This window comes from Sminthopsis crassicaudata, chromosome 3 (genome assembly GCF_048593235.1).
Source record: "Sminthopsis crassicaudata isolate SCR6 chromosome 3, ASM4859323v1, whole genome shotgun sequence".
Taxonomy (NCBI): Eukaryota; Metazoa; Chordata; class Mammalia; order Dasyuromorphia; family Dasyuridae; genus Sminthopsis; species Sminthopsis crassicaudata.
Window position 1 is genome coordinate 75,075,759 of NC_133619.1, and position 62,202 is coordinate 75,137,960.

The 62,202-nt window shown below is 34.8% G+C and overlaps 3 protein-coding genes across 3 annotated transcripts; all 3 read left to right on the forward strand.

The window, feature by feature from the left end:
- The first annotated feature begins 7,572 nt into the window (after positions 1–7,572).
- On the forward strand, positions 7,573–9,473 carry LOC141564853 (gamma-crystallin D-like). The gene is made up of 3 exons (XM_074307700.1): positions 7,573–7,667; positions 7,777–8,019; positions 9,142–9,473. Exons 1-3 carry the CDS (start codon positions 7,659–7,661, stop codon positions 9,412–9,414), a joined length of 525 nt encoding a protein of 174 aa, XP_074163801.1. The 5' UTR covers positions 7,573–7,658; the 3' UTR covers positions 9,415–9,473.
- An 11,575-nt stretch (positions 9,474–21,048) lies between these two features.
- Positions 21,049–23,032, forward strand: LOC141564854 (gamma-crystallin D). Its single transcript, XM_074307701.1, has 3 exons — positions 21,049–21,102; positions 21,202–21,444; positions 22,701–23,032. Exons 1-3 carry the CDS (start codon positions 21,094–21,096, stop codon positions 22,971–22,973), a joined length of 525 nt encoding a protein of 174 aa, XP_074163802.1. The 5' UTR covers positions 21,049–21,093; the 3' UTR covers positions 22,974–23,032.
- Positions 23,033–36,223: 13,191 nt separating this feature from the next.
- LOC141564855 (gamma-crystallin E-like) lies at positions 36,224–38,910 on the forward strand. The gene is made up of 3 exons (XM_074307703.1): positions 36,224–36,343; positions 36,439–36,681; positions 38,579–38,910. The coding sequence occupies exons 1-3, from the start codon at positions 36,335–36,337 to the stop codon at positions 38,849–38,851; spliced, it is 525 nt and encodes a 174-aa protein (XP_074163804.1). The 5' UTR covers positions 36,224–36,334; the 3' UTR covers positions 38,852–38,910.
- Positions 38,911–62,202: the final 23,292 nt, after the last annotated feature.

Below are 62,202 nucleotides of genomic sequence, written 5' to 3' on the forward strand. Positions count from 1 at the left end.
CGTAGAACTATGTATAGAATTGTTACATGATAACTTTATTATATATTTAAAAGGAATTATGTATAGAATTGTTACATGATAACTTTATTATATATTTAAAAGGAATAGCAAATTGTACATAATCGAGTTGCAGCTTCATATACAATTATCATTTTTTCCCATTTTTTTAAGTTATAGAAAGGCATTTTTATTTCTTAAATTCAGAACAAAATAAAATCATGTAGTTATGCTGACTGCCTCACTACAAATTAATTTTGTCTAATTGTAGTTGAACCCCCCACTGCTACATAATAATCTGTTTATTCTTTCTTTCTTGATTGATTCTCTATTGTAATCTCCACAACAGCTAATCCAATCCCTTTTCCTCTAACTTCTACACCACATCATTTTCCTTTCTCATTCAAGGACATTAGCTGCTACTTTACTGGAAAAAATGGAGGTCATCTATCACAAATTCTCTCTTTTCTCTTACTTCACATTTCAAAATCCCTCAACATAAATCCCCATTTTCTTCATTGCTAAAAAACTGGTCTTATTTCTTGCTAAAACTAATGTCTCTTCTTGTCTTCTTAATGTCTCCTAGAGGAGCTCTTTTCTTCCATTAAAACCTCTCAAGGAGGGGGGGAGAACAAAACAGTGGAGGGAGGGTTAGCACTTTTGTCTATCTTTCTCAAATACTTCTTCCAGATAATGTATCAGACCAAATTCTGATTAGGAAAGCCAAAAAAAAGTCATAGTAAGTCATTTTCCAATCTATTGCAGCTTGAGAAGACAGACAGAGAGGTCTACAGACATTAAGATAGAGGCTGACTAGAGGAGCACAGTCCAATGGCAGCTTAGCAGGAGTTAGAACAAAAGCCTTCCAGTGCCCAGGGACAGAAAAGAAAAGGTATCAAAATAAAGCATCAGGACAGTAAGTACCAGGGCGGAAATAGATCTTAGAGGTCTCCTAGTTCAGCCTTAGTTCAATGCTGGGGGCAGAAATGTTTAAGTGCTATCTGGAAACTCCTTCACACAGTTCTGGGTCACCAGCTCAAGGCAGAGAAGAATAGATGTAATGTTTTAGTAATCTTTTTTTTTTCTAAACTTTTTTTGGGGAGAGTTGGGAATAGGATGGTGGCTAGTTGAATACAAAGCACAAAACAAATTCTAGAAACTTAGTTATGGGACTCTGAGCCCAAGGACAGAGCATGACTCAGTTCTAATGTTTAGTCCAGTACATATACATATAATGGAAAAAACAGGAAGACCAAGACTAAAATCCAATAATTATATAATAGTGACTGAGTCCAATAGCATTCTACTGAAATCCATATATATATAAGCTAACAAACCCAAAACTGGATCAATAATTTGCAAAGTTCAGACAAAGAAATTTGTGAACAGACTTTGTTCTCCCATTTTGGAGGGAGGCTTCCAAACTGAGCTATGAAAGTGACTGAAGTTCAGTCCAGATATCTTCCTCAGAAATGGGCAGAGCCCAAAATTAACACAAAGTCTAAAGTCATTAAGTAGACCAGAAGAATTAGAAAACAAAAAAGAATCCAACCATGAAGAGTTGCTGTGGTGACAAGAAAGCTCAAGACACAAACACAGAAGAAGATAATGACCTCAGAAAATCTGTCAAAAGGAACTGGAAATTGAGTGCATGCCTGTCAATTGGGAAATGGCTGAATACATTATGGTATATGAATGTAATGGAATTTTATTGTTCTATAACAAATTATGAGCAGATTAATTTCAGAAAAGTCTAGAAGTCTTACATAAACTGATGCTCAGAGCAAGGAGAACATTATACATAGTAACAAGATATAATAGACTTGGTTCTTCTCAGCTATGAAATATTCAAGTCAATTCAAATAGATTTAGAATGAAAAATGCCTTCTACATCCAGAGAGAGAACTACTGAGACTGAACATGTATCCAAGTACAATATTTTCATCTTTTTTGTTTTTGTTTTTTTCTTTTTCATGTTTTCCCCCCATTTGGTCTGATTTTTATTGCACAACATGACAAATTTGGAAATATGTTTAAAAGGATTGTACATGTTTAATCAATATCAAATTGCTTGCTGTCTTGAGGAAGGGGGAGGTAAGGAAAGGAGGGAGAAAACTTTGGAACACAGTCTTACAACAATGAATGTTGAAAATTATCTATATGCATGTTTGGAAAAATGAAATACTACTGAGAAAAATACAAAAACAAAAAAATATATATAAAATAAAATAAACATTCCCATTTGCTTCAAAAAAATCTGCCAAGACAAAATATCCTAAGTTCTAAAGACTCTTGGAATGTGAATAACAAACCTTGAAAAAGGTGGTACCCTGAAAAAAGTCAGAACTTTAGCAGGAAAGTGACACCATTGTCTTTCTTATTACCTACACTTGCAGCTCAAAATTGCTTTTCCTTTGCTTCAGAAAGCCAAAGAATTAGTTTCAGTTCCACTCCTGTTGTTCTGTAATGCTCTCATTTTTTTTCTTGAGTTTCCTAATATCTGGTTCATATTCAAGGGGAAAAGTTCCTTGTCTTCCTAACCTCCTTTCCTGTTGCTTCTCAAAACAATACACAACTAGGACAATTAGGTGGCATAGCAGGTAGAGCACCAGCCCTGAAGTCAGGAGGACACGAGTTCAAATCTAGCCTCAGACACTAAATACTTCCTAGCTGTGTGACCCTGGGCAAGTCACTTAACCCCAATTGCCTCAGGGGAAAAAATTACACAACTTTCCCAGGTACAAAAAAATTTACTATGGAGTAAACCGGGAAACATAAACAGGAGGACTGAGAGTAATGAGAGGAAGGAGAAAGAAATAATTTACAATTTACAAAGCTCTTTAATTTGTATCCCTTAAATTTATTACAATAAATTATGTCTCACATTTTTTGTTGCTCCCTCTCTTTTCTTACCTGAAAGGTCCTTTGAAAGGTCTCGTCCTAGATGGAAAAAAATTAAAATGAGACCTTCAAAATCTGACTCTCCAACCTGCTGTTGTTCTCACTGTGTACTTATTACTGTCATATCTCCCTAACCATAGTCAACTTTTGCTGTCTTTGGCGTCTGGAGGGTGGGGCAGGAGAACCAGAGGAAGATTGCAGATTGAAGGGTAAAATCTGAATCACCAGCCAAACAAGCAAAGCCAAAGTTGGTCCAGTGAAGAGCTATAGTTTCTCTATCAAAGCAGGGTAGAATCCTGAGCATCTAATGCAAGCATCCAAACTGAAAGGGAAGAATGTAATCAAGAGGCAGAATACAAAGAACTTCAGCAAGGTTCCCCAAACTTTAGCTCTTCCTTTTTGTCACCTAGGCTTGTAGTCTATTATTAATGAGTTTAAGCTACAATATCTGCTTCTGATTCAGTCACTCTTCTGGATTTTCAGGAATTCACAGAAGATGTTTTTCTCACCTTGGGATTCATATCTCTTTTTTTCCATTTAAAGGTGTTTTATTTTTCCAGTTACATGTAAAGATAATTTTCAACCTTCATTTTTATAAGATTTTTGAGTTCCATATTTTTTCTCCCTCTCTCTCTTACCTCCCTCCTCCCCAAGACAGCAAACAATAGGTTTTACACATACAATCATTTTAAACATATTCCCATAGTAGTCATATTGTGAAAGACAAATCAAAACAAAAGGGAAAAACCATGAGAAAAAAGAAATAAAAATAGTGTGCTTCAATTCACATTCAATCTCCATTGTTCTCTTTCTGGATGCAGATGGCATTTTTCAATCCAAGTTTATTGGAATTGTTTTGGATCACTGTATTGCTGAGAAAAGCCAAGTTTATCATAGTGGATCATCACACAATCTTACTGTTACTGTGTACAATATTCTCCTGCTTCTGCTCATTTTCACTCAGCATCACATCATGTAAGTCTTTCCAGGCTTTTCTGAAATCAGTCTGCTCATCATTTCTTATAGAATACGGATATTCCATACAGAGAGGCCTGGAGAGACTTACATCAACTGATGCTGAGTGAAATGAGCAGAACCAGAAGATCGCTGTACACTTCAACAACAATACTGTATGAGGATGTATGCTGATGGAAGTGGAAATCTTCAACATAAAGAAGATCCAACTCACTTCCAGTTGATCAATGATGGACAGAGGTAGCTACACCCAGAGAAGAAACACTGGGAAGTGAATGTAAATTGTTAGCACTAATATCTGTCTGCCCAGGTTGCATGTACCTTCGGATTCTAATGTTTATTGTGCAACAAGAAAATGATATTCACACACATGTATTGTACCTAGACTATATTGTAACACATGTAAAATGTATGGTATTGCCTGTCGTCGGGGGGAGGGAATAGAGGGAAGGGGGGTAATTTGGAAAAATGAATACAAAGGATAATATTATAAAATATATATATATATATATATAATTAAAAAAAAAGAGACCAAGTCAAAATTAAAAAAAAAAAAATCAAATTATTGAAAAAAAAAAAAAAAAAAGAATACGGATATTCCATTACATTCATATGCCCTAACTTAATCAGCCATTTCCCAACTGATGGGCATTCATTTAATTTCCAATTCCTTGCTATTGAGTTCCATATCTAAGATGTGATATAATGAGTCATTCCTCAGAGAGGAGATATCTATAGTGATGACTACCAGAACTATATTTCCAGTCCTAGATTCTCTCGCAAGCTCCTGTCCCACATCACCAATTGCCTGCCTATTAGATGTCCTACAGTCATTCTAAAAAAAGAACATTGTAACCACAAGATTATGTGATGATCCACTATGATGGACTTGGTTCTTTTCAACAATGAGGTGATTCAAAGCAATTCTAATAGATTTGTGATGGAAAGTGCCATCCACATCCAGAAAGAGAACTGTGAAGATCGAACATAGATGAAAGGAAAGTGTATCTGCCTTTTGGTTATTATTGTTTATTTATTTACTTGTTTTTTTCTTACTTGTGTTTTTTCCCTTTTGATCTGATTTTTCTTGTGCACATGATGAATATGAAAATATATTTAGAAGAATTGCACATGTTTAACTTATATTGGATTGCTTGCTGTCCTGGGAAGGGAGAAAAATTTGGAACACAAGGTTTTACAAAGGTGAATGTTGAAAACTACTTTGTATGTAATTGGAAAAATAAAATAAAAAACTATTTTAAAATAGTACTCATCTTTCTCCCCAATCCCATCCCTTTCTTAATTTTCCTATTACTATTCCTATATTTCTATATTGAGAATACATTTTGGAGCAGCTAAGTGGCTCAGTGGATAAAACACCAGCCCTGATATCAGGAGGACTTGAGTTCAAATATGATCTCAGACACTTAACTTGACCCTGGGCAAGTCACTTAACCCCAATTTCCTCAGGGAAAACAAACAAACCAACTAGAATACTACCATTCCCCCCAGTCATCAAGAGTTAAAATCTTACTGTCAATATCAACTCCCCATTCTCATTCATCCCATAAATACATACATACATATATATATATAGATAATATTCAATTCCCAAATCTATCTCCCCAATTTTATTCTTACAAGTATCCTCCTCTCCACTCATGTAGTCACCACCCTAGTTTAAGATATAATCACTTCTGGCCTAGACTAAAATCATCCTAAGTGACCTCCTTGCCTCAAATTTTCAATCCATCTTCCACATAACTATCAAACTCATTTTCCTGAAGCACAGATATGTTCATGTCACCTCATTCACTCATTGTTCAGTAAAGTCCAGGAGCTCTGGATCAAATATAATCTCCCCTATTTGGTGTTTAATATTATTCACTGGTCCTATCTTATCTCTCCTTTTTTTTTTTTAATTGTATTACTTTTCTCCTTCAATTTAGTCATCTTGCTTATTCACCTATTCCATATACATAAAGTTCCATCTTCTATCTACCAATGCCTTTTCATTGGTTATTCCCATGCCCAATATACATTTCCCCTAACTTCTTCCTATCATAATCATATATATTGTATATTTACTTAGTAATTTTCTCCTCAATTAGAATGTAAGCTTCTTAAGGCAGAGACTTGTTTCATTTTTTTATCTTTATTTCCAGTACCTAGTATAATAAGCACAATAAGTATAAATGTGTGTTGATAGATTAGTTGATTTCAGGTTTCATAACAATCAAAAATGAAGTTAGGTCTCACAATACATGATAACACATTGCATATACATACTGTTATCAGAATAGTCCATAATATCACATGGGGTTGAGTACTTATTTCAGATCAAAAGAGTAAGAGAGGGGTAGCTAGGTTGTACAGTGGATAGAGTACCAGCCCTGAAGTCAGAAGGACCCTGAGCTCAAATGTGATCTCAGACTTAATACTTCCTGGCTCTGTGACCCTGGGCAAATTACTTAACCCTAATTGCCTCAGAAAAAAAAAAAAAAAAAAAAAAAAAAAAGAAAGAAAGAAAGAAAGAAAGAAAGAAAGAAAGAAAGAAAGAAAGAAAGAAAGAAAGAAAGAAAGAAAGAAAGAAAGAAAGAAAGAAAGAGGAGCACAAGACCTTGAGTAAGGAATACCTGAGTTTCAAATTCCATTTAGCAGTGTGACCTTAAACAAGTCACTTAATTTCTTTCAGTTTTAGCATTCTCATCTGTAAAATGGGGCTAATAACAGCACCTCAGTGATATTATAGGTTCATATGAGATAACAGGTATCTATTAATAATAGATAAAGGTAAAAAAATAATGAGGAAACTGAGGCAAAGGGAAGTTAAGTGACTTGTCAGTGAATTATATAGCTATTAACTATCCATAGTCAAATTTGAACTCAGATCTTGCTGACTTGAGGTTTATTGCTCAATACTATGCCACCTAGAGGATGAGGTGTTTTGCCCAGTATCACAGAGATAGTAATAATTGGCAGACCCGGATTTAAACAAGTTTTCTGATTCCAAGCCCAACACTCTGTCCACTAGAACTGGGAGTTGGTATTCAGAATAACTCTGAGAATAGGGCCCATTGCTCTGGAGTATATGGAGCTTCTCAGAGAAGCTCTTTAATGTTTTCACATAGGTTTAACACAAAGTTTGTTTTTCTTTTGATCTAATCTAATAATAATAATCATTGTTAGCACGTATATAGAACAAAATGCTTTACAAATATTATCTCATTCGATTCTCACAGCAATCCTAGAAAATAAGTGCTCTTGATATCTACATTTTACAGATTGGGAAAATGAGGCAGAGACAGATTAAGTGACTTGCACTGGGTTACACGGCTAGAAGTCAGGATTTTAATTCAGGTCTCCAACACTCAATCTATGTCTGCTTTCCTGAGAAATCTTCCAGAAGACATATTGCATATATTGATAAAGTATCAAGGAAAAATAAGAAATGAGAATTTGTTGTCTTATGGGGCAGACCTGCATGATTCAGAACAAAGAAGGACCCAAATAAAGTCAGTTAACAATGAATTGTCTTTATCCCAGTGATTATGTTCCTCCCCTAATAGCAAGTATAGAACAGAACTAGAATGCACCAGAAAGAAAGCTAAACATAGCACCCTTTCCACTAAAGGCAGAATAAAAAAGCAGACCACAAAATCCCCTTACACACCAAACTGGGCCCCTTTTTTGTTGTTCTTGCCAATGCAGCAGCAGAAATGCTCTATATATAGGAGCGGCCGTTGTCGCTGTCATTAGGACACTGCATCATTCGCCAACCAAACATGGGAAAGGTGAGTAAAGTATTGTTGGGGGCAAGAGAAGGGTCCCAAAGAGAAAATTGCCACTGTTGAAGGGGCAAAGTGGGGGAAACAACACCCCTGAATTTGTCTTCCTTTGCAGATTACTTTCTTTGAGGACAGAGGCTTCCAGGGCCGCTGCTATGAATGTACCAGCGACTACCCCAACCTGCAGTCCTACTTCAGTCGCTGCAACTCCATCCGTGTGGAGAGTGGCTGCTGGATGATTTATGAGCATCCTAATTACTCAGGACATCAATATTATCTGAGAAGGGGAGAATATCCTGATTACCAGCAATGGATGGGCTTTAGTGATATGATTCGGTCCTGTTGTCTGATACCTCAAGTGAGTTCTGCCTCCAGTTGTATTTATGATATATTCTCCATGAGCTAAAAATTGTGGGGCTTGAAAGTTTTTTTTAAAGATGATAAATGTCTAGTGAGTTTTGAATTTTGGTCCCCTAATTGATAAATATAGCAAAAATGCCCAAGAAGATACTGAGAAGTTCATTCTAGGGAGGAGTTAATGACTATAGAAAATAATCAGTTGCTTTTGTTATATCTGCTAGCATTATTCTGTAGTCCAAAAATAATTTCAAAAGTTTTTTAGAAGTTTTTCAGAAATGAAAAGCAAAAAAAAAAAAATTATCTAATAACATATAGAATAAGTGTGAGAAATTAAGAAAATAAAGAAGTAAAAGAATTGAGAAAGTAAAAAGTAGACAAATTACTCTATAGATCATTTTGGAAGTAAGGGGGAGGGAACAAATATCTATATAGTAGCCTATTAAGTACCAGATAGAAATGTTATCTCATTTGATCTTTGCAGCAATTCAAGATATAGGTGCTATTATTATTTCCATTTTACAGCTGAATAAACTGAGGCAAAGATGGGTTAAGTGATTTGTCCAGCATCTTACAGCTAGTGTCTGAGGTTAAATTTGAATTCAGGTCTTCCTAACTTCAGGCTCAGTGCTTTATCTACTGTGTCAATTGGCTGAAGTTAAAAATTATAACGTTCAATCACAATTTCAAGAAGGTTATATTCTTATCTGCTTCTGTGTTATAATGTGATCCCTATCAAGCTTCTTTATCTCATACAACAAATAGAAGAAAATCATAAGAAGAAATATTTAATGATTTAGGAATATTAAAAGAGCAGCTAAATGTAGTGGATAGAGCATTCACTTTTGAATCAGGAGAATTTGAATTGAAATCTGACCTCAGACACTTAACACTTGCTAGCTGTGAGAATGACACTGAGCAAGTCATTTATCCCCAATTGCCAGGCCAAAAAAAGAAAGAAGGATTATCAGAAAAACACAGACTGATTTTGGAATTTCTATTTTAACTTTTATCTGTTCATCCATTAATATATATTAATATGCTAAACTATCAATGAACTGAATTCTAAAAAGGACTCAATTTGTTGGGGTTTTGTTTCCTCCCTGCTTTGTTGTCCAAGCAGACTGGCTCCCATAGAATGAGGCTGTATGAGAGAGAAGAATACAAAGGTCTGATGTCAGAGCTCACCGATGACTGCTCTTGTATCCATGACCGTTTCCGATTGAATGAAATCCACTCCTTCAATGTGCTAGAAGGCTGCTGGGTCCTGTATGAGATGCCCAACTACAGAGGAAGGCAGTTCCTGTTGAGACCTGGAGAGTACAGGAGATACCTGGACTGGGGAGCCATGAATGCCAAAGCAGGCTCTTTAAGGCGGGTTATAGATTTATACTAAAATATGCCTATGTGACCATCTTCTCATTTTGGAACCTAATAAAGTATTTAGTTTGTATTATTGGCATATAATGTCTCTGGTGTTTATTTTACATTATTTATGAAAAAAATAGAGTTGTAAATGTTTTAGCACTAAAAAGCTATAGGGTGAATGGAAGTAACTTGCCTTTTGGAGGGTTCATCAAACTTGGGTAAAGTTTAGAAGGAGAAAGAGAAGGAGATCAAATCTCGTGCCAAAGCAGGGGGCTGTAATCAAGGAACTTTGACTATAAGATAAGAAATATACTAATGAATTAGATGCTGATAGATGAGAAGCAGATGGCTAACCTTGAAATGTGCTAGGACATTTAGTTTTGATGTTAAAAGTATTTGGGATAGATATTAGGTGCCTACATTTTAATAAAATCCTACTAAATTTGATTACAGGATGCAGAACAAGAAAAGAAGTTCAATGTAGTGAGAATTTTTAGAGATTATTTTATTTGAAATAATAACATGAATAATAATAAAAATAATGGCTAGCACTTTAGAATTTACAAATTGCTTTACAAACATTTTATCCTAACAGGAGTCCTTTGAGGTTGGTGCTATTTTTATTCCCATTTCACAGAAGATCAAACTGGGTCAAATAGAGATTAAGAGATTTGCATAGTCACATAGCTAGGAGGTGTCCAAGGAGAATTTGAACTCAGGTCTTCTTGACTTCAAGTCTAGTGTTGTATTTGCAATTATTGAGAATAGGATTTGAATTTATGATTTCATATATGTGAGGAATACCCAAAGGGGAAATCAATCAATGTAGATCAGCTCTTTTCTACAATTTATGTTGCTATTGTTGAGCCAATTCAAGTCATGTTGATTCTTCATGACCCCATTTGAAGTTTATCCTGGCAAAGATACTTTAGTAATTTTCCATTTCCTTCTCCAGATAATTTTACATATGAGCAAACAGGATTAAGTGACTACTCCAGGGTCACACAGCTATAGTGTGACATAGAATGTATGAAGCCAGATTTTTATTCAGAAAGATGAATCCTCCTGATTCAGACCAGCATTCTTTCCACTTTAGCACCTAGATGCAATTTCTTGTCTTGGATAATTGACAAGAAAACTGAGACTTTAAATAACTTGCCCAGAATCATGTAGAAAACATATATGTCAGAGACAGGACTTGAACTCAGCTTGTCCTGGCTTTGAGACTGGCTATCTACCCTCTCCACCATGGTACCTCTCACTTTGAAACATAGTATAATATAAACTATATCAAAAATCTGATATTTTCTAGATATGGAGACCTCCTTCTAACATTGCAGATTGTAACTCATCTCTAATTTAGTAAATTGCCAAAGATCTAACACAATTTAATAAGCATTTGTGGAATTTGAGACACTTGGCTAAGCATTTTTTAAAAAATGAAATAGAATCCTTGTAATTAAGGACTTCATAAAAGACACTTAGTAAACAGGTAAATATAAACATGATAAATGGAGAAAGTGACAAGTAAGCTTTAACAACCAAAAAGATTCAGAAAAGCTTCTTATGGGGGATATATTTAAGACTTACTGGAAGTATAGAAAAGTTCAATTATTCTCTCATGCATGGGCAATTAGTAAATTAATGGAAATTTCAAAATTAATTATAAACTTCTTGAAGTCAAGGTTTGCTATTATTTTTGCCTTGTGCACCTACCCAGCACACAGTAGGCTTTTAATAAATGCTTGTTGAATTGAATTGTGAACACATCAGAGGCAGTTTTTGAAACCCAGTCTTTTTGACTCCAAGTTCAGGCCTCTATCTAATCTACCATAATGTCTCTCACTTGATGGCAACATAATGAGAAAAGTTAATAAAAAGCTAGAGTCCCCTTTATGATATACTGACATATCACAAATATAGAAATACCTTAATATGGAAGGTTGAAAGGTAAGACCTAAAATTGAAGACATATGGAAGGAATCTTTCTCTATTCCTTAGTGCTTTGTTTGAAAAAGTAATTTTTCTTGTTCACAAGTAAGATTCTGGAAAGAAGAATAAATCAACTTGTGTTTATTATGATATAGTTACATACTGTGCTAAATACTAGAGATATAGGTATGAAAAATTAAGAAATCTCTATTTGTGAAAGAGCTTATATTCTAAGAAGAAAAAACTAATATGAATGTTTTATTTAAAAAGAATTCATAGCATTTGTGAGGTATTTTGAGGTCAGAATTGGTGGAGATCAAAGGAAGGCTTTATTGAAACTTTAGGGATATGTCAGGGATAAAGGTGAATATTTTTCATCAGGGGTCAGTTGACATTATTGAAAAAAACATTTCATCACAATTACTCAGAAATACAAGCTAAATAAATGCACAAAATATCGTTTTAGAACACTTGGGTGCCTTCTTCAAGAAGCAGTCTTTTCTAGGCAGTTATGTGGGATATTACAAAGGCAAGATATTGCATACAATGCCAGTGGTCACTTTACCAATTGGTTTTACTTAATAATTTTTCTTTATTTTTTCAGGGAAAATTCAGTTTGGAGGAGGGAATGACATCCACAAATAGCTATGGTGCAAGACAAAAAATTGCTAAAAGTTATTTCTATAAATTTTTAAAATGAGGGCGTTGGACTAAATAACTCTAAGTTACCTTTTAGCTTTAAGGCATGATTGAAAATATTGAAACATTACATTTATTAAGTACTGTGAAATTAAAATTCTTAGTTCTTCCTAACAAAAAGCTTGTAAAAAATAATATTGTTACCACAATATTTATTTTGCCAATTTCCTCTATTCTGTCTTTTTCTTCATTTCATATTTTGAGAATAAAAATGTTTTAATATATTTCCCTAAATAATCTTCAGATACCCTCTAGCCATCCTATTTCTCCCCTCCCCCATTTAAAAATTATCCCATTATTAGGGAAAAGAAAATATATTTGTCTTTGCTAAAGCAGATCACAGGATTATAGATTTAGAGCTGGAAAAGACCTTAGGAGTCATTGAGTCCAACCCTTTCAATTCACTGATGAGGAAACTGAGACACATTATCTATCTATTAAATCACCCAGCTAACTAGCTGAAAGTACATAGCAGGCATCAAGTTGGCTGGTGAGATGGCTCAAGAGTAGAGAGTACAGTAAAGTATTACTAGGGCTAGTTTGAAATAGTATCCAGACAAAGAACTGGAAACTGGGTGGATGCCCATCATTTGGGGAATGCCTGAATAAGTTATGGTATTTGAGTGTAATAGAATATTATTGTTCTATAAGAAATGATCAGCAGGATGATTTCAGAGAGGCCTGGAGAGACTTGCAGGAACTGATGCTAAGTGAAATGAGCAGAACCAGGAGATCATTGTATATAGCAACAAGATTTATGTAATTATCAACTGTGATGGATGTGGCTCTTTTCTATAATGAGGTGACTCAGGCCAATTCTAGCAGCCTTGTGATGGAGAGAGTCATCTGCATCCAGAGAGAGATTATGGGGAATGAATATGAATGACAACATTGTATTTTCACCTTTTTTGTTGTTGTTTGCTTGTTTTTCTTCCTAATTTTTTCTTTTTTGATCTGATTTTTGTTGTGTAGTATGATAAATGTGGAAATATGTATAGAAGAATTGCATATGTTTTATATATATTGCTGTCTATGGGAGAGAGTAGAGGGAAGGGAGGGAGACAAATTTGGAAAATGAAGTTTTGCAAGGGTAAATGATGAAAACTATCTTTGTATATATTTTGGAAAATAAAAAGCTATAATTTAAATAAAAAAGAAAAATATATCTATCAAAAAAAAAAATAGTGAGCCAGATAAGCTCACCAATCAGGATAGCAAGACCCCAGGAGAGAATCTGGAGAGATGGTGGAGTTAAACCTCCAAAGATGTAGTTTATGGTGCAGGTAGCATTTATCTTCATTGTAAAGCTATTAATTCATTGAGGACAGGTACTGTTGTCTTTTCTTTGTGTCCCCAGAGCTTATAATAATACCTGGTACATAGTAGGCCCTTAATAAATGCTGGTTGATTTAACATATTTAACATGGATTGGTCAACCTGCTATCTGGGGAAGGGAATGGGGGAAAGGAGGGGAAAAATTAGAAAAAAGGTTTTGCAATTGTCAATGCTGAAAAATTACCCATGCATATATCTTGTAAAAATAAATAAAAAAATAAAAAGCTAAATTAAAATAAATAAATAAATAAATGCTGGTTGACTGACTGACTGCAATAGCATTTTACCATTACTGAGTTTTGTCATATAATCACCTTGAGTCTCTATGAAGAGAGCTAAGACTTTTTTCATGAAGGAGCAAGAGATTCTATGCTCATCTTATTCTCTATTTTTAGATCTTTCTTCTATTTGAAGAAATTAGCTACCCAAAGACCAAAAGCCCAAATCAATCAGACTTTCAGCAAAATGTTATAGACATAAACTTTGAAACTTTTATTGTTTTCAATGTAGTATGAGAGAAAACATCAATAGAAGAATCGTAAAAAAAATATTTAAAGATATAAAAATTATTAAAAGAGCTTAGCGGAAATGATACTATTTCACTCACAGGGCAAAAATTTCTGGTTGACTTAGCAACATTATTTTAATGTGTAAAGAATGTGGACAAAAGATGACAGCTGGCAATTACCCATTTTCCCTGAAGCCTACAGAACAGCAAGTATGCTTAAGTTGCAACCAAGAATAATTTGGATTGTAAGTTAGGACATATTTCCTTATGTGTCACAACCAACTTGCTGTGAATTTTTATACAATGGAAAAGCATAGCAGGAAGGTTCATTCAATTGTATTTGAAAGATCTTTAAAAACCAGACAGATTTTTATCTGTATAAACTGGTTAATATTCTTATATAAAGAAAGAGAAAAGAAATGATCAATGGCTATCAAGCTTGTCAGTCTCTTTCAAGAAAACAAGACCCTCCTAACTTATTTTACCTGCTCCATCTTGAAGCTGAAACAAATCTCACTAGAACAAATGGGAATTTGAGTGTTGATTTGTTGTTCAATACATTTTCAGTCCTGTCTGACTTTTTATGACCCCAAATGAGGTTTTCTTGGCAAAAATATTGGAGTGGTTAGCCAGTTTTTTCTCCAGAGCACTGATTTTACTAGCAATGAACATATGTGAAGACAAATTAATTCATCGGTATGGCTTAATCTCAAGTTGCCTCTTATGCTATCATTTCTCCTGTCCCTTTCTGTGCTGAATCCTTTTATCATTTACTTTCTAAGTATCCATTCAACAAAAGTGAGCATTTTTGCTGCTTGTAAATATTCTCCTTTCTCATCTCTCTCTCTTTCTTTCTTTCCCTTTCTTCCTTCAAGTCCCAGCAAAAATCACATCTTTTTTCAGGATACCTTTCATCCCTTTTAATTCCAGTCCCTTCCCTCAGTCAATTATTTTCTGTTTATCCCATATTTAACTAATTTGTACCTAGTTATCTAAATATTGTCTCTTCATAAGAGAGCTTTTTTTGTATTTTTTGTTTTTCTTTGTATCCCAATACAGTTTAGAGTAGGCACTTAATAAATATTTATTGACCAATACTCTGACTGAACGTGATAGAAATGACTGGGAAGTGCTATGGAGGTCTAGTTCCAGGTGAGATAAGACAGAAGTTTACTTATCAGAGCCCAGCATCTCAGAGGCAAAGTCCAAGTTTTTTTGATAGGATTATGAAGATGAATGCTTTTTGACTGACTGCATGAGTGACAGCCCTTCTTTCTCAAGCTAGCCTAGAAGTGACTCGTAGAGGGATCTACATTTACTCTGGATTGATGGGAAATCAAACTTCAGTCACTGCAGTCATGTGAGCAAAATGCTCTTTTAACGCAGATCTTTTTTTTTTTTTAACCTTTAGTTGAGGAGAGAGGAAAAGGAAGATTTGGAGGTGGTAAATTAGTCCCAAAATAATGATGTGAGGATGTAGAGTTTTTCTTGGAGCTGGATCCATAAGAGATCTGATTAGATGTGTGTGTGTCCCTGTGTTTCTGTCTTTCTCTGTCTCTGTCTCTCTGTCTCTGTCTTCTCTCTCTTTCTCTCTCTCTTTCTTCTCTCTCTCTCTCATTCTCTCTCTCTCTCTCTCTCTCTCTCTCTCTCTCTCTCTCTCTCTCTCTCTCTCTCTGTCTCTGGGTGTTTCTGTCTTTCTCTGTCTCTGTCTCTCTGTCTCTGTCTTCTCTCTCTCTCTCTCTCTCTCTCTCTCTCTCTCTCTCTCTCTCTCTCTCTCTCTCTCCACATAAACATACTTATTATATATGTGGTGTGTACATAGGTATTTTGTCTTTCCCCCATTAGAATGTAAACTTCTTGAGGGCAGATACTGGCTTTTCCTTTTCTTTGTATCCCCAGTGCTTAGACTAGATCTTGGCACACCATACGCATTTAATAAATCCTTACTGTCTGATTATTGTTGACTCCAAAATACCACCTTGACTGTGACTCAGGTACCCAATGTATACACAAAGTCTAATTTTGTTCAACTTAAGAATGGCTTAAACTCTTTTGTGTAGGGTCAAGGAACTGGAAATTGGTGGATTCCCAACTGTTGGGAAATGGCTGAATAAGCCATGGTATATGACAGTGATGGAATATTATTGTTCTATAAGAAATGATGAACAGACTGATTTCAGAAAAGCCTGGAAATACTTACATGAACTGATACTGAATAAAGTGAGCAGAATCAGGAACTTGGTACACAATAACAGAAAGATTGTGTGTGATGATCAACTATGATAGACTTAGCTCTTCTCAGAATACAACGATCCAAGCTAATTCCAATAGACTTGTGATGGAAAATGTCACCTGTAATCAGAGAGAAGACTGTGGAGACTGAATGTGGATCAAAGCAAAACAGTTTCACTTTTTTTGCTTGTTTGCTTCTTCTTTCTTGTGTTTTTTTCTCCTTTTGGATTTTTTTTCACAAACATGATAAATATGGGAACATGTTTAAAAGGATTGCACATACATAATCTATATCAGATTGTTTGTAGTCTTTGGGAGGGGGGAAGTAAGGGAAAGAGGGAGAAAACTTACAAAAATGAAGGTTGGAAAGCATTCTTTAATTAATAATTGGTCAAAGGAAATGAACAGACAATTAAAATAATTTTTAGTCATATGAAAAAATGTCCTAAATCACAATTGATTAAAGATATGTAAATTAAGGCAACTCTGAGGTACCACTACACATCTCTCAAATTGGCTAAGATGACAGGAAGACATAATGATAAATGTTGGAGGGGATGTGTGAAAACTAGGACATTAATGCATTGTTGGTGGAGTTGTGAACTGATCTAACCATTCTGAAGAGCAATTTGGAACTATGCCCAAAGGGCTATCAAACTGTGCATACCCTTTGAGTCAGCAGTATCTCTATTTTGTCTTTATCCCTAAGAGATCATAAAAAGGGAAAAGGACCCACACACACAAAAATGTTTGTGGCAGCCCTTTTTGTAGTTCCAAAGAACTGGAAACTGAATGAATGCCCATCAGTTGGAGAATGGCTGAATAAGTTATAATATATGAATGTTGTGGAATATTATTGTTCAGTAAGAAACGACCTGCAGGATAATTTCAGAGAGGCCTGGAGAGATCTACATGAACTGCTGCTAAGTGAAATGAGAAGAATCAAGAGATCATTATACATGGCAACAAGATTATATGATGATCAATTCTGATGGATGTGGCTCTCTTCAACAATGAGATGATTTAGACCAGTTCCAGCACCAGTAAAACATATGCAATCCTTCTTAACATATTTCCATATTTATCATACTGCACAAGAAAAATCAAATTAAGAGAGTCATATACATCCAGAGAGAGGAGTGTAAGAACTGAAGTGGTTCACAACATAGCATTTTCACCCTTTTTGTTGTTGTTTGCTTGCTTTTTTTCTTTCTCATTTTTCCCTTTTTAATTTGATTTTTCTTGTGCAGCATGATAATGTGGAAATATGTTTAGAAGAATTGCACATGTTTAACCTATATTAGATCACTTGCTGTGTAGGGGATGGGAGAGGGAGGAAGGGAGGGATAAAAATTTGGAACACAAGGTTTTGTAAAGGTGAATGTTGAAAACTATCTTTGCATGCATTTTGAAAATAAAAAGCTATCTCAAAAAATAAAATCTAAATTCCAGGAAGAAAAATGAATATTGAAAACTATCTTTACATGTATTAGGAAAATAATATTGAGAAAAAAATTTAAAAGAATGGCTTAGAGATTTCTCAGTATCAGATTCTTCTGTTCAGTTGCCTGGTTTTTCTGTTTCTATACTCACTGAGGAGCTTAATTTCACTTCCTAAATTCCACCAATAAAATAATAGTCTGAGCCCTGTCAACTAGCTTTTATGATCCTTAAGGAAGAAAAGTCTTATCTTTGCAACTCTACAGAATTTATCCTCAGATTCAGGGTAAATTGATTCCTGTTAGTAGCTGACCATCTTAGCTCCATGAAACACTTTCCTCTTCCAATCCCTACTTAGAAATTCTTGGAACATTTCCACCACACATCCACTGAGAAATTCTGCCCACTCTGCCTCTGACTTAGACACACTTGTTTCTTACTCCTTTTTTCTAGCTAGTATTCATTGTTCTCCTTTTCCCCCTCCCCTCCATACGTGACCTCAAACTTGTCTTTAATTCATTGTTGAATTTCATTCCAAGGAGTCTACTGATTCATTGATTCAGCCACTATAATATTTATACCATATACTTCCTTACCATATACAACCACTGATCTCCTATCTATGGAAAATCTAAGGGCATTATATACTGAAACATTTTTTTGTCATAGTTATTTGTCATAGACAGACACAAATAGTAGGTGTTTTATGAACACTCGTTGAATTGTTTCTTGTATATTAATATGATAAAAAAAAACTAGGTACAAAAACACTGAAAAACTTCCATGGATTCCAATTTATCTATATTCTGAAAATGACTAAATGGCAGAGTAACTGGACCTGAAGTTAGGAAGTCCTGTATTCAAATCCATTTTCTAATAGGTATGTGATCCTGGCCAACTCACTTACTCTCTTTGACTCAGTTTCTTCAAATGTAAAATGAGAATAATAATAAGATCTACCTACCAGAGTTGATATAAGGATCAAATGAAATATTTTTAAAGTCTTAGCACATGATAGGGGTCTAATAAATGTTCTATCCCTTTCTTCCTCCCCAGTCTCCAGTGTATTAAATGACCTCTCAAGTTGGGAAGGATGTTTTAGAACTAAAGTGTTTCTTAGGCTTTTGATCTCAGTTCTTCATTTTGTACGTGATGAGAGCACAAGCTACTTCATAGAGCTTATTAATAATACAGACAGTTCTAGAACACAAATCTACTGATTTCCAGGTTGGTTCTCTGTCCCTTAGTCTTCATTCCAGCCTAATGAATCTGTGATATAATTGGATACTCAGCTTCTAATTATTGCTTCTTTCCCTTCTTGGTATTGGCCAACCCCAGTTTTGTTTCATGTTCATTTATAGTCCTTGAGGGTTACAGGCATAAGAACTGTAGTAGATATATAATCAACCAAGAATATTTTTCTTATTGGGCTCACTACATAAAAGTGTCTTGATTTTATAATTTGATCAACTTAGAAACTCCATGTGTCAGATTAAAATGCATCCCAAAGTGTTCATATGCTGTATTCACTATTCACACCATATGCCTCTCACGTAAGATAGAATTAAAGATTTGTATTTTTATGACAAAATATTCACTGTAGCACTATTTCACAACAGCAAAGAAAGTAGAAACCAAATGGAGGTCTAATGGTTGAAGAATGGTTAACAAATTATAATGTCTGAGTATAACAGAATAGTTTTGCTCTATATAAAAAGAATGTAAGAAATTCAAAGAAACATAGATTGCTAATTGGCCCAGTAGATAAAGCACAGAATGTAGAGTCAAAGACTTTAATATTAAAGACTAAATCTGTCTTCAGACATTTACTAGTTGTGTGGCCCTGGACAAATCTTTTAACCTATTTGCCTCAGTCTCCTAATCTACAAAATGATGATTATAATAGCACCTACATCTTAGGATAAAATGAGACAATATTGGTAAAGCAATTACTAAGACACTATGTAAATCCTGGCTATTTATTATTACATAGGAAGACTTGTATGAAGTGATAGTGAAAAAAGCAAAACTAACAGACCCATATATACTGCTATTCTATATATTTTATATATCTATTCTATAACAATACTAAAAAGCTCTGTGAAACTGAGATGATCAGGGAGTATATTCCATGCACAAGGAACGACATTGAAACTATATTCAATCAATCAATAAGTTAACAAGTATTGATTAAGCATCCATTACATTTTAGGTATAATAGTAAGCATTGAAGATAACAAATATAAAGACTGAAACAATCCCTGCTCTTACTTATATTTTACCAGAGAGATAACTATATATATAAGCATATATAGAATAAATATAGAGAGAATAAATACAAGGTAGTTTAAGAGGGAAGATATTAGTAATTAAAGGAATCAAGAAAGGTTTCATGTAGAAGATGGATGCTAAAGTTGAGTTTTGAAGTAAGAGGGTTTCTCTGAGGTTGACATAAATAGAAAATACATTGCAGATATGCAGGGTGACCAGTATGAAGGCAAATATGGCAAAGCTAAGTGAATAAAATCAATATTGTTATTGATTTGGCCTGCTTAAATTATTGCTCACTCTGGGGAAATAGAAAACCCATCATTTCTGCATTGATTTAAAATCATCTTCCTTTTTAATCCTAGGATTGTTGAAATCTGAAAGAACATTGGAAAGTCCATCTCATTCTTAATAAGATTCTTATTAAAATGATCCAATAGCAAGCAGATACATAGGTGTTTGTTCTACTCTTTAGTCTTTTTTTTCTTTATCTTTCTTTTTCCTTCCTTCCTTCCTTTTTTTTTTTTTTTGGCTAGACAATTGGAGTTAAATGACTTTCCCAGAGTCACATAGCTAATAAGTGTCAAACACATGAGAATGGGTTTAAATGCAGATTCTCCTGTTCCCATAGGGTGATGCTCTGTCTTCTGGGACACCTAGTTGCCTCTCTTACCTTTTTAAAGTAGGAAATTCTGAAGATTTCCTTGTACTTTACAATATTTTATATAATTTTGTATCAGGAATCTCTTTCTAATAGCTAACCTAAATCCCTCACAAAAGCTAACACTTTCTCTTATTGGAATTCACTATTAAATATTAATACATAGAAGTAATTGAATAGTTTCCCCTAGTTAACACACATTTCCCATGTTATATAACTTTTTATATTCTTCTTCTAATTGCACATATTCCATTCGTTATATCCTATATAATGTGATTGACACAAGGCCATTTTCCAAAAGCAGAGACTATATGAAATAGCTGAAGCTCTACCTCTATTATTAAGTAGACAATGTCCCAAATTATAATTCTTTAAAGACCTCAATAGGAATCCCTGTATTGACCAAGGACAACAACTCGAATGTACGAGAGAGAATGAGAACAGAACATACAATGAACCCCTACGGATGATGATACAGAACAGGAAAAAGAGAACGTGAAAATCCCCTTACTAGTCACGCTGGGCCTCTTTTGTATTGTTCTTGCCGACGCAGCAGCAAACCTGCTATATATATAGGGGCTGTCGCTGCTGTTGCCCATAGCACGGGACTCAGCATCAGCCATCACACAGACATGGGAAAGGTGAGCAAAGCTTGAAGATTCCACAGAATGTCTTTGGGGAATTGGCCCACATGTAATTTGTGAGGAATCTGGCCCATGATCATTTTTCTTCTGTTTCAGATTACCTTCTACGAAGACCGTGGCTTCCAGGGCCGTTACTATGAGTGCAGCAGTGACCACTCCAACCTCCAGTCTTACTTCAGTCGCTGCAACTCTGTGCGGGTTGACAGTGGCAACTGGATGATCTATGAGCAGCCCAACTATTCAGGCTGCCAGTACTACCTGAGGAGAGGAGAGTATCCTGACTACCAGGAGTGGATGGGTTTCAATGACTCCATCAGGTCCTGCCGCATCATCCCTCATGTGAGTTTATAGATTTGGTTCAAATCATAGACTTGCCATTGATTGGCAAAATTTAAATTTTGAGCAATTCATTTTACCTCTGCAGAACTCAGTGTTTTCATTTGTAAATGAGATTCAGTGGATTCAAACATCCCTTTCATTTCTAAACCTAGAACACTATAATACCAAGAAAAGGCCAGTGGACTTCAAATTGAAATTTTCGAACCATGTGAAAACTGTATGGGGATTTGACAAGCAAATATTCAGAATATCTGGCAGAGTTCAGATGAAGTTTTAAAAGAAGTTATTTTATTAAAATTTAATAAAGGTTTGCCAATAAAGAGAGTGATGAACAGCTAATATATTAACAAGTATTGATCAAAAACATGGTATGTGCTCTATACACAATAGATGCCATAGTAGTTAGAGAATATATTACATGATACTTATTCTCAAGAATTTTAAAAGATGAAAAGAAAAAAAAAATGAAAGAAAAAAAGTACTAAACAAGGTAGTCACCAGAATAGAAAATTGGAAGGGATAAGTCAAATATAGGTAGTTTTTCCTTAAGCTAGTCCACCCTCTTTTCTTCAGGCAATATGTACACTAAAATATATTGCATTTTTAACCTTGGTGTTCTTGGAAATATATATATATAAACTCAAGAAGATCTATATTTTGAGTCTGAGATGTCCCAATAAGAAATGATAAAGTACTGAATGGGAATGACAGGGACTTAGATACACACTGTCAGAATACCATAGAATCCTACTCTCTTGATAAATGCAAATATTCTAAATATTTTCTAAGATTTAAATTTCAAATCAATGTTGAATCATTCATTTTGGAGATGGCCTTAGTAGGTTAAACTTACCTTTACTTGGTTTTACTACCAAACTAAGCCAAGGATCAAAAATATTAGTAAACCAATAAATTAAAACAGCAATAGTCTTTCAACCATGAGACTAACAGATTGAAGACTACATAGTAATCAAGTAATCATGTCATCCTCAGAAGCTTTCTGACCCTTTTAGGCAATTGAGTACACTCTTGGTTCTTCTGATGGCAGATTGTATCATGTGGAGAATTACTATTTCTGTATTTCTTCAACTCTATCAATGGAATGATTATTTTACAAATTCTACTTTGTACAGAGAAATATAATAAATGGTCTTTTGAAAGGGTGAAATTAACAAACCTAATCTGTGATTGTTAATTAAATGTGGACAAACTCTCACTTTTTATTTTTCTACCTTTTCTTTCGATGGGCCCAGCAGACTGGGTCCCACAGAATCCGAATCTATGAGAGGGAAGACTACAGGGGTCAGATGGTAGAACTCAGTGAAGACTGTTCTTCCCTCCAAGATCGCCTCCGTTTCCATGAGGTTTACTCTCTCAATGTGTTAGAGGGTTGCTGGATTCTTTATGAAATGCCTAATTACAGAGGAAGACAATATCTGCTGAGACCCGGAGAATACAGAAGATTCCAAGACTGGGGGGCCATGAATGCCAAAGTGGGCTCTTTGAGGAGGGTCATGGATTTGTACTAAAATATGTTTACCCTCGTCGTTTCTCAATCTGGAAATTAATAAAATATTTTCTGTGTGTTCCTGGCATTAACTGGTTCCTGTTTTTTTATTTGATTCTTCTGATGGAATCAGGGGTTGTCTCAGGATGGACTAAGGCTACAAGTTTGAATTAGAATGAAATGAGACTCAGATCACAACAGTTAACACAAAAGAGTTACTTAGCTATAGTAGGAAAAGGATATTTAGCAAGAATATGTCTTGATTCAATTGGGCATACTTGCTCCTTCGCCAGAAGTCTAAGTTCCTGACTCCTTATATTCCTTAAAAAAAAGTACTAATTTTTGTGGAATGAGGTAGATTCCACTAAGTTTATTTTATTCCAATTCCACTTTTCAAAAGTATTTTTTAAAAAACAAAATAACAAAAATACAGTATAAAAGACTTGTAAAATATGATCCCATTTAGAAAATATCTTTAACAATGGACCAAGGGTCAATATCAAACCTGATACTGGAAAGCTTCCTAGTTAATTTCTTTTTGTGTGGCTAAAACTATGAGAGTTGACCTATCACAAATCAGTGGGCATAAAGAAATACATATCTGAGTGGACCACAGATATTTATGAGAAGAAAAACTGGGTCAGAAAAAAAAAAACAACCTGGTAGAATAAGGGAATAATCCTAGAAATGGATACCAGTTATAGCCAGTCAAAATAAGGAAAGGGGAGAGGGAGGAGGCATTCTTCCACATTATCCTTCCCCAAAGTCTATTTTTTATCAACTCCAAACCTATGGGTGAGCTTCAATGATAAAACATAGTTTTTATTCCTGCCTAATCTTTCCAGTGTCTTCAGTTCTTCTCCCTGTGATTTTTTGCTATTAAGAAGGGAAAAAACACATCTCAGTCTCTGCCTTTGCCATTGTTTACTGTTGAGACTACTTCCTGACAGCTTCTTTGTCCTTTCCAGCTATTGGGAGATACCCTAAAGATGAAAGGTCAAAATCTCCTAGGTCCTTCTTCTTCCTATTCCCTCTCTCCTTTTTAATTCTTTTTTTGTTTTTTGTTTTTGTTTTCTTTTTTCTGGGCTTGATCATTTACATTATGTGATAATTCTTTGACCAGAAAAAAAAAAATGAACAAAGCCTCACAATTCCAAAAGTCTATGATGAATCAAGATTCTCCTGGTGCTGAAGAGAAGAATCTGTCCCTTTCTTCCAAAAGATTCTTACTTTGTTATTATATAAATAAAGGAGCTATATTTGTGACACGCACATATATACCCATACACACGTACTTTCCAAGTTACTTTCAGCTCCATGGTCTAATTAAACTATTGCCTATATCCCCCTTTTAATTTCTTTCTATGTTTTTCCAGAGCTGGGATTTTATTAATGCAGAGATCTCCCATGTAATGAAAGTTTGTCTATCAATTTTTTTTCAAATCAAAAACTGTTGTATACTTAATAGAAGTAGAAAGTTGCCTGTGGAGCATTAAAAAGTTGGTTAGCAAAAGCAAAGCTTGAACACAAACTATTCTAACTCTGATGAGCTCTCTAAGTGCTAAAAAGGTAGTGACTTCATTTGAATTATAGACATAGATACAAAAGCTGACTAGTGTAAGAGAACAGCTATTTAAGCTTCTTTATGCATGCAATTCAACTTTATTAATCAAAACATGTATACAATACTCACCTCTAAGGACCAACTATCTACCTGAGTTTTGGACTCACTACAAGGTTCATTCTCTGCCCGGAGTCCTTACATTTCCTGAAACAATCATCAGCAATTCTCCATCAATGAGTCAGTCAGCACTGTTCCCTAGTAAATGCAGGCTGCTCAAGTCTCAAGTGGGAGGAAACCATCCCTAATCGGGCCCTAAGGACTGGATGGAACCTCGGGTTAGTTTTTTTTATACTTTTAACTATGGGTGTTTCTAATTTGACTGATAGTTTACTACATAAATTACTGATAAAGTTGTTTATATCTTTTTCATTGGTGATTTCTGTTACTAGTGTTTAAAAGCACATACATGTTATTTACTATATCATATCACACGAGCACTTATTTTATTATCAAAAAACAACTTGTAGAAAAATAAATGATTCAAAACAGCTTGCCCACAAAACGGAGGCAGAAAACAAAATGGAATCAGACAAACATTCCTACAATCTCATTAAGGTAATCAAACTATAAAAATAATAAGGTAATAAAACTACAACTTCCCATTTCCGTTTTTTAATCTGGCAAATTTTTACTCTCCTTCAAAAAGAAAGGTGAAAAAGCAATTGCTTAAACAACTTCAGTTAGGATGAAAATAACTTCTCAAAGTAGTCGCATAATAGGTCACAGAATGAGGTACAGAGGAGCTTCAGCCCTGAAGGACCCATAGCTACCATATCACATGTAAATCACTTTGTAACAGCCATTTCCCTTGTAACAGGCCCATCAGCCATCCTGTTCTGCACCACTGGTTATTGGTTGGACAACCAATGCCCCTCCTCCGCTTCTACCCTCTCTCACCTGTCACTTTATATTGCCTATCAAAGTCTTCTCTTGCTCCTCTTTGCTTTTCCTCTTTCCCTCCCTCCAAAATCCACCAGCTAGTGATTCTTGGCCCATTCAGAGGATTATAGGATGGTGGATTTAGAAGTGGAAGGGAGTTAGAAATCATCTCTAGTTCAATCCCCTCATTTTACAGATGAAGAAAATGAGGTTCAAAGAGGTCATGCAGATAGTAAATGGATTTGAACCTGTCTTCTTATTTCAAATCCAGTGCTACTAACAACTATTATCCCAAATAATCAATAATTTATTAAAATCTAAAAAATGCACATAAATATATAATTTCTGTCTGTCTCTGTCCCTCTGTATCTCTTTGTTTCTCTCTATCTCTATCTCTCTCTCTGTCTTTCTGTGTCTCTGTCTTTCTATCTCTCTGTATCTCTTTCTCAATCTCTTTCTCTCTCTCCATTTCTCTGTTTTCTGTCCCTCTCTGTCTCTGTCTCTGTTTCTCTATGTCTGTGTCTGTATCTCCATCTCTCTAACTCTCTCTCTCTTTCTCTAATTCTCTCTCTCTCTGTCTTTTCTGTCTCTGTCTCTCTCTTTCTCTCTTTCTTTCTCTCTCTCTCTTCCTCCTCCTCTTCCTCCTCCTCCTCTTCTTCCTCCTCCTCTTCCTCCTCCTCCTCTTCTTCTTCCTCCTCTTCCTATTTAGACAATGTGGAGTCAGAAACTTTCAGATTTTTAGTTTATCAGCTAACTGCCTTGGAAAGGTGCTTCATCTTCACGTTAAAAAACCTGACTGCGTGTTGATGTTGTGAGGGAGGGAAGGTGCATTGAACTTGTGGACAGCACCAGGGCGTACAGAAGCAAAACTTTGTACATAGAGCCGAGATCAATGAATATTCACAGGGGCAAGAGAGACGTAATCTGAGAGTGTAATATCTACAAAATTAGCAACACATTTTTGTTTTCCTTCTCAGGTTTTTTTTTTTCCTCTCTAGATCCAATTTTTCTTGTGCAGCAAGATAACTGTATAAATATGTATGTATTATGTATACATATATATATATATATGTATCTATATATATGTTGGATTTAATATATAATTTAACATATTTAACATGTATTGGACTACCTGCCATCTAGGGAAGGGAGTGGGGGAAGGAAGGAAAAATTTGGAATAGAAGGTTTTGTAAGGGTCAATGTTGAAAAAATTACCCATGCATATGTTTTGTAAAAAGAAATATGTAATGTGGAGCAGCGAATTCAGGAGGACCCGAGTTCAAATCTGGTCTCAGACACTTAGCACTTCCTAGCTGTGTGACCCTGGGCAAGTCACTTAACCCCAGCCTCAGGGGGGGGGGGAGAAAGAAATATGTAATATAAAAGAAAAGAAAAAAGGAAAAAAAATTTAGCAATACCCGAAAATACCTTGCATGAAACCAGGGCATGAGTCCCAGATAAACACCCACAAAGAGTAAATTTGAAAGTCCAAGCTCAAAGGCAGGAAGCCGGAGCTCAGCATCCCACTCCACTACTCCTCAGCTAAAGCCTGGCCTGCTCCTCTTTCAAGCAATAGTCTCACTTCCCTTTCCATGTGATGGATGACAACTTGGGCTGTCACAGATGGCAGCAGACACTGTACCATTGCTTAATTGTTCCATGAGTATGTTTTGCCTCCTGAGCATCCACTCCTTGATCACAGGGACAGAGTTACCTTTCTTTTACATTCCCCTCAATACCTAACTCCTACACCTGAGCATAAAATACAGACTAGATAAATACTTCTAGTATACCGAATTTAGAGCTAGAAGAATATTTCAAGGCTGTCCAGTCAATTTCCTCATTTTATAGATGAGGGAATTGAGACAAAGAAAGTTAAGTGAAATGCTCAAGGTGATACAGCTTATAAGTGTTTGAAGAAAGATTTTTTTGGAATTGAAAGAACTGACAAGTTCTTTATTTTATTGCCTATAATTCTATTTTCAAAGAGCTACCCCCTGCCATTTGCATTTCCATCACTAAATTCATTGACATGGGAGCAGTTTTTGGACTGGGTTTAAATCCCAGTTTGCCACTTACTCACTAAGTAATTCATGTAGTCTTCATTTTCTTTTCTTCTCTTTTCTTCCTTCCTTCCTTCCTTCCTTCCTTCCTTCCTTCCTTCCTTCCTTCCTTCCTTCCTTCCTTCCTTCCTTCCTTCCTTCCTTCCTTCCTTCCTTTCTTTTTTGCTATGGCAATTGGTTAAGTGATTTGCCCAGGATCACATAGCTAGGAGGTTCAATGAGGTCAAATTTGAACTCAGGTCCTCCTGACTTCAGGACTGGTGCTCTATCCACTGCACCATCTAGCTGCTCCTCATTTTCTCAACTATTTTTAAAAAAGGGGTTATACCAGATGGCCCCTGATGTGTCTCCCAGCCTAAAATCTATGGTCCCATGGTTTATGTTGGCCAATTAAATAGTACCCTGTAAGTCAAGATTGACTGAAAAACTGATCTGACTCATTCTGTTGTCTTCAGAGTAGAATGGTTGGCATTTTTGAGCTGACCACAGTTGTTTATAAAACTGACTAGAGGCTGTTATGCAAGCACAAGTTTAGTAAGATAGGTGAGTTTTCACTCTGTCTTATGTGGAATTAAGCTTCTGAGATAGCTCCATAGCTTTCTGTCTCCTTTTAGACCATAATACTCCTATTCTCACCACAGAAACCTTGGATTCTGTCCTTGGGCGCTTGGGCTCTAACAAATGAGCTTTTATCTTGTCCTGCTTCTCTATATTTAGTCAGTCAGACCATAACTACTTATTAAGCAACTACTGTGAGTCAGCTTCTGTGTTAAGGACTGAGAATACAAAGAAAGGCAAAAGATAGTCCCTGAGTCTCAAGACGTTCACGGTCTGATGAATAAGAAAATGCACATACAACTATGCACAAAGTATATAGAGGATAAATTGAAAATAATCAACCAAAGGAAGAGGCTTCCTGGAAGGTAAGAATTTATCTGGGACTTGAAGGAGGCCAGAGAAGTCAGGAGATAGAAATGAAAAAAGAGAGCCTTCTAGACATGGAAACAGTCAGTGAAAATGTCCCAAATCAGGAGATCCAATGATAGCATTGTCACTGGTTCACAAAACAAATGAAGAACTGAGTTCAAATCCAGCCTCAGACACTTATTAACTGGGTGACCCTGGACAGGTCACAATCCTGCTTAGCCTGAGTTCATCATTTATAAAATGATTTGGAGAAGGCAGTGGCAAGAAAAGCTTGAATGGGATCATGAAGAGTTGGGCAGAAAGGAAATGACTCAAAACCAAAACCTCACTAACAATGAGAAACACCTTTATTAAGCATATCTTTTTGTTTAATATCTATTGGGCACTAATAATTAGAGTTATCTTTATCATTACATTTATCAAGAAACTATGTAAAATGATCTCTCCAGCTTCAAGATTATGTTATTTCCTATGTGGATTTCCTCCATGAATTTAGTTGGATCCCACTTCTCTTCTGAGCTTCACGTTTTCAAAGCTAAGACACACCTAGAGAATGCTTTGAGATAGAGTGACTAGAATACTAGATCTGGAGTCAGGAAGACTTGAGTTCATATTTGGCCTTAGAAACTTATTATCAACCAATCAATACAATGTATTAAGTACATATATTCTAGGAACTGTACAAACCATTAGCTATGTGATTTTCTCTGAACAAATCACTTTAATCTCTGTAAAATATAAAAATTGTGTTTGTCTCTCAAGATTATTGTGAAAATAAAATGAGATAATACTTGTAAAGTCCTCAGCAAATCTTAAAATGGGTTGTAAGTACTAGTTGTTGTTGTTAATGGCCAAAAAATTCTTCAGGAATTGATCACTAGACTTGAAGAAATTACTGGATACAGTCATCAAGAGAGAGAAAAAAAAAAAAAACAAAGATTATTTCAACTTTCTGAGATTTGCTAAATAGGATCTTTTTAAGGAAAGCAAGTTATTCTAGGGAAAGGATAGAAAGCAGAAAGATGATAGATGGAGAGAAGGAAGGCATAAAAGGTATATAAAAGGTATGAGGATTCTTCTTTGTCAGAAAAACAAATAACCATGGGAGCTCCTCAGAGCTTTGTCTTCAGACAAGAATGAATTAGCCCAAATATGGAGTTCAAGGTTTATTTGTTTGTTTTTATCATAGGTAACTTTTTTTTTTGTTGTTACCAGATTAATTCAAACCAATTCCTTAGTTCCCTTCTACTTCCTACTGACAAATGGACGAATAAATCCCTTTCTTCAGTAGCTCTCTTCTTCCAAGAGCAAACATACAAGACTCACTTTCCAAACCCAAACTTAAATAAGCAGGTTCTAAAGAGATAAGCTAACAAATTAACAAGAGGTGTGTAGTCCAATGCTGCAGAAGCATTCTTCAGTTCACACAGTCCTCTAGGTTTTTTGCAACAGAGCAGACTTAGACTATTTTGGTACAAAGGATCTCCAGGAGGTACTAGAAAATACAAATAAGCATAAGTAATAGCTAGTGTGGGTCTAGAAACCACTGAGCAAGCAAAGCCAATACAACTTGATTGTAAGCTTCACTGAACCCTGCTCTGACATCTGTGAGTTCTTTTTGTGTACCAGATCCAGCTTTGTCTGTTGCTGCTGATTATGCTGTCCTCTTCCTATCTCGGTCTCACACACAGCAGACTGGCCCTGATTTTCATTCTTGTTCATCATCATCTTGTCCTGTTCCTTCCTGTCAGCAACCCAGGACTACTCTGGGACTTGTTTAAAGCTTCCAGTTTAATCATGAGGTTAGACCCACAGAACACTGAATTCAATAATAACTTACTCTATTAGAGACAAATGATCAAACCAGATCACCAGTATCAGAACTTTCCTGCTGTTGGATCTTATAAGTTCAACACCATCCTAAGAAGTATCAGCTGAGAAATCCTCTTCCCCAACTCTATGACTACAGAAGCTTCTCTTTTTCCTATCTCTGCTTATTTATTATTAACTTCTTTTTCTTGCTATTTTGATATGATAGTTGTCTCCATTGGAAGTACTTAAAGAGAAATGGCTTTTACTTAGGATTCCTTGTTGTTGTTTCTACTACCTGTTGTAGTTCCATGTACACACTTGTGTGTGTGTGTGTGTGTGTGTGTGTGTGTGTGTACATGGAAACAAGGGTTGAAAGCCATGCATTAATGACGAAGAGAAAAGATGGAAGAGTTATATCAAAGACAAACTTATATATGTTTAAAATAAAACCAGTAGTATGCTGTTAAAAATTTAACAAGTTGCTCACTGAAAAAAAATGTAAGCAAGACTCATCTTTGAGTTTATTCAACTTCATTAACATTTTCTTCATCACTTATTTAAGTCTAAACAATTCACAACACAATAAATTAAGCCCAGATTTATAGTACTTATTGATGCTCACACTGAAAATTTAACAATGGGCTACCATAAGGTAGTACAAACTAACTCCAATATATCACTGGACAAAACTTAACATGGTTACTCTTACTCCATACTACCCCCACATTCACTCAAATCCAGTCTTTGCAGCCCTTTCCACCACTAATAAAATTTATCTTTTTGTTTCTTTTCTAAACTTAACACTCAAAAATTAATATTTTCATATACATTATATAATACAAGCAAATTATACATAAAACTATGAATTTCTACTATGTGGAGCTTGCCCTTCTTTTTAAAGTATGTAATAAATTCAATATGTAATCTTTAAAACTTTCCATTCTTGTTTCTGATTCCTTCTGTCCTCCCCTCTTCTTGCTTCTTTACAATTTTGAGAGGCTTCCCTCCCACTTTCTCCCAACTAAAAAAGGAAAAGAAAAACAAGACCCTTGTAACAAATATGTGTAATCAAGTCAAATTATTTTCTCCACTGACCATGTCAAAAAATGTTTTATTCTATATCTTGAGTCCATCACTTTTTGGTAAGGAGATAAGAAGGATGCTTTATTATAAATTATGAAATTATGGTTGTTCATTTCATTAATCAGAGTTCTTAAATCTCTCAAAGATGTTTTTCTTTACATTGGTATTATTACATAATTTTTTCTGTTGGTCCTCCTCATTTCATTGCATAAATTTTCGAAGTTTTTCTAAAGTGGTTCCTTTTGTTCTTGATCACAATAACATTCTCTTAGATTTACATACCATAATTTATTCAACCACTTCCCAAATGATAAGCATTCCCTTAGTTGACAGTTCTTCCATCAAAAAAAAAGTTATGATGAATATTTTGGGGGCACATTTTCCACTTTCTTAAGTCTCTTTGGAGTCTAGGCTTATTTGTGACATCACTAGATCAATTTAGTGACTTAGGGGGCATAATTCCAAAATGACAATTTGTTAGTTCTACAACTTAGGGAGCATTTCTGCAGATCTAAGGATTTTTGAATATGCCATATTGCTCTGGAGAGAAGGGTAAGGGAAAATGAAGAGGCAGAATGGAATGGTACAAAGAGTTTGGCTTATTGTCAAGAAAGATCTGAATTCTACTCTTCTCTCTCATACTTACAAGTTATATGACCAGAGAAGTTACCTAACCTCATTGCCCTTAATTCCCTCATTTGTAAAATGGGATAAAAATACCTTTTGTATATGTCTCACAGGGTTGTAGTAAGGATAAAATAAATCCATATAAGTAAAATATTTTGCAAACTTTAAAATACTATGCATTCCACTTATTATTATTAAACACTGAAACCACAGGTTTAGTGGATGATAACACATCTGGAAATATAATCTAGTCTACAGACGATAAATATATTGACCAACTTGCCTACAGATAGATGTAAGACAATCAGAGAATAAATAATGAAAATCAGAAATTGGGTTTAATAGCAAATATACTGTCATGATTACTCTAGTCCAATGTTTCATGATTTTCACAGAATGTGTATGAAGAAACTCAGACTTTACTATTGGAAAATTTTGTGATTTTTAGCTCCAATGTGATGTGTTAGGGAAAGGGGGACATTAATAGATGAAGTTTGTGGATATTTGAGGGGCTAGGTGGAATTTTTGTGAACCAAAGATATAGGCAGTCTAAATGCAAAGGTAATCTGCTTAGCATATGAATAGATATGCTGTCCTAGGCTAATAGGAAATTATTTCAACTGAATGATTCTTCCCAATGTTCTCTATACAATTTCTTCCAGCAGATTCTGTCTAATTTATGTCCTTCATATTGTATTCATTCTGTTCTGAGGGTCCTTCTAAAAGAGGTAGCTATAATCAGGGATGCAGATAAGTGATTAACAATAGTATATATTTTTTTATGTTTAATCTGCATTAACATTTTTTCCATCATTTTTTAAAATCCAGACAATTAACAAACAAACAAACAAAATTCAGACTTAGTTTAATGGTGTTTGTGGATTTCTAAGGTGTAAATGCTTACTGTAAAAATTTAGCAATCATCCCTCCATTATATTTATGGGTAATCATCTATAGCAGGGCTTTTTAAACTTTTTCTACTCACATCTTTTTACCCTAAATTTTATTTTTACACAACCTCAGGTATATAAGAATATGAAATCACTAATTAAACATTTACTAATAATGATTTGTAACTTTGTACCCCTACATTCAGCTACACAACCCCATATAGAGCCATGACCCACAGTTTTAGAAGCTTTGATCCTTCAAGAAGAGAGTTTATTTTTTTTATGTGTGCTAACAAAGAATTAGAAAATGAGGATATGCCCATAAACTGGGAGATGACTAAACAAGTTGCTGTATATGAATGTAATGGGACATTATTGTCTATAAGAGTTTGCAGATTAAAAAAAAAAAACCTGACTTACATGAACTGAAACAAAGCGAAGTGAGCAAAATAGAATATTGTACACAGTAACAGCAATACTATGAACCGTTTAGTTCTTTTCAGCTGTTCAATTATCTAAGACAATTCCAAAAACTCGTGATGGAAAATGCCATCCATGTCCAGAAAAAGAATTAATGGAGTCTAAATGCAGACCAAGCATACTATTTTCACTTTATTTTTTGTGGGATTTTTCTTTTGATCTGTTTCTTCTTTCACAATGTGATTCATATAAAATAGTGTTTTACATAATTGAACATATATAATCTATATTAAATTGTTTCCCATCTTGGGGACAAGGAGGAGAAGGAGGAAGGGAGACAATTCAGAACTCAATTTTTAAAAAATGAATGTTTAAAATTGTTTTTACATGTAACAAGGGGAATCAAATACTATTAAGAAACCAAAAGAGAAAAGAATTTGACATTACACAAAGGTTCTTTGATTTAAGTTGAATGGTGAACTCCTCATGAGTTCACCTATCTGTAACACAGTAGGAAAGAATCCAGGAAGTTGCTAGAGAATCAGGGTCACATAATTAGTCAATGTTAGGAGGCCCGATTTGGACCCTTGCAATTTAACTCCAGTTCCCACCATTTGATAGAAATTTAATAATTTAATTTATTTAAATTTAATTTAATTTAATAATAACTTCAACAGAGATTAGCACTTTGACCACTCTCTGCTGTTGGACACTATTATTCCTATTTTTGTGATATTTCTCTGACAGTGCTCTTTCTACTTATCTGATTAACCTTTGTTGGAATCTTTTACACAATCATAATATTAGGCCTGTCCCCTGTGTTCTAATGTACCATAATACTCTATCCTGGGACTTCATTTCTCTGTTTTTTATGTTCTCATTAATTACCTCATTAGCTTCTATGAATTCAAAGATCATCTCCATGAAGATGGTGATCATCTCTCATGAGTTTTAGTCCTGCATTTCCAAATGCTCATTGAGCCTCCTCACCTGGATGTTTGATACATTTTAAAATTCAACATGTCCAAAAGAGAACTCATTACCATATTCCTTAAACCTACGCCCTGCTCCTGACTTTCCTGTTTTTGTTCAAGGAACCATCATTCTTCCAGTTAGCCAAGTTCTCATCCAAAAACCAATTCTCAAATTTTCAAATCTTTAGTTTGAATTTTTCCTATCCACCTCCAATTAGTTGCCAAGTATGTCAATTACTTCTCAACATGTCTCTTATCTAGCTTTTATTTATAATCACTTTAGTTCAACTTGTCATCATTTCTCTTCTGGATTATTTAGATGCTTCCTGATTGCTTTCCTGGCATCCAGCTCTCCCCTCTCTAATCTATCTTTCACATAACTAAGAAATTGGTTTTCCCAAAGTTCACATCGGTCCACATTATTTCTCTACTCAAAAAGTGTTAATATCACCCCATTGTCTTTAAGTTAAAATACACATTCCTCTTTGGTACTTGAAGCCCTTTACAAATATTCTCCATTCTAATTTTTCAGTTTGATTGTATATTATTCTCCTTTATAAACTCTACAATCTAATCAAAATGGCCCATATTTCATCTCTCACCACCATACCTTTGCATAATTCAAACCACATGTCTCCTTTACTTGTGCTTCTTAGAGCAAGATTCAATTCAAATGCCTTCAAGAGGCCTTTCATGATAACCCACAAAATTAGTGCCTATTGTGTCAGGGTTTTGCATCTATACTGTATGTACTTCTTTATGAGCACATTGTACTCCCCTAATGGAATGTAAGGACAATGAGAGATTCATTTTTGTTCTGGCACTGGTTGTTGTGGAACTGGATGCTCTATGAGCACCCCAATTTTTCAGGCTGCCAATATTTCCTGAACCTAACACATAGTAATGCTTAAAAAATTTTTTTAAACAGATTTCTAGTGATATCATTTGTTTTTTGCATGGTCTAGCTTTTCCCTTGTACTTCTAGCCCTTCACATTTCTCCTCCTAGAGAGCTATCCTTTAAAACAAAGGTGTTTTTTTTTATTAGAAAAGAAAAAAAAATCAATAAAAACTAATCAGTACATCAAAAATACACCTTAAGTCCAATGTTCCACACCCAAGGACCCCTTTGGACACAAGGACCAAGGACTCAAGGAAAAAAACACTTCTGTGAAAGAATGGAGAGGAGATATATTCTCATATATCTTCTTGGGGACCAACTTTATTCTTTGAAATTTTGTAACATCAAATTTTAAAGTATATTTTTATTGATGCCTTTTTAAATTTATCATAGTTTCCCCAGTATCCTTCCTCTTCCCTTTCCTAGAGAACCATCCAATATAACAAATAGTATTCTTTAAAGACAAAAAGATAAGATAAAGGAAAAAATCAGCATAGTCATTGAATATATTGGGAAAATTCCCAAAACATGTGCAATATGTAGCACCTGTGGACCTCCCTCGTTCTGTGAAGGAGCAGATGGTAGCAACTTCTCGTAGTTCTTCTTTAGAGCCTTGTTTATTCTTTGCAACATTGATTTTTAATTGTTTGGTGATTGCTGTCTTTTCCATCTACATTTTTGTACTGGGTAGAGTGCTTTCCTGCTTCTGTTCCCTTTACTTTTCATCAATTCATGTAAAATAAATGCTCATTGATACTGATTGATTGAAACCAGGTCTTCCTGACTCCAAGTTCAGCACTGTCCCAATTTTATCACACTGTCATTTCAAATTTGAATTTGAAATTAAAGGAAATTAAATATATTCACAGACAACATTTAACTGGGTTGTATTCAATGCTTATGCCCCCAAATCACACTTATTTTAAAGTCTTCATTAGGAGCCATCCACAGCATTAGCCACGAGTAGCAATTCGAAGGCTCTGGAGAGAACGAGAGCAAAACATACAATGAACCCTCATGATCATGATATGTAAAGAAAAAAAGTGACAATCCCCTCCCTAGGCCCACTGGGCCCCTTTTGTGTTATTTTTGTCAATGCAGCAGCAGACCTGCTATATATATGGGAGCTGCCGCAGCTGTAGCCCATAACACTGAACTCTCAGTACCATCCTCCATTGATCAACCATGGGAAAGGTAAGCAGGGACTTTCCTAGAGCGACTTTGGGGGAAATGGAGTCCCTGTGGCTGGGACAAGATCAGACCATTGAACCTTCTTTCTTCCATTTCAGATCACCTTTTACGAGGACCGAAACTTCCAGGGCCGTTACTATGAGTGCAGCAGTGACCACTCCAACCTCCAGTCCTACTTCAGTCGCTGCAACTCTGTGAGGGTTGACAGTGGTAACTGGATGCTCTATGAGCACCCCAATTATTCAGGCTGCCAGTACTACCTGCGGAGGGGCGAGTATCGTGACTACCAGGAGTGGATGGGTTTCAATGACTCCATCAGGTCCTGCCGCATCATCCCTCATGTGAGTTCAATTTTATCTTCATTTTACCAGATGGAAAGGTTTGGTCAATAGTAGACCAAGTAATCTTTATCAACAAAATTCCAATATTGATCCCAACAAGTATTTAATTGTGAATCTAGCTGAGATTACACTCTCTTCTCCATCAAGATGTTATTTAAAATTAATGAACCTCTGACTGATAAACATATATAGTGTATTCTAGGCCAGATGACCCCACTGATAAAGAATAAATAATCATGTTAAAATCAGTGGCCTTCAGAATCTAAAATAAGAGCACCCAGTCATCAATTAGCTGTTATGTGATACAGTTGTAGTGGGTGAAGTTCTCCCTATCCCCCAAATGCTTTATCTGTCAGCCTACTGACATGAAAATCAACAGTTGGAGATGCATTCCTTTGAATTTCATCTTTTGGAAGTTATATACATTTGTTAAAGGCATTTATTAAGATGTACGTCCCTCTGGAAGGGTCAACAGGTGGGCTTTTTCAGTCATTTACACTTCAGTGTGAATCCATTAGCAGATCTTTTCCTGAGAAGAAGTTTTGATAGGGGAAAAAGGAGATGAGACCACCAGAAGACTGCTGGGGCTGGGGAGTATAAAGGAGGTAATACTCATAAACCAAAAGTTATAGAAATAGTTAGGAAAATTTGAAAAACAAATAGCCCTCTGCCCCATCCCCCAGGGACTCCTCTTTACTCCATTTGAGTCTGGTACACTTCCTCAGCTCTAGCCTGAGGCCTGAGCTTCTATTTTTGCTCAACCTTTAGAAGAGATTTGTAGGATTGTGCATTGGAGCAAGAAATGAAATGGGAACTGTTGCAAGATGACTTGCTTTGGGGCAACAGAATGTAGGACTTAAAGTAGCAGAAAGGAGATTGCATGGAGCAACCCATCTTTCTGATCCCATTAATAATTCATGGCCTGGGAATGGGGAAATAACTTGCCCTGCTCTCCTTCAATTCCATATAATAGAAAAGAATATCAAAGAGAGAGATTAGAATGAGTCTTCTCTAGAGTACACAAGGCTATATAAAATGTGATGATTTCAATCTCACACAATGAAAGTCTTAGGATCATAGGATTTATGGCTGAAAACATGATCTTGGAGATTATCTAGTTTAACTCTCATTTTACAGTGAATAAACTGAGGCCCAAAGAGATAAAAGGTGAACAGAGTCACGTAGAGATCACTACAGACATAGGAGATTCTAAAAATATGAAAATGGTGATTATTTGCATATACTGAATCAATTGAATTTGGCTGCCTTAAACCTGAGATAGATAAAGAAGAGTTGTCTGTTTGTGATTGATCCTTATAGTTGAACTCTAGCTTCCAATCTCCACATTTATATTCCTCTCCATCTTCCAACTGATTATCAACATCATCTTCCTGAAACCCAAGTTTTACTTAGAAACTACCAATTGGTATACCTAGCATTTGCCTCTAGAAAGCCCTTTACTACTGGCTCTGGACAGTATTTTCATGCCTCATTTTGCATTTCTTCTCTTCCTAAACTCTTTTTCTAGCCAAATTAGCCTACTTGCTGTTTCATCTCCATTTGCTCATACTATCTATCCCCCATTCCTTGAAGACTCAGCTCATAGTACTTCCAATGTGAAGTTTCTTCTTCTTTTCTCCCCATTTCTGAAGCAGTGATCAATATTCTCTCGCTACCCAAAGAATCATGGGTCTACTCTTGACTTATTGTATCCCCCCCAGTAGAATGTACCCTATTTGAGCACATTATCAGTTTCCATTTTATTGATAATTCCAGCATCTAGCATGGTGCCATGCAAGGAATAGACCCTTATCAATCCCTTAGGTTGGTTCATTGGATTATTTGCCCAAACAGGCAAATCTTTTATGATTTTCTATCTTTTGCCCTGGTTCAACAGACCCGCTCACATCGCCTTCGCATCTATGAGAGAGAAGACTATAGAGGCCAGATGGTGGAACTTACTGATGATTGCTCTTCTCTCCAAGATCGATTCCACTTTCAGGAGATGCATTCCTTCAATGTCCTGGAGGGCTGCTGGATCCTCTATGAGCTGCCCAATTATAGAGGAAGGCAATACTTACTGCGCCCGGGGGAATACAGAAGATACTTGGACTGGGGAGCCATGAACACCAAAGTGGGCTCTGTGAGGAGAGTGATGGACTATTTCTAAAATATGTATACTCTCTGCCTATCTCAATCTGGAGATTAATAAAATACTTCCTGTGTGTTCCCTGCAATTATAAGATCTCATTTTTCTGTTTGTTCCATTTTAAACATTTAACTAGAACAAGGCTTGTCTGAAAGTATGTTTTTCTGTGTTGGCTGAGATGGTGAAGATTATTTAATTTTCACCCAGTCCCCCAGAATCTCTGAACCAAATGTCTTACCATAGAAGCCTATATTTTAAAAATGTGAATTCCAGTCATTCCTAGGAGCCTTATCTTTGAAAACTTGTCTAAATCTGCTGAGGAATGAAAGCACTGACTTAGCCCACTCCAGACTATCTCTACAATTCAGGATTGGATATTTTGAGGAACCATTATGCAATTTAGAATGAACTGGATTAGGGATCTCAAATCCAGACCTTAGTCACTGTGGGCAGCACTTCCCCTCTTCCATTCCCCATCATTCAAGGAAATATGGGATTGGATAAGAGAAGCAAACCTTTAAGTACAGTAAGGCAAGTAGATGAGGAGGGCAGAGAGAGAGAGAGGGTGCTCCCGGCCTAGGATTTCATTAATGTGGAGAATTCCAGGGACAAAAACTCCCTCTAATGATGCAAATTGGCAATTGTCTATGGCTCATAATCTTAGAGATTTGCCTAGGACACTGAAAGATGAAAAGTACTGTCCATCATCAGGCAAATAGAATGTGTTAGTGCTAGGATTTGAACTCAAATCTTTCTGGAGACCAAGGTTGGACTTTATCTACTATTACCTCTCAGATTGATGATATAAAATTAAACTGATAATAAAGTGCATTTTTGAGACTATTATATGAGATGGTCTCAAAGGATTTAATGAATAATGACCTAAGGAGAATGCATCTTTTGTACAACAATGAAACCGAACAAAACAGATTTTCCCTCCCCATTGTCCAACATCTGCAGGACTGTTCTGGCATCCAAAGAATGTTCAAAGATTTTCAAGAAGAGTTTCAACACATTGGGTGATAGATTTATGGAAGGCCATGAGTAAGACTCACAGGTTGAAATTGTGGTAATGACCCATAATCTGTGTCATTAGAAGAAGTACACATATCAATGTGATTATGGGTCACAGGATCATAGATTCAGAGCTTATAGGGATCTTAGAAACTATTAAGCAATGCTTTTATAAATGAATGAAATTATTACATTTTATGCATAAAAAACTGAGGCACAAAAATTCAAATGACTTGTCCAGGGTCATATAGCTAATAGATATCTGAGGCAAGATGTGCATCCAGTTCTTCCTGACTCCAAGTTAATTCAAATGAGATAATATTTACAAAGCACTCAGCACAATGACTGGCATATAGTATGTGCTTAATAAGTTATTGTTTCTACCCTACCCATCCCCAAATGCAATCATCCACTAAAAGCCATATGACCTCTGTATCCAAAGTTTTGAAATACTGAATATTATGATCAAAGAAAGTAGTAATCCCACTGTATTCTTTATGGGGGCAGCTACATGGTACAGTAGATAGAATGCTGGTCCCAGAGTCAAGAAGACTCATCTTTATGGGTTTAAATCTGGCCTCAGACACTTACTAGCTCTGGACAAGTCACTTAGCACTGTTGCCTCAGTTTCCTCATCTGTAAAAAATGAGTTAGAGAAGGAAATAGTAAATTGTTCCAGAATCTGTGCCAAGAAAACCCAAAATGGGGTCACGTGGAGTCAAACAAGACTAAAAAAGACTGAACAACAATTCTACATGGATCAGATCACATGTGGTATTGTCTTTAATATTGATAAAATGAAGTATGCAGAGGAGGGAAATCAGGGAGAAGTCTAGGAACTTTTTTTTAGTTTTAATAATTCAAAACAATATGGTACTTTCTCATTCAACTTTGTTCAAATATAACACAAAGGGATGTATACTTGTTCAATATTGCTATTGAAAAAATAAGGAGAATTTGGGAGAAAAGTAACAATGTTGGCAAAGCACAAAATTTTTTTTTCCTGCAATCAGAATTCTGTAGCAAATAGAACAGGTTACTTTATTTTTATTTTATTTTTATTTTTTATTAATTTTATAATTGTACATTTTTTTGACAGTATATATGCATGAGTAATTTTTTTACAACATTATCCCTTGTGTTTATTTTTCCAGATTTTCCCCTCCCTCCCTCTACTCCCTCCCCTAGATGACAGGCAATCTCATACGTTTTACATGTAGAACAGGTCACTTTAGAAATAATATGCTCCTTCGTGTGGAGAAGGGAATAATTGTCATTCATTCATTCATTATTTGAAAAAAAAAAAAAAGATTTTTATTAAGGAATTTTATGCCCTATCACTCCTCTAGGTGATGGGAATACAAAGAGAACCAAAAACAATTCCTGGTCTCAAGAAGTTTATACTGTATGAGAGAAAACAATGGGTCCACAGATAAATACAAAATGTATACAAAGTGACATTAGGGACCCTAAATACTTGTAAAGAGCAGACAGACCTAGTGGAGGAGATGAGATTTTAGTAGAAATTAGCCTTGACTGGTCGATTAATTCATAGTGGTATAGGTCTAATGAAAATCATACAGGAAGAAATCAAAACTGCCCTGCTCTTCCAGTTCAAGGACTGGTGTTTCTATCATATGCTCAATGATTTATGAGATTGAGTGCTAAATTTCTCCTTTTGCTCTTCTCATTCTCAGGGGAAGAATATTATTGAAGAAATTCTTGCTTTAGGTTAGACTTTTCCAGTTCTGAGCCTATGGAATGAAGGTTACAGAGAGGGCTCCTCTGCACTACATTGTTCTGAGTGGTCCTGAAAAAATAATTTTCTTCTCTGAGTTTTAGTTCACCTGCAAATAATATGTTTTTCACTTGTCCTCCATTTGCCACCTTAGTATTTTAGGATTGGTGATTATAATCATTCAATGTGCTCTAAAATAATTTTCCACTAGGAAAAATAATCTCAAGAAAATAGGAACCATTCAAATCCAATTTTGTGCAAATGAACCACTACCTGAATGGTCAATTCACTGTAAGCTTTATTTGGGTTAATTAGTAATACTCCAGTTTTACCCTACAGAATGCCTTGTTTCTTAATTGGACTGGCTATATAGTTTAATTTTTAAATTAAAAAAAAAAATTTCCTCAAAACTCATGAAGACAAATTGATTATTTGTAGAAATGCTTGCTTTAAATGACAATATGCAACAAATTCAAACCTCCCTGGTAGGGATGCACACACACACACACACACCCCACAATTTTTTTCCTGCTCTGCTTTGCCTACAACTTTACTTGTGATAGTTGATATGCATTTAGCACCCATGAAAACTATTTGCTGACATTACCAGTAATTTTTTAATGATTAGGAAGGATCTTTTTTTTTTTAAACAGCATCCATCCTCATATTGAGCATGGGAAATATCTATTGATTGAATGACTTGATTTCAACAACATTCCAAAGATATAGGCACAGAAATATTAGAGGAAAGAGACTCATCATGTAATCATTTTTTCATTCATTTTTGACATAAGGATCTCCCATATGAGGAAACTCTATCAATTCAGATCTATACTTTCTCTGCAAATTAGATTGACTAGAGCAGTGATGTAAAGTTGATGTAGAAATGGATCGCTAAACTATACATAAAAATCCATACAAGCCACATACTGACTTAGAAAAGTATACATTAATATCGTTTATTTTTATTGTTATCTATGTACTTTTAAAAATATTTCCTGAGGAGTACTATGAATCATTGACTCCTAGAGTTCTCAAAAATGAAATTACTTGCTCAAGGTCACACAGGTAAAATGTAAAACATTTGGAACTTGAACCCAGCTCTTTCTGAATAGTGAGGTATAATTAAGTTTTGGATTATTGTTCTATAGGGTTAATATTGTTTAAGCATTAATGGATTCTTAATAATAATACAAAAGGAGTCAAAAACTTTCTTTACATGTAATTGGAAAAATAAATTACAATTAAATGATTAAAAGAATAATAATAATAATACAAATAGAGTCGCATCAGAAAATTAAGAACTTTGAAGTTTAAAGAGCCCTTAGAGGTCATCTTTTGACCAACCCACATAAAAATTCCATTTACAATATCTACAAATGGTTATTTAGTCCCTGTTTGAAAATCCTCTGTAACTTAGAGGGAACTAGCTATTATCAAAAGAGCTATATTTTTTATTAATTTCATTTTGGAGAGAAGAGAGAAAGAGAGAAAGAAGGAAAGAAACTTTCATTAATGAGATAGGGGAAATATCCAATAACTTTGAGCTACATAACCTGGGCTTATATCCTACCTAGCTGTGAAATAGCTATCACTTAACCTCTCTTAAACTCAGCTTCCTTTCCTGTTTCCACATCTAGCTCCTGAAAGAGTATTTTGTTAAGCATTAAATTAAATGCTACCCTCCATGTCTTTGGGAATGTTGACTTGCAATCCTTGACTTCTGAACCATCCTGATATGGTTAAGGCCAGACCTGCAGAAATCCCTAACAGAGCTGGTGAATATAATGGATAGTTGTATGTCTATCATCAAAGTAGTCTTTGTTCTTCCTTCTACCTGTGCTGAGGTTTTTGTCCCTTGTTCTCTGGGAAGCCATGTTTGTAAATGAAAAAATAAGAGTATTTTAATTCCAAGTCACTGCTCACTTCTTCCTAATTAAACTCAAGGCTCCAGCAATACCAGAGCATTTCTAAAGTTCATGGATTTCTAGCCATACTGAGATTGGATCCTAGGCTTTTTTATTTTTGTGGCCATGTATCATTTATGTTAATCCTCTCTCAGAATCTCTGGTTCCAAGAATGACTCAAATAAGGACTCCTCTTTAAGAGATAGGTGAAATTTGAACTCTGATCTAGTTAAACTCCTATGTAATCCACTTGATTAGATTTGTTGTTAGGCATATATGTACTTAAGTAATTTGACTTTTAGAGAGAAACCAGTAGAAGCAATTAGATGGTAGATTAGATAGTATACCAGCTTTAGAGTCAGGAGGATCTGAGTTCAAATCAGAGGTTACTCTGACATTTAGAACTTTTTACCCTGGGCAAGTCACTTAACCCCAATTTCCTCAGACAGAGCTAGAGTACTGAGCTTATAAGATTTTTGAGTGGTACTGTCCAAAGAAACAGACTTTTCTCTTAAGACATTTTAATTTTCTTTACTAGTAATTGAACTACATGCACAAAATACAGAAATTCATCAATGGGGCTAAAACTGTGCTACTAAAAAGGATGATAATTTAAGGCAGATCTATCCAAATTGCCTGTTTCCTCATCTATAATATGAATTAGAGAAGGAAATGGCAAAACACTCCAATATCTTTCTAGGAAAACCCCAAGTGGGATCACAAAAAGGCAGACATGATTAAAAAAAACAAAAAAACTGAACAACAAAAACAATTCTGTAACTTTTTAACATTGAAAAGCTGCTTTTCCCATAATAATTTTGGAAAAGTCGTAGTTCAAAATTATATCCTATTTTCTAGATAATAAACCCCATTTATTGATTTGCCCAGAACACATGACCAAGTCAATAGAAGACCAAATACAAATCTATATCTCCTGATTCCAAGGCCAAGGTTCTTTGTATTATACCAAACATTCCACTTTGTAGAACATATCAAGTGTATGTACATCTAAAATCTAAGTCTAAGTTTATATCACCATCAATGATCTTCAGTTACAATTTCATAGGAGAATTTTTAAATTTCTTTTTTTTCCTTTGTGAGGCAATTGGGGTTAAATAACTTGTGCAGGGTCATATAGCTAGGAAGTGCTAAGTATGTGAATCCAGTTTTTCACTCAGGTTTTCCTGATTACAAAGCCAGTGCTCTATTCACTGTGCCATCTATCTGCCCCAAGAATATTTTAAAGAGAAATTTTTCCATCATTTGAGACAGGCTCAAATATTACCTAGAAATTTCAGATAGTTAGTCCCAACTGAAGTGTTGGTTCACACATGCTAATTGATTTTTTTAAAAATCAATTAAACATTTGAAGTTGGATCTCATTAGACCCAAGGGCCACATTTTGGAAGCATGGATTAAACCTAGATTCATCGGGTCCTTGATCTGGACAATTCTTTGGTCATCATAAACATGGATTTCTGGGACTGGGAGCTATGGGACTCTGGAGCTTTTGATAACTGCTATCCTATTCAATTATAAAGCAATAAGAATTCCCAAAAGCTCTATCAGTATTTTCCAGTCACTCTATGATGACTTGTTGTGAATTAAGCTGCTATCAATTTACTACTTAAAAGTCGATGACTTTCCTTCCAGAAACCAAAATATATAGGAGAATTGGATGCAACAATAGCTGATGGTAGGAATTTCTTTGCAGTCTTTTATTGTTTTTTATAATGGCACTCCAGACTTCAAAATGTGCTTTCTCTGTCTGTGGATGTTGTTAAAAGCATCTGTGACATCTTTCAAATATTACTTAAAAAACAAAAATTGTCTTTGTTATAGATCAGCTAATATCAAACCCTGTTCTTTTTTTTGTCAGATCTTTTTCCTCAATCACACAAAGATTGTGCCATATAGTCTCCTACATTATAACTAAAGTTCTTTAAGAACAATGTTTATTTGACAACCCAGAGTTTATCATTTCACTAACATGACCTTTGTACCAAGCATTCTCTCTTGTCCATTTTGGAAATCCTGGATGGTTCATGGGAAGGTTAACAGTGAAGAAGATTGATTTAATTGATTTCAAGCAGTGATAGTGGCTCAGTGCTTGTCTGGATTAGTTTGAGTTTATTCTGCTTGGAGTTTGATATATGAACAATAGTTCATGACACAAAGTAAGATAACCCTGAACAACAATAAATGAATGTTTTGTGCACTTGACAAAAAAAATAACACTTAAGAAATTATGCATGTGTGCAGCATTTTAAATTTTTCAGATCTATTTCCCATACCAATCATGTTTCCCACTGGATTTTAAACATATAAAATTAATTCTTTTTTTGAAATATTCTTTTATTTTCCTAGCATTTTACACTTAGTCAACATATAAGAAATATTGAATGAATGGATAAAATATAAAATACAAGGACCTGGATAAATGAGGAATTGGTAAAGGGAAAAATATTCACTTCACATCAAATTCAATTTAGTATTTTCTCTATTAGTCAATAAATGATTGGCCACAGTCAGTTTAAGTCATACTAATAAGTACAACCTCTCTATTTTTCCCATATATCGCACTCCAGATTACTGTTTGACACTATGCTACAATGGGCATACAAAATTGAACCAGTTTGCTTTCAAAGAAACTTTTATTTAGAGAAAACAACTTTTAAACAAATAAGTTGATACAAAATGCATTCAAACTGATCTGGAATCTCATCAATTTGGATCTTCCCTCCAATAATACAAATCACAACACCAAACACAATTTTTGTCTATTACAATCCATAAGTTCAACATCAAACACACTGGAACCTTTTTTGGTTGCCCTTTCAGAATATCACTGACATATACAATGGCCATTCCTCACTATCTGTCCTAATTCTGTGACCTACCTATCTTTTTTTTTCAATCATACAATCCTTTGATATATTTTACTCAAGTTCTTCTTCATAATCCCTGGCTTGTAACATGTTGTAACTTCCTTGCAGTCACTTTGTACCTTACATCACCTATTAGATAAGAATGATTTTCAATTTTTTTTAGAGAATGTAGTCTCTGACTATGACATTCAGGGCATAACAACCTAGATAGAACATTAGTATTACAAAATGGATTTTTGATTAAAGGAGAAGAATTTAATCAGCAGAATTCTATCAAATTATGGCTTTTTGAGAGTGTCTGATTATAGAGGTACTAATGTAGTTAGAAATCCTCTGCTTGGTATTTTAATTAAGTCCTTTATAACCTCACAGACTTGGAAGAAGAAGATGGGAAAAAGAATTTTTGTATGGAGAACAAGAAGTCAACTAGTTTGGATGGATCCTAGAGAATGAGGAGTGGTGGTGGGAGGAGTAATTTAGAGTCAGTTTGGAAAGAGGTTGGAAGGTTGTAAAGGACTTCAAATGCCAACAAGAGGAATTCAAACTATATAAGTGCTTGTGTTACCTGATATGCTAGAAAAATCCATAAATTAATTGATTTCTGATGACAAAATTATATTTAGCCTCCAAGGGTTTCAGTTTTTTCCTCTATAAGATGGGGGAATAGGGGAGATTGACCTCAATTGCATTGGTAGTCCCAGCTTTAAGTTCATAAGTCTTTGACCCTTTCCTGGATTCTAAAATAGTACAGGAGATATGACATGAGAACAAGATTATGATAGAGTCATTGCTATAAAGAAATAATGAGACTGAAATGTTTAAAATTGTTTTGCTTACAAGTGCCAAATTATAGATATATTTAATGAAAACACAAAAATTCCCCAAGGGAACTAGCATAAATTAAGTTGCTTTTGTTTTTAACACATTTCTTCCAGTGTCGTTGACTTTCAGTTCTCTGTAGAACTGAGAGAACATGAGAAGTTGCTTAGGCAATTTTCCTCTTTATCTATATCCCTTCCTCTATATTAGCAAGATGGTGTGGTAACCTAGAGTCAGGAAGAATTGAGTTCAAATTCGATCTTAGATGCTTACTAGCTATGTGACACTGGACAAATCATTTAACCTTTTTCTGCCTCAGTTTCCTCATCTGTAATGTTCTTAAATTGTGAGGTCTGGTCATCTCTCAGTTGTAATCCTTCTCTGGGAGGAGGTTTCTTTTCTGTATAATCTTTTCCTCTATGAGCAGGTTTCTTGGGAGGCTTCTGGAGCCTCCAGCCAGCCTCTTCTTCTTCCTGAATCCTGGCTCTGAATCTCCTCCAGCTCTTGTCCTTCCCCAATCCAGACTGCTCTCCAGGCTCAATGTTGCCTCTTTTATCCTCCCAGAGTATGGGCGTGGGATCATACAAGGGCTTCTGGGAAGAAGTACTCCAACCAATGAGCTTGCTCCTCTTAGAATTCCTAAGGTGTAAACTCCCTTTAAAGGCCCAAACCAAAGGTCTGAGCCAGAGAACTGTCAAGTTGACCTGAGTTCTCACCTTGTAATTGTCCAGACAACCTGAATTCTCACCTTGTCACTGTCCAGACAACCTGAGTTCTCACCTAGAAACCCTAACACTCATCTAACACCTCCTTCACTGGTTCTTGTGAGTATCAACTGTCATACTATTTCTAAAGTACTGTGCAAACCTTAAAAAGCTATCTAAATACTGGGTATTATTATTTCCCTTCTTTCCACAGTTTTATTATTTGTCAAAAAGTAGGGAAGGTGAAAAAGAAATTATGCCATAATATTATTTTGATGCCATCATAACCTATGTACTTATAATTTTAAGACCACTGAAAACTACTTGAATATAAGGATTCTAAATGACTTCCTTATCTACAATAGATTCTACATTATCTTCTTAATAAAAACAAAACAAAACACCTTAAAATGGTCTAGCATTTTTCTATATGAATTCACAATTGGTAGCAATATTATTTATAAGCAAGGAATAGCCATTTCTGCCATGTAGTTGCAGTGTACGTGGAATTTTTCTGTAAGCAAATGAGATCTTCCAAATATTTGAAAATCTATTTGTAGGTTTTCTTTTTCAAAGTGTTCTTTACTAGACCACAAGAGGGCGATCAGCACTTTCTGTTTGAGAGAGAAAAAGCCATATTCTTGCATGTAAACACAGAACATGTATTGTTGGGAAGTAGGTTCAGGGCACAGAGGGAAGGCAAATTATTCACCCCAGGAATAAAGTCAAATCTAAGATCCAGATTATGTTTGTGTCTGAGAAGCAATGTGGAACAGTGGGTGGAGAGCCAGGCTTGGGGTGAGGACAATTTGGGTTCAAATCCTGAGTTTCTGATATTTACCAATTATGTGACTATGAGCAAATCATTTCATCTCTCTGTGACTCAGTTTTCTCATATGTAAAATGGAGATGATGCTACAGCCATCTTGTAAAGTTATGAAAATATAATGAAATAATATAGGTAAATACACATTATGGCTATTAAGTTGATTGATTAGTGTCTTTTGTTCTCAAAGAGGACCAAAATAACCTTGCTATGTTACAGATGAGTCACAGTGTGTCTGACTGTGGCTGATCAGACCAAAACAAGCTTGGAATGCTCTGTGATAGGTCAGACACCAATAGTCCCTATGAACATTTGGGATGGATTCTCTAATTTTGCTCATCTCGTGTTTCTTCTGAGCTAATTCAATTCTGCTTTGCTCATAGAGAATAGCATCTTCTCTGATGAGGGCATGCCCATTCTGGGTAGTACTGTGCCAGTGTCTCATTATCAATGAGACATATATCAATGAGGTTATATTATCAATTCTAAAGTTCTTAAGAGGGACCTGGAGAGTGTACTTGTATTGCTTTTTCTGACCACCTTGTGAGTGCTTGCCATGTGAGAGTTCTCCATAAAGTAACTTTTTTGGCAAGTGTACATTTGGCATTCGAATACTGTGACTAGCCCATCCAGAGTTGTGCTCTCTGCAGTAGAGTAGAATGCTTAGCAGTTTAGTTAAAAAAAAAAAAAAAAAAAAAAAAAAAAAAAAAAAAAAAGACCCCAGTGTCTGGTTATCAGGTATGAGCTAAAAAGATAATTTAAAATACCAAGGAAAGACAATGTTTGAGTTTCATTTTTTTTATCTATTAATTTAAAAAATCTTATGTATGAAAAGAATTTTAGATAGATTTCATATTTATTTATTTCTTAAAAGCTAAGGATATTGAAATAAGAATTCAAGATCAAAGGATCATAGATATAGAACTGTAAAGTATCTGAGAAGCCAACTAGTCAAAACCTATCTCCACACCACCATTTCATGGATAAGAAAACTAGAGCCAAAGCATTTAAGTGATTTACCTAAGGTGACACAAAAAGTAAACATAAGTGTTAAGATTTGCACCCAGGTCCTTTGAGTTCAGTGTCAGTGTTCTTTTTACTGTGCCAGACTAGTTAGATGATCTGCAAACATTGAGTTAAACATTTGTTTTCTTGGCTTGTCTAAAAACCAATGAAGGCACAGGCTACAAAAGAAACTGAAATACTACTTATTAAACTTATTGTCATAAATAAATAAAAACAAAAATTAAATTTTATTTGTTCAAATAAATAATAGCAGCCAAATGGAAATATGGTTCACAGATTATCCTGAGGAATGGAAAAAGAGTTGACAGCTGTTTTGCCATCAATAAAAGTAACAAACAAGAGGAAACCTACTTTGGTCTCCAGATAACACAACCAAATCTACTAGCCATAAAGAGATTAAGTGGTTAGATTCAATTATATCTACCTCTTGTCATGTGTTACTTAATTTCAGCCAAGTTCTTTCATAAATATTTATATACCAAAGACTAGACTCCTAACCTTTAATATTAATTTTTCTAGAAATGAGTTTCTCCAAATGCTAACTTCTATAATTTGTAGTAAGATGCTAGAAATAAGACTGCTGTTAATATTTTCAAAATGTTTAGAATGAGGAAAGTTGCTGATTAATCTGATCATTTATAATTGTGACTTAAAGGTGAAGTCATCTTATTCCTACCTAGATAAAAAGAAGTAGTGGGCGTTAGGTGAGGAATGAGACATGCATTTTCAGACATGGCCAATATATTGACTTATTTTTCCTGACTATTCATATTTGTTACAAGGAAGTGTTCTCTTGCAGGGAGGAAGGAAGAAGCTGAGAATGTTAATGATAGCATAAAAAAGCATCAATAAAATATTTTTGTAAGTTAAAAAGAGGAAATTGCTGGCTGGATATTTTTGAAAAACCTATTGGCTACTTTTCATGGGATATTGGGAAAGAGAAGGGAACAGGAGAGATGAGATGGATACACAATGATTTGGAAGCCACAAACATGTTCTTCATGACTTCAGGATAAAAAGAAGGATAAAAATACTATGGTTCAGGGGGTCACAAAGAGTCAGAAATGACTGAATGACTAAATAATTATAAGGAAATTATTTACCACTCTATCATTTATAAATTGTTTATTTTATGGCAGTCCAGCAGGTTCCAAACCAATTTTTGGTAATAGTCCCACCCATTCTACTCCTGATATCCATCTAGAAAAATTTCCCTTTTATAAAAAGAGGTCAAGGTAAAGATTGGGTTATCCTCCATTTATATGTGTGTATGCATCTATGTTCTTATATTTGGCTGTATATGGCCCTCCCCACTTTTCAGTTTCTTTTAGTTGCAACTGGATCCCTTTCATCCACATTATTTTTCTGGCAAATGTCCATCTTTACATACCAATGGAAAATATGTTGCTTTATATATTATCTCATTCACTTCCCCCAATCAAGGCAAAGGGAGCAAACCTTATGATCCCCATGTTTACAGAATTAGAGATTAAATAATTTTCCTAAGGTGGTATAGCTTGTAGACTATTTCACAAATGCCTTAAACCAGATACAAAGACATATTACAGATGTGAATAGATTGTTCAAGACTCTCTATAGGTCTGGAGAATGAATTAAAAGTTTTAGGTCAATTTTCTCTCTGGTCTTTTTACATTCTTTATACATTTGTTTCCTCAACTGCTAATTATATATTTTTTTCTGCCTAGAATGTCCTTCCCACTCTTCTCCACTTATATTCATCCTAGCTGTCTCTAAGTCTTATTATTGATGATATTCCTGAAGATGCCAGCAATTAAAATATCACACAATTTGACATTTAAATATATTATTTTGTATTGCTCACTAATTCTTTCATGCATGTATCATTTTCTTAGGTCGATTATAAGCTGCTGGATGGCAAGGACTATTTAATTCAATTCAACAAACATTTGGTTTGCATGTCTATATACAAGAGAGTGTGCCAATTCTAGTGGATAAAGCCAAAAATGAAACAAGGAGCTGCCTGTCCTCAAGGAGCTTACATAACACCATATCTAATATTACTTTATTTCTCACACAGGCAGTGTTGACTATTTTAGGTACTCAAGAAATATTTGCTGATTTGTTGGTGTTTTCTAATGGTGTCCCAATAATGTAATATCTATATATAAAGAATAACATATTTTCACTACTAATGATGATGATGATATAGGCAACCTGCAAGGAACTATAACTGAACATGTAAGATATAGCCCCATCAATGGTGCCATGATCTTAATCACATAGGAGGTAAAGTAGGAAATACTAGGGGACATTGTGGGAAAGAATTCTTTTAGGCCAAACAAAATCTGTTCCTGTATATTATTTCTTTACATAGTACATCGTGGGGACATCACATGATCATGATAAATATAGTGCCAGAACTGGGTTTGTTTAACTAGAACTCATACTGCAGTATAATTAACAGCATGAAATATTATAAAAGACTTCAGTCACATTTTTTGTGGGAGTTATTGCAAGAACCCAGATGGAAGAGAATAGAAGCCTGAGTTCCAGGAACAAGGTCAGAAGACCATACTACATAAGAAGAGAAAGCGGAAGAGGATAATTTCCTCATTCTTTCCTGGGTGCTTAGCCTCAGGGTCTAGTCTCTAAAACTGCTCTACTTTCACAATTTCTTTGTTCCTTCCTCTAATTCAGAGCCTACAGATTTTTTAAAGATGCAAGATTTTTATTCATTTCATTATTAATGTCCATCTTACTTACAACATCACTAAGTTGCCCCCAAGGTCCAAAATGCATCAATAAATAATGTGATTATATATCCATCTATTTTGGACTGAATTCACTATCCACTAATGATTCATCCGATTGTTATTGTAATCTGTACAATATATTTTTTTATCTACTCTGATTTATAGCAAGTTCATCTGATAAAGGTCTTTTCTCAAATATACTAAAAATTAAAAGCCATATCTAGAGTCATATGAAAAAAATGCTCTAAATTACTATTGATTAGTAAAAGGTAAATTAAAACAACTCTGAGATCTCCTATATCACATATATCAGAAATCACATATATCACATATATCAGAAATGAAAAATGCCAAAAGTCATGAGGAAAAACAGGTACAATAATAAATTGTTAATGGAGTTGTGAACTGGTCCAACCAGTAAGGGGAATAATTTGGAATTATGACCAAAGGGCTATAAAATTGTGATCCTTTGATTCAGCAACACTATTACTGGGTCTATACTCCCAAAGTGATCAAAAGAAAAAAATCTTTATCTACAAAAATATTTACCACAACTCTTTTCATTTTGCAATTGCAAAGAATTGGAAATCAAGGAGATGCCTATCAGTTGAATAATAGTTGAACAAGTTGTCGCTCATGATTCTGTTGGAGAAGTATTGTGCTATGAGAAATGATGAGGAAGATAGTTTCTAAAAAACATGGGAAGACCTATATGAACTGATGCCAAGTAAAGTGAACAAAACTAGGAGATCATTGTACATAGTAGCAGCAATATTGTAATGATGATCAATTGTGAAAGACTTAGCTACTCTTATCAATAAAATGATCTAAGACAATTCCAAAGGTCTCATGATGAAAAATACTATCATATCCAGGAAAAAACAAACAAACAATAAACTCTAAGTGCAAATTGAAGCATAGTTTTTTCACTTTGGTGTCTTGATTTTTGTGTGTGTGTGTGTGTGATATGGCCAATATGGAAATGTGTTTTCATTATTTCACATGAATAATTAAGATCATATTGTTTGTTTCCCCATTGGTGGTGGTAAGAAAGGAGAGAGAAAATTTGGTATTCAGAATTTTTCAAAACAATGTAAAATGGATAATAAATATGTGTGTGATATACATACACATCCAGTCATCCATAAAAATAGTTAGCTTCATCTTTCAGATGATATTTAGTACTTGCTATGTCCAGCAATTTCCAACTGTATTTTTGAAGAAAGTTTTCATCATATGTATGTGTGTTTTTGTGGATGGATTTAAGTATAATAAATAGTATATGTGGTGGTAGTACATGTGTTAGTCTATAAAGTCAGCACCATGGACAGAGATGCTATCACTCAACCCAATGTTCCCACCTAATAATACTGCAATATTACCTCCTCCTTAAATTCTTTTTACTCAAAAGAATAACTCATTTAACTAAGGGCTTATGCCCCTTTGTGAATAGGTCTTTCCTTTCTACTCCTTTTCTCCTTGTCTTTTCAATAAAAACTCTAGATAAAAGTATAATAAAATGCCAGTAACAGACATGTATCTCAGATTTGACAACTGTTACAATTCTGCTTCCCCATCTCCAAGAGTGAAACTTTCTTGTCAGTGGCTTTTACTGTTAGGAAGAAACAACATAAAGTTTATACACTTGAAGCAAACCTCTCAACTCTTAACTAAAGGGAAAATTAGTACCAATCATATCTAAAAAGTCAATATTTAACAAGAACTGAATTTTTCTCTCTGGATCATTTACCTGAAGAAATCTCAGCTGCTTCAACTATACCTGCTGATTCTCCATGATGTTCATTCATCAGCTCTATCATATAGGAACTCTCCCCAGTGTGATCAATACTAATCATATCTAGCTCTTATTTACTCATCACTATAGCTACAGCTCTCTCATTCTCTCCACCCTTTACCTTCAAAACCAATATATGCAACCTAATCTATGCAACACTTCCCCCTTCCTGACATGGATCCCTTGGAAATAATTTTCAGGGTTTCTAAACTATTTTGCACAAGATTTGTGGGATATGCATAAGTCTTAGGAAATAGCATGCAAGTTGCCAGGTATATAAAGGCCAATTACATCAATAATCCACAAGCAATTTGACTCCTTTATTTATTCTATTCAATTCAATAAGAATTTCTTGCATGATTTCTATATGCAAGGAACTATGCTAAGCTCTGTAGAAAAAAATAAAAGAAATGAAAAAGCCCTTACCCTCAAGGAACTTACTTTTGGGGAAACTGAATTATAAAGATACATATTAAAAATAAATATTTTAAAGGGGAGAGAGAACTAGATAAATTAAGAAGTAGATGAATCCCATGGACTTCATGAAGGAGATGGCATTCAAGCTGAATCTTGAAGGACGTGAGTTATTCCATGAGTCTAATTTGAGAGAGGAGAGCATTCCAAATATGGAGGAAAGGTTGTAGAAAAGTACAGGGGCTAGAGAAGAAATGTAATATTCAACAACAAGTAGGTAAATTTGGCTGGAAATTTATAAGAAAGCAATGTGAAGCCAATGTAGAAAAGTAGGTTAGAATTAGTTGGTAAAGGATTTTAACTATATTAGTTAAAGGATTTCTTTTTTTTAACCATCTTTCCTTGTTATAACCTTCCCATTAAAGTCACATAGCATCTAGATACAGGTTGCTTTGGTTTGAAGAATCTTCTCAAGTTCTTCCTAGACTTTTTCTAGTTCTTCAGCTTCTGAAGATACAGAGAAGATGCAACTTTCTTCATGATAAACTTTTTGTTTATGTTAACAATGAAATGAGATGAACAAATATTCCATGAAATGATTATTCTTCTTGTCCTTGGATAATGAAACTGTTCTTTTATTCACTGTTCTATTGAGAATCTGTGAGCCATCCTTCAAGAGGCAGCTGCAGTATAATTTGGACTTGGCTTATGAGTCTGAAATAGGACAAACTCAATAATTCTAGTACATAAAGTTAATTTGGCTCTAGAATCTCCTCCGTTTAATGAATCCAAGGACAGTTGGTTTGCTGAGGTCATTTTAGAAAGTTCAATCAATTTAGGAAAGTTTTATACAATAAAAATCTACTATGTGTAAAACACAATATTAGATGCTAGGGATGCAAAAACAAAAATTAAGTAGTCCTTGACCTAAAAGAGGTATTCACATCCTTCTGGGGAAGGAATGAGTGTCCAGAAAGATCACACCAGAATGGATATCCAAAACCAGTTTAGAATAGATCCAAACTGTTTAATAAAGACTTTTTAGACTGAGAGATTCCAGGGTTGTTCTAAACATCCCAGCCTTTAACCTAGCATTGGAAGAGAAATCAGATTCCACCCCAAACCTGAAAATTTGGGTAATCAGATTTGCTTTAAAAATGAACAAGTATAAATTATCATTGATTAATTTACAAATTAAAACAAATATGAGATATCATCTCACACTAGTCAGATGGTGTGTGATCTAATGGTGACCAATCATATTTTTTTAGCTAATAGGGCAGAAAAGGAAAATGATAACTGTTAGAGTATATGTAGGAAAATTGGGACATAAATGCACTGTTGGTAGAGTTGTGAACTGAGTCAACCATTCTGGAAGGCAATTTAGAACTGTACCCAAAAGGTGATAAAACTATGTACACCCTCTGATGCAGCAAAACCCAGTACCAGATCTATATCCCCCAAAAAAGTAAAAGAAAAGGAAAAGGACATATTTGTACAAAAATATTGTTAATTAAAGCTTTTTTATTTTCAAAATATATACATGGATAATTTTTGACATTCACTCCTACAAAACCCTGCGTTCTAATTTTTTGCCTCCCTTCTCACCACCCCTCCCACAATGATCCAATAATATGTTAAACATGTGCAATTCCTCTATACATATTTTCACAAATATCATGCTGCACAAGAAAAATCAGATCAAAAAGGAAAGAAAGTGAGAAAGAAAACAAAATGCAAGCAAATAACAACAAAAAGAATGAAAATGCTATGTTGTGGTCCACATTCAGTTACCACTTTCCTCTCTCTGGGTGCAGATAGCTTTCTTCATCAGAACTGGTCTGAATCACCTCATTGTTGATCAGAGCCACATCCATCAGAACTGATCATCATATAATCTTGCTATTTCCATGTACAATGATATTCTGGTTCTGCTCATTTCACTTAGCATCAGTTCATGTGAGTCTCTCCAGATCTCTCTGAAATCATTCTGCTGATCATTTCTTATTGAACAACAACATTCTATAACATTCATATACCATAACTGGTTCAGCCATTCTCCAACTGATGGGCATCCACTTAGTTTCCAATTTTGTACAAAAATATTTATAGTTGTTTTTTTATGGTGGCAAAAAATTGAAAATCAATGGGGGAATGGCCGAACTGGTTGTGACATATAATTTTGATGGAATACTATGCTATAAAAATACTATATTATAAAAAATGACAAGAAGGATGATTTTAGAAAAACCTGAAAAGATATACATGAACTGATGCAAAGTGAGGAGAACCAAAAAAAAAAAAAAAACACACACTATATACAATAGCAGCAATATTGTGGGATAATCAACTGTGAATGACTTAATTATTCTGTCATACAGTGATGGAAGAGAATTCCAAAGGATTCATGTTGAAAAATGTTCTCCATCTCCAAAAAAGAACTGATGGAATCTGAATGCAGACTCCCTATTTTTTACTTCCTTATTTCATGTTTTTTTGGGTCTCTATTTTTTCACAACATGACTAATATAGAAACATGTTTTACATGACTGTACATGGGATGCGATTGGCAAAAAAAGACTGAGGTATTGTTGGAATTGTTCCCTGAGGCAAGGAAGGAAAGACACAGATGGAGATCACTGTCCCACCCTCTGTTGAGATCACACAGCTCCACCTTGCTATGTACTATCAGAAATTTAAGTTATATCAAGCTCCTGAAGTCAAATTTATCCTGCAAATCTGTCCATGGTTCTTTCCATCTTTGCTGAACCCCTTTAATCTCCCATGACACTCTGCCTTATGTTGTCTTTTCCCTCACATCACCTATGTAGTGTCTCTTCTCTTATCTCCTATTATGCCTTATGGTGTCTTTCTCCTTGTTATAGTTAACAAACTCTTTTAAGAGTGCTAAATCTCTTTTAGGATTTAACCTGGCAGTCAATGCTATACTCCCACCTCATGGAGCATTTCTTTTTCTTTTTCTTTTGTTCCACTAGAGAACTTGTGTTTTCTATTGTTAATTGTGAAAAAATCCTCAAGCTCTCTCAACTCTTTCATATTTACCACTCCTGATGTCCATTGTGTCTCTTCATTTTGCCTCTTCTAAATAAACCTATCTTTTGTTAAAGGGTTAAAGGGTTAAAGGGAAAGACCATTTTGAATTCTTCACAAGACCGAATTCCAACATTTGGTGCCTACAATCTCATCATATGGTGCTGAACCCTAAACACATCTTTTGGGACTAGGAATTGCTCTCCTAAATCACATCGCAGGTATAACCTATATTAAATTGCTTCCTGCCTCAAGAAAAGGGAAGGAAAAGAAAGGAGAGTGAGAATTTAGAATTCACAATTTTAAAAAATGCTAATTTTTTAAAATGTTGACATTCAAAATGTTTTTTTAAAACATGAAATTGAAAAACATGAATTTTTTTAATTTTTAAAAAGAATAAAGATCAGGATATGGGATGAATAGCTGGTTGCTTCCCTGAATTCCATTCTATGACCCAATTTTCAATTAAACTCTTATATATTGCAATGTAGAAATATTCATCATGTTCTCCCAGTTTGATTTTTATTTGGTTAATTCCAAGGATCATTCTATTCTATGCAATAGGTACTTAATAAATGTTTGTTGGATTGCTTGAAGAAGAATTAAAGGTAATCTCAGGACCATAAAGGATGATGTTTTAGCCTTAAAAGGACTATTTCTAAATCTTCTGAGAACATCTGGTCATTTTCCCAAGAGGAACAGATGAGAAGAATGTTCAGGTCAGATTACTATCTGATTATTTCTGCCTCAAGGATATATTTTGAGGTCATTCAGCTAACATGATTCTATAGTCCTGATAATAGCCTACCTATCATAGGCTATTATTTCTTTGCTGTTAGATCATTCACAACCTTGAACAGTCACATCTCACTGAGATTTAAAAGAATATTTCCGAACTGTTACCCAACACTATATAGTTCAATAGACAGCAACAAGACCTTAACTCTTGTTCCTCTAATCAGCAGAATAATCTCACATTTCCTGTTATTTCTCAATATTGAACCCTTGGTCTTACTGTAGGTTCTGCTTGTGCAAACACAGCACCTTTAGAAATCTAGAGGAAGAACTTGTGAACAATAAAGTTATTAAGTATGAAAGTCAATTGCCAAGGTCAATACTGGTTTTGGAAATCCCTATAACAAGAACAAAGTGTCATCTCTCCCAAACAATTTCAGCATCATTTTGCCTTCAGGTAGATGGTAAATACCATTTGTGCTTGAATTGGGAAAATGAGATCAAATATCATTTTGGCAACTTTTTAAAAGATCTATTGCCATCTATTTTTAATACACCCAGAAAAGACCTTTTCATTTGTCATCTCTTTTTTTCTTTGCCTCCTTTTCTCAATCTCTCAGGGTTGGTCCCAGAGGATTCAGGGGCCTAACCAGAGTAACTTCAAAAAGAGAAAGAATGTGGAATGGAGAGTTAACATCTGAATTTTTTTCCCAGTGCTATTATTACTTGAGGAAGTCTTTTACCAGAGATGCTACTACTTTATTTGTAGACCATTAAATGATAATGCTCCTTAGATCAATGATACAAAGTACAATGATTTCAATGGGAAAATGATAAAGAACATTACCCACCTCTTGACAACAAGCTGATGAAGTAAATATGCAGAATGAGATGCACATTTTCTGAGATGGCCAATATTGGAATGTATTTCACTTGACTACGCACATTTCTTACAAAGGTTTTGCCTTTCTTTTTTTGGAGAGAGGGTGGAAAGATTCGAGGAAGAGAAAATATATATTTATTAATTAAAATATAAAATGAGTGAAAATTTTAAACAATCTTAGTGTGGATAATTCTGAAAGGATATTGTTGATCAGAACCAAATGAGTGGAGTTTATGAAATTTTCTATAGTGTTTCCAATGTACTCTTTGTTTAATAACAAAGGTGATATTGGCTGGAATACAGTAACTGGTTCCATTTTGGGCCCCCTAGTAATGGCTACATCATCTATTGTCTCAATATGTCAAGAAAATATCTCTATATATTATGTCTTTGAATAAGAATTAGTTAATCAATTTACCTGCTATTATCCTTAGAGATTTAGATGTTTAGGGCTTATTTATTCAGAGAAGATTGGAAGCAATAGTCTCTATATTTTATTTGGAAAACTGAGAAAGCTTTTTTTTTTTTAAAGCCTTACTTTAATAAAAATAGAAATTGAAAAATATTTGTGAAGTGTTCTGAGTACTTTGTAGAAAAGTACTTAGAAATTAATATTATCTTCATCATAATAACTTATGCAAAACAGTAAGTAAAATATGAGGAGGAAAAAGCTGAGAAGAGCATATTCTATATGGAAATCTTGAACCCTCCATTTAACTTGTTTTGCACTTTGATCAGGACTTCAGCTATTTTGAAATTGAAAATGGAGTGGCCATTCTGCATTCTAAGCCTTATTCACAGCAGGGTAAATTTTAAAAAGAGTTTTAATTTTCATTTTAATTATCAGTCTTTTAACTCTGGTAGTAAAATTATGATGGGGATAGGGTATGTGGGAACAATGTTGTTTTCTGTAAGCAGATGGAAGAACTATTTTTCATTAAGGAACCTTGACTCACTTGAGTCTATTTCTAAGTCTATTCTAAAGTATTGAATTGTTTAAATTTTTTTTCAAAAACAATTTCTAGAAAACTTTCAAATTATATGAGCCAGATTAATGACTCAGTGAAAACAAAAAGTTTGACATATATGGTTTGCTTTATAGTTTATAAAGCACTTTGTAATCTTTATAGATTGATAATTATTTTTGTTTGTTGTTATTCAGTGATTTCAGACATGTATCTGACTCTTCATGACCCCATTTGGAATTTTCTTTGCCATTTCCGTATCTGACTCTTCATGACCCCATTTGGAATTTTCTTTGCCATTTCCCTTTCCAGCTCATTTTACAGATGAAGCAATTGAGGCAAGCAGGTTTAAGTGATTTGTCTAGGATCATACAACTAATAAGTGTTTGAGGTCAGATTTGAACTTAGGAAACTCTTTCTGAGTTTGGGCTCAGTGCTCTGTCTGCTCCCCAAAATTATTTTTGTTGTTATATAATTATAAAGAGGAAATATAAGTACAAAGCAAGATGCTTCCCTTCTGTGGGTTTCAATTTCCACATCCTTAAAATAAGGGGGGGGGGGGCGGGGAACTAGATGAATCCTCAAATCCTTTCTAGCACTAACATTTATGGCCTTGGTCTGTAGTTGCACACGAATATTGTAAACTGAGAGAAGTGTATGATGAGATTCATATTTTTGCTTCCAAATATCTTATCTAAAATGCGCCATCATTTTAAAGCTAAGACAAATGGACCAGAATTAGAAGAAAACCTGAGTGCTTTGAAGACTGGGTCCTATTTACAGAGACCAATTTGTTTCTCTGCATTATTGAGAATGTAGCTCCTGTGTATCCCCATAGCATTATAAGTACCTGAGGCTTGGAAAAATTGGGGTTAGGGGGGAGGGAAGTGGAGGAAAGCATATTACCATGGAGATAGATGGAAGCAAATGATCACACCATCAAAAGCAAACTAGAAATGTACAAAGCTTTTGTGATGCTGATCTATTTTTTTAAGTAGGAAGAAGAAAAAAAGACACAAATAAAAGGACAGATCTCTCTCATTAAACCCAACACTAATTTAGTCATCAGTGAAATAAAGGTACTCTTGAAAGCCCACTGCTAGAAAATACTGTACAACAAAGAAGCACAAAAGGTTGCCGGCAGCCAGGTGTAATTTCCAGGTTGCAAAGTATATGTGGACAAACTGACTCCCAGTGTTGCTCTTGGTATTCCTGTCTTGTTTCCCAGATTTTCCATCTGTGAGGTCGATTCTGATTATTTCATCACATTCACGTGATGACCAAATATTTAGGAAGATGAAAATTGTAAGAGCACAACCTTTTATTTAAAGATGTCCTCCAAAATCAAGAGATTTCAGAGAGGAAGAATGAGTGGCAGTTTTTTTTCCCCTTTGCATTACCTAGACTAATGTCAGAATCATTTTGACTGTCTGATAAGAGGCAAGAATCAAGGTTATATAAGCTCATTCATGTACAAATCAAGTAACCATCAATTAGACTGTTTGCATGTATATGACCTTTCTATTAACCCATCTATTATTATTTCAAATTACTATATTTATTATATTATATTTGATATGTTATATCAAAATTGAAATGGGCACCTGACAGCTGGAAAGAATTTAAAAATCAGTACTTCATATAAGAAAAGAAAAGTACATCATTAAAAGATGGATAGTTCATTGGAAACTGGAGAACTAAGCTTAGTCCAGATGCTGAATGGCCCCCTAATCAGCAGATTAGTATATGTTTAGTATATGTATTCCCATAAACTAAAGATGAAAGAATCTCAGAAAACCTGAGTCTGAAACCTGGTTTTATCACTTACTAGCTATGTGACATAGCTCTCAGGCTCAGTTTCTTCATCTGTAA

Coding starts and splice junctions, on each gene's coding strand:
- LOC141564853 (XM_074307700.1), top strand. Junction 8,020..9,141: donor CCTGTTGTCTGATACCTCAA/GTGAGTTCTGCC, acceptor TTGTCCAAGCAG/ACTGGCTCCCATAGAATGAG.
- LOC141564854 (XM_074307701.1), top strand. Junction 21,445..22,700: donor CCTGCCGCATCATCCCTCAT/GTGAGTTTATAG, acceptor TGGGCCCAGCAG/ACTGGGTCCCACAGAATCCG.
- LOC141564855 (XM_074307703.1), top strand. Junction 36,682..38,578: donor CCTGCCGCATCATCCCTCAT/GTGAGTTCAATT, acceptor CTGGTTCAACAG/ACCCGCTCACATCGCCTTCG.